Consider the following 72,089-nt stretch of genomic DNA (forward strand, 5'->3'; position numbering starts at 1 on the left):
TTTTTTTTAGAATTTTTCTCTCCGTAAGAACCATCCTCGTACTTCAAGGAATATTTAAAAAAAAGAATTAGCGAAATCGGTCCAACCGTTCTCGAATTTTGCGCTTAGCAACACATTCAGCGACTCATTTTTATATTATAGATTATAATTTGGATGCTTATTAGGTAACGAAAACACAACGCACTTGGTTTTTTTGGCGTTCAAAACCAAGTTGTTTATTTTAAACCAATCTTGAATTCGCGACAAAGAAGTGTTCACGTCACCATAATTTACTTTTTTCCTATCCTATTATCCTATTTATCTCCTATCGTCGTATCCTCCTCCTATTTATCAACAGGGCAAGTCATACAGCAACCTGGGTTATCAAAAAAAAGACGAGAAGGATAACATTTTTTATTAAGTACTAAGACAGGTGTATATATATTTTAAAATTTTATAGTGTTTTTATAAATATTAATGTATACTTTTTAAACTAAAATAATGTGATAATAGTAAAGTAGTGTGTATTTTGTAAATTGTGGTATTTCGTGTCTTATTTTTGTTTAGTGACTAATTAATAATCCCTCATCATAAATACAACGAGAAAATATCAAAATATTTTTGTTACTATGATTACTGAAATGCCAATGTAGTCAGAATATTGTTATATCACCCAGCGTCAACGTATAAATATATAATAAAGTACAAATATAAAAAATCTTCGTTGTTTTATTTACGATACTAATCCCTAATTACGTTGATGACAACATCAAAAATACTTATCAATGAAATATAAATACCAAATATTCAAAAAACGTAGTTTTTTATATTCAACGGTAAAAGTCACAAGTTACGATAACAAATATGTAATAATTTTTAGTAAAATAAAAACCAAAAATATTGTTATCGGCTAGGATACACATGAAATTAAATAATTCGTTTATTCATTACACTAATTCAATAGCTGTGATTTCAAATTCGTTGATTTGCAATATTTATAAAAATGCTGCACTCAGTTGTCTCTTTATATTCATTTCTTTATAATAATGCGCCAAAAAGTTAAACACAAATACATTCACAATAGTTAGCACCAGGGTACAACCTAATTGAGTGATACTACGTGATTAAGGCACGTAGAGCTTCCTTGAGAGTATTAAGTATTATTTAATTTCACTATCCCTCGCAAATATCCTAGAAAACCAATTATGCTCCTGTATCCCCCTTTTCGAAGATCAGTTTTGGACATTAACTCGCTAGTTTCACGGCTAAGTAAGATATACAATCACTACAGCAGACAGATTGATATATTTGGCACAACATTTCCGCATTTCAGGAGCCAAGTACATAACCTTGCTTTTGATTTGCCATCTGCTAGTCGCTGTGCTTTTTGGAGATGTACTTGATGTAAGTTTTGTAGCATTAGTTTAATCACTGTTTTAGATAACTGATTTTATGTTTGTCTATTATATAAATAAATAAATATAAGTTTTGTAGCATTAGTTTAATCACTGTTTTAGATAACTGATTTTATGTTTGTCTACTGAATTGTATTTACCTATATGCACGCGGTGTTTACCTACATGTGCACTTAAATTAAGTATAATGTATGTTCTGTTTTGTAATGAATGTTTTAGTGTAATAACTGCTGGTAAACCAATAAATAAATAAATAAATAAATTACATTCCAAAACATAAAATAGCAGGACGTAGTCCTCTTTCATCATGTAGGAGAAGTATCAGATCTTAAAAAAATGTATAGCAGCATAGCATAGAATCGAAGCCGCATTGACGAAATTAAAGTACCGTGTTGCACCAGTTTACTACTTTCAAATAGCTCTAAAGTCAGTAATAAAGATAACGTTATTTTTTGTTACTTATTGTATTAGACAATTACACAGTCAATATAATAATTTTTTTCTGTAACTTTCTCTATTTTTATTATGCATACTTAGAAACATTTTATGACTATACAAATCATAGTGAATATTATCTTTTTCATACAAAAAAAAATTGAAATTTTTGATGAGTCACTTTTGAACCTAATTAGGATTTTGCACTCAAAGGGTAAAAACGGCAGTCATTTACTAAGACTTCGCTGTCTGTCCGTCCGTCCGTCTGACACCAGGCTGCATCTCAAGAACTGCGATAGCCAGACCGTTGACATTTTCACAAATAATGTATTTCTATTTCCGCTACAACAAATACTAAAAACAAAATAAAATAATTATTTAAGGGCGTTCCCATACAACAAACGCGATCTTTTGAAAAACAATGATTGTTAGAATTTTTGTCTGTTTGTCTGTTTCTCTGTTTGTCTGTGCATTTGTACACGCTAATCTCAAAAACGGCTTATCTGATTTAGATGTGGTTTTTAATAATAATTTGTGGCAAACTCAGTTTAACATTTACTGTTCGTTTCATGTCAATCAGTTCATAAATAAAAAAAGTTATGCCAATTTAAAGAATCACGTTGAACATGTAAAATCACTATTCCACGCGGACGAAGTCGCAAGCACAGCTAGTAATAATTAAAAAAATTAAAATAAAATAAATATTTAGACAAAAAAAATTCTAAATATTTTAACTAGTCATAGTATGGAACCCTTCATGCGCGAGTCCGACTCGCACTTGGCCGGGTTTTTATTGAAGTATATATTAGTTACCGTTGGGATTTTTTTCATTGTATACCCAACAGACAACATTCTTTTTATCTTTTTTTATGTGTATTAAGTACCCAACAATATTATCTTCAAATATACATAGTTGTATGGAAATTGCACCTGAGCGGTGGCGGAGTCACATACATAAAGTGTTAACGATGTTCACGACAAGCAGCACAAACGAAGTACAATGTATAACGTACCTGGGTCTGCAACTACACGATGATCCAGCCTTCCTCGTGGGCAGCAATTCTAATAATCTTGAAGCAAGTTGGTGAACTATAAGCGATTAACCGTTCTTAACGAATTTTTAAAAAGCAACGGTTTTACGAGCGAAGAGAATCTGTCGAGCGTGTTTGACCGCCGGTGGCTGTCACCGATTCATGCATTGCTCCACAGATAATAAATACGTCATACATGACAGTTGTGATCTTAAACTGCTACGTTCGTATGTACGTACTTGCGTAAACATCGTTCCTGCTAGTAATTTATTTTGGTAACGGAACATCCCGCCCACCAAAATACCTATGGTATTTTCTGGCAAAATAAGACTGAATGAATAGAAATAAAATAACGAATACGATACGATGATAACAAAATGAAAATGAACGATACGATGTTAGCAAGGTTGAAATAAACAAGTATCACGATAAAAGTAAATCGAATAGCGATAACATTGTAATAGAACGAAAATATTAATTTAACCTATGACTTGCCCAATATGAAGAAGAAGAAGAAACAAAAAAAGATTATATATATAATTAACTTATTCTTCGATTGGAAGAGGGAATAACTTAACCAATGGACGATGAGTCAAATGATTTTGCGAAGTTTTAACAACAGCACATCAAGCTATCGCATCAGCACCGAAGTGTACATCAACCACGAATGAATGAAGATGAAGTCGATGAAGTTTAGTGTTAGTGTGATCCTCATCGGGGACGGCAGTTAACGGTTCTAAGGTGAGAAAATGTCTGGGCGTGAGCACAGTCAGATCGTTAGGATCAGAACTAAGGGGATATAACAGACGCGAATTCAGAACTGACTCGATTTGAACGAAGAGTATAGTCAGTTCCTCAAAGGTGATTACTTGATCACCTACAACTCGATATAAGTGTGATTTTGCAGCTTTAATCTGGATTTCCCAAACGCCACCGAAGTGAGGTGCCGAGGCGGGTTAAATTTGAAATCAATTTTCTCAGCAACAGAAGCCTACTCCATAAGACCTGACAGTTGATTTCTAGCACCAACGAAATTGGTGCCACAATCATCACACAGCGTAGTGCGGCAATAAATCCTTCTGCAGATAACGTAGACACTACTTCGCGATACACGGCCTTCGTGGCGAGATAGACAAACAAGCATAAATATGCCTTATCAATTTTTGCTCCACGATGAGAACCGAGTTTAATGCGAAATGGTCCCCCGAAATCCGCACCTACCACTGAGAAAGGTTTTAGTTGGTTTACGCGATAGGACGGAAGGTCACTCATAAAAGGCTGTGACAGTTTTGGATTTGTTCGATAACATCGGATACATTTCGATAAACGATTACGAACGACACGTTTTGCCGAAATAACCCAAAATTGCTGCAGTAATAAAAAATGGGTTGTATTTATACCCGTATGGCAGTAGTTACGATGAATAAAGTCTATAATCAAAATGGTTAGGGGATGGTTAGGTGGTAACAATGCAAGGTGCATTGTTAACATTATGTTCATATTCAAGCCCTGATCGCGATATTCTGCCTCCAACACGAAGAATACCGGAATCGTCCAAAAAAGGGTTAAGTTTTTTAAATTGTTTAAGAATCGGTCTCTTAGCTTTAATATTTAAGATTTCTTGAGAGAATGCAATTTGTTGGACGTGTTTTACGATCTGCATAAGCGCATTATGTCGCTCGACGTTAGTAATATGAAGGTTACAATTGGTGCGATTAGAATTTTTTGCGTTTCTTATAAAGCGATTTACGAGTATGTATGCCAGAACGTTCAACAATTTTTGTAAAGTTGAGAATTTAGATAATAACATTTCGAAAGTACTTTGATGAGATTCGGTTAATTTCTTTTCAATTAGAAGAGCTGACGACAATTTAGATTTGGCTTTTACGACTGCCTCTTCAGATGGAGAGAGACTTTCAAATAAATTTGGCCACGTAGTTCGATATTTTGATAGCCAGGATGGCCTCGCCCACCAAAGGGAATTGTGAACGATTTCATCCGGAACCTGTCCTCTTGAACAAACATCGGCTGGATTTTCCTCAGAGGGCACGTGATGCCAGCATTCAGTCGGTATTATATCATGTATGTGGCTCACCCGGTTTGCTACAAATGTAACCCAGCGTGATAAATGAGACCTTAACTACGATAATACAATTGTAGAATCGGACCTCAAAAAAGCTGCGCACAAAAAGATTCGATCAACGTAAGTATCCCGTACGAATCTCAATAGATCTGACAGAAGAACTGCAGCGCAAAGTTCTAAGCGGGGTAATGATATTCGCTTTAAAGATGCCACACGAGCCTTTGAACAAATGAAACGCACTTGAATCTCTCCATTGTGATCTGTGAAACGTAAATAAATAACTGCCCTATACGCGATTTCGGAACTATCACAAAATCCGTGAAGTTCGTATGAGGTAGCAATTGAACTAGTGATTTTTCGAGGAATTTTGACATCAGCTAGACAAGACAGGTTGGCTCGGTAAATGTCCCAGATCCTAACGATCTCTTCAGGGAGAGTCTGATCCCACTCGACGCCGATTCACGCGATTTCACTAAGAATTGATCGTTTGGTACACGATTGGTTTGATGGTTTAATTTCAAACAAAAACTCATCTGATTTAGGATCCCATTTCAAACCAAGAACTTTCAAAGTAAGAGTTTCAGAATCATCAAAAGAAACCGATTCAGTTAAACAGTCCTCCGGAGGCAGATCAGCTAATAATTGTGGGTCGTTACTCATCCATTTGCGGAGATGGAAACCCCCCAACTCAAAAATAGCAATAATTTGCGATTTAGCTTCTAGAGCTTCGTTTAATGAAGCCTGGCCAGTAATAACGTCATCAATATATACATTAGAGAGTGCGATTTGTTTTGCCAAAGGAAACCCATCACCTGAATTCTCAGCAAGCTGTCTGACCATGCGACAAGCAAGGAAAGGAGATGAGAAGACTCCATAGGTTACGGTATTTAGGCGATACTCACGAAGTGGGTCGGCAGGGGAAAATCTCTAAAGAATACGCTGATAGTCGCGGTGTTCAGATGAAATTAGGATTTTTTTTTTTTTTTTTTTTTTTTTTTTTTTTATTTATTTAAGTTAACAAACAGTGTTCACAATAAAGTTTTACATAACAGACTTACAATACAAACATTATTAATCGTGACACCAACATCGTCAACTCCAGATTACAATTTTATAATAGTAAAAAATGCACATCAAGGAAAAGAAATGGTAGGTATCTAATATACATAATACATCACAAATACATTTTTTCCCTAAATACCATCAACCAAACACTAGTGATTATTATTGTTATTATTACTCAGCTAGAAATACATACTAAGCAGACAACTTATATATCTTTCTATCTCTTAAACATTAACTGTACATTGCGCAGCCAAAGTAGAAATAGGGTGCATTTTTGTCGATATGGATACCCTAGCCCTACGACTTACATCTTGGGATCAGTGTTAACTACTAGGCTACCCACACCGAGTCCGTATGCAAGGTTTGAATTCAATGAGTAAACCCGTTTACGTTTGTACTGTTAATGCAATAATTCAAAAATTTCTTTTTTAAACTTAGCAACTCTTGCGAATAAGATATCCACCGACAAAAAATGCTTATTATAAACATCAGTAACTCTATACAAGGGTGAGCGTTTACCAGCATTTGTTCTACAAAATGCAGTGGCAAATATGGAATGTGGCTTACGATAGTGCGTTCCAGTTGGAATCTTATAACATAATTTATTATTTAGGGGGATACAATCATACTTATTATGACATAAGTCGTAAAGCATCATTAATTCAAGATATGTTCGTCTTGATTTAAGAGTGGAGAGTTTGTATTTGTCTAACATCTGAACATAAGGTAAATGCGAAAAGCAATATTTATAATGCATACAACGTAAGAATTTTTTTTGAACTGTCTCTAGCGCATCTATATATTTGCCATAATATGGGTTCCATATAGGTACAGCATATTCAAGTTGAGGACGTATTAGTGATTTATAAATATGAAGATATGTTGAAGCCAACTTAAACTCATTACAAGTACGCATCGCAAATCCGTATAATTTATAAGCATTGCTAATTATATAATCGATATGTATATTTAAATGTAGCTTTCTGTCTAGTATAACCCCAAGATCTCTGATGTGTTCCACAACCTGAAGACGCTCACCACATAACATATAGGAAAAACTGCTAAGTGTCCTTTTTTTTGTAAAAGTTATAGCTTTGCACTTATTTAAGTTAAGCGCTAATTTATTTACTGTGCAGTAAGCTGAGAATCTATCAAGGTCCTCTTGCAGTCTCCTATGGTCATCTGAATTTTGTATTTTATGATATATTTTAAGATCATCCGCGTATAATAGAAAGCAACTAGACTTGAAACAGTGGTGAATGTCGTTTATAAACAATATAAATAATAATGGCCCCAATATAGAACCTTGTGGCACTCCAGAGCTAATAGATACGAAATTAGATTCATATCCATTGATCATTACTTTTTGGGTGCGATTTGTTATATAAGATTTAAACCAACGCCACAAGTTTCCGCGTATTCCATTAAAGGCAAGTTTCTCAAGAAGTATCTTGTGATCCACCCTATCAAATGCCTTTCGAAAGTCAGTATAAATACTGTCTGTCTGTATGTTAAGATCTAGTGCTTCAAATAGATGACTAATATAAATTAATAAATTTGTTGTCGTAGAACGCCGCTGTACAAAACCGTGTTGCTGTTCTATTATATTTTTATGTAAAGATGGGTAAATATTATTATGAACTAATCTTTCAAAAAGCTTCGACAGAGTAGGTAGAATGGATATGGGCCGGTAATTTACAATGTCATTTTTAGTACTACCCTTGTGTATCGGCACAATCCGAGCGGATTTCCAAACAAGCGGAAAAGTCCCTTCACGTAAACAACAATTAAATATTATTTGCAGCGGCTTAGAAATAGATTCTGCAACATTTTTTAAGAATATTGGTGGAATGCCGTCCACCCCTGCTCCCTTATTAACATCAAGTGCTTGCAGTTCTTTATTGATTTCATTTTGGGTTAAAATAATAGTACTAATCATCAAATTCGAATCATGATTTTTATCCGGAATATCATCAATATCAAAATTATCATCAACTGTACTGGGTTCAAATACAGATAGAAAATAATTGGAAAATAACTCACATATCTTTACAGGATCACTGGTAGTGTCATTTTTATATGAAAAAAAATTTGGAAGGCCCCCATTGCTCTTTAAATTATTTATATAGGTCCATAGATAATTAATGTTGTTACGTATACTACTTTCAACCATATTCATATATTTTTTATAGCATTTACGCGACTCAAATTTAAACCTCTTTCTGTACATAGAAAACTCTTCATAATCAACTTGATTTTGATACACTTTCCATTTAATCCAACATTGACTTTTATTTTTGAGGATATGAATTAAGGCAGAAGTAAACCAAGTGGGATACTTAGAAATCTTAATTATTTTTGTAGGGATACAATTTTTGATTATAGAAAATAAAGTATCATACAAAGTAATGACAGCATCTTCTGCTGATTGATTCTCTAAAACCTTCACCCAGTCAACACCATTTATTTCTGTGTTAATTAATGAATAATTAGCATTTTTATAATTATATTGTTGTTTAGGAATAGTTCGTAATGGTTTAAAATGCCTATTAATTGGTACCAGTACATAGAAAGGCGGGTGATGTTCGTCTATCGGCAGCAGTGAAATAGGAACAAGTGAAGATCCGCAATCGTTAATATTAGTTATAAAAAGATCTAGTATTCGATCATTTCTATTTTTTAATTTATTAACTTGCAAGCAATTGAACAAAGACATAAAATTTATTAAATGAATATTAGATTGGTTGTATGTATTCAACATAATAGGTTCCAAATGTGCACAACTCTGACGCCATTCTAAACTGGGTAAATTGAAATCACCTGCAACTATAAATGAATTTATATCAGGACTGTAAAGAACATTCTCCAAGTAATCAAAATATGAAGCATATACTTCGGAACTCATACCGGGCGGAATGTACGCTACACTTATAACAAAACAGTAATTTCGCATTCTTAATTCAAGTGATATATGATCAACAAACGGAGACGGGGATGAGGGCGCAGCCGCGCGGGTGGCAGTAGATGAAGTGAGCGCCTGACCTGCGCAAGCGCCACGCGGCATGACTGGCAGCTCCCGCCGTACCGCCACTAGCACCCCGCCCCCGTCCCGCCGCCCGCTGCCAGCGCGATTTCTGTCACATCTAAACACTCTGTAACGACTGTCTATGTATTCCGAATCATTAATATTTTCATGAAGCCACGTCTCTGTTAAAATAATTACATCATAATCATGAAGCAAAATATTCATATATAGGATATGTAGCTTAGTCCTAATTCCCCTACAATTCTGATAATATACAGATAATACACTATTAGAACTATCCATTATATAAAACTTTTCTATGATATATTGATAATTTAGTATTATTAATATAACAATGTCGTACAGAATATTTACTCAACGCACACCCGTACATAAACAAAAACAGCAATCGCCGGCAAATATAATCACGAAGAAAAGGACATTCGTCACGGTCATTTACATCAATTATATGCAGTGACCACATTATGAGAACCCACATTACAACATAATATGTTTTATTACGTACAAGCTTATTATAAACTTTTTTATTATTACATTTGTCATTTTTATAGGCTAAATTAAATTCCTTGCACAACAAACACGTCTCATCGATAAATAGATCTACCCACATCAATATACTAGCTATTATAAATCTCACAACAAACAAATCAATACTTCTAAGCATACTTAAACAATAATAAATAGTTGTAAGGTGACCATATATTAAACTTAAGAACCAGACCTGCTTATTTTTTTGAGTAGGATTGGGAAATTTTATTATCAATATCATGTACCGTACGTATAGAAATAACTGGGGACGTGTCCGTTTGTCGCACCAATATGGTACCGTGCTTAACCCACACATATTTAAAATCACTTTTTTTTGCAGCTTCTCGACATTGCCGAAATAATAGTTTATTTTTTAATGTTAGATGTTCATTAATATATATAATGTGTGGAGAACCGGGTATGGACAGCTGACTTGAGTTCAATCCCCGCCTTGCACGGCATCCCGTGATAAAATTATCGCGAATTACGCGCGTAGTAAACTTAACGATAACGTTTTTAGGCCGAGGGTTCTTTTGATCCGCATGAGGTACACGGTGTATGGATATTATCTCGGAACGCTGAATTCGTATCTTGATTTCATTGCCTATACTTTCTAGAATGTCTATCAGGTTTTCACCACGCCTTTCAGGGAGATTGGATATCTCAATATTACACTGTCTCGCCTGCTGTTCCATGATTGATATTTTATTCTCGAGTTCAAGTATCTGGTCTTGGAAGACAGAAGAATGGGATACAGTATCTTCGATGGCCTGGATTCGTTTGTCAAACTCCTTTTCATTCTCAGACGCATATTGAAGAGACTTTTCAGCTTCCAGCAGCCGTTCACCTACCTCGGTCAGTGTTTTCCTTATATTTATGTTGTCTGTAGAAAGTTTCTGCACATTTGTATTTAAATTCTCTAATGATGATGATATTTTCGATATTTGTTGAGTTAGGGCCACATTGACCGCCTCTGCAATGGCATTATTGATATTTTGTGTTACCTTGTTATAGAAAACCTCCAGCTGATGCTCAAATTTCTTCTCCAATGCAACAACAACGTCATCACAATCCATTTGCTTCCGCTTACGCATATTAACAAAGTCGGTTCTCTCAGTGTTTGTAGGTAGCTCCGGGCTCGATGCGTAGAGGGCCGGCGGCGTACGTTGTAACGACATCGTCGGTGCAGCAAAACGCAATTGAAAATATAATGTTTTCTTTCTTCGTCAAATGCTGGACCAAGTATATGCGAATGCAGTGAGAGCAGTACCGCGAAAACAGGTCCCAAACACTTACTTCACTTTGAATTATTATTTATTAGATATAATATACCACTGCGCACAAACAAATATCGCACTACGGATAATGGCACTAAGAACTACTATTGTACTCAAAGATAACAGAAAAACTTAGGCAACGATGTGCAACTACCACTTCCAACGACGTGCGGACGACGAATGATTTGACGATACATGGCGCGAACGTCAGCGACAAATACGATTTCATGTTATCTAAAACTCAATAGAATTTCCAACAGTTTTGGTTGTAATTTTGGACCAATAAGCTGTGAATCATTTAGAGAACGAGAACGGAGATCCCTAGCCGAAGCGTCAAAAACGACACGGAGACGAGTAGTTACGGAATCAGGACGCAAAACTTGATGATGAGGGATGCAGTATTTCCCTCTCCCCATTTCGTCTATGGGAACGAGCGACATATGATTACTGTGCTGATATTCTTCCATAAATTCAGAGTATTGACGACGCAATTCCGGATCACGAGAAAGCCTCCGTTCGATTAATGATTCGATTCACTGAATCGTCGTAAAGCAACATCACGAGAACCTTCAAAGATTGGCTCCGAATCATATTTAAACGGTAACGTCACGATATATCGGCCCGATTCATCTCGTGTATGAGTTGTTTTGAATTTATGCTTGCACAATGATTCTTCTGGAGTTAAGGATGACGCTTGTGATAATGAGTCCAGTTCCCAAAACTGCTTAACTAATGAATTTAATTCATTGTCAACTTGCAATGATGTATTTAATAATGAATAGGAGGCTAGTTGTGATTTGCCAAGCAGTAGCCAGCCAAAGACGGAATTAAATGCGGTAAGTTGATTAGGACCACCTTTAATTGTTTTATTTAGTAACGATTCGGTAAATACATCCGCAGCGAATAAAATATCAATCGGACCAGGGATATCGAATCCTAGATCTGCCAAAGGTAGTAATTCGATATGTGACCACTCGGTTGTTTTTAATTTAGCGGTTGGTTGGTCCCCACAAATTGAATCAATGACATTCATATCTAAGTTGAATATAATTTTATCATGATGACCGATCTGACAACGAACATGCCCTACGATTGAAGTCTGTGTTTCACCTATACCGCTTATGTGAGAAGAGGATGGAGATATTTGTAGTTGCAAACGATTTACTGCTGCTGTGGTTATACAGTTATTTTAACTTCCACTGTCAAAGAAGGCTCGAAACGATTGCATACATCCGGACGCATCCTTGACCTGCACAATCGCAGTTGCAAGTAAAACTGCAGTATTAGATTTAGAGTTGGACACCAACGAGGACGTATTACTATTTTCGATAGCTTTCTCAAGGTGGAGTAGGCTGTGATGCTTACGTTTGCAAACACGGCCCAAAAAAATCGAATTGCAGTTTTTTAATTGATGAGACGACTTAAGACAGTTGTAACACCATTTCTTCTCGGTGGTTATTTTGATACGTTCTTCTACGGGTTTTTTAAGAAATTCAGAACAAGATAAGATCGTATGCGCCTGCGCGCAAAAAGGACACTTATTCGATACGGCAACATTTTTACTATTTTGTTGTACATCAGCCGAAGCTATCAAGGTATTCGTTTTGTTGAAAGGTTTTTGAAAAGGTGTCGATGATGTAGGCTTGATGACCTGTTTACTCAGTTTATTTTCAGTAAAATGTGTATCGCGCAACAAAGCCTCACATTTAGTTCGAAGAAAACCAATTAATTGTTTATATGTTGGGAGGTCAACATCTAAATATTTTTCCTCAAAACTACGACGTAAGGTTGAATCAAGTTTCGATGGTATGTGATAAACCAAAATAAAATCCCAATGTTGAATAGGTAACTCAGCAGCTTTTAAAATAGTTAAATTTTCTTCAAATAAATCAAGCGGTTTCCTAAATTCAATTCCGTTAGTACATTTAAACTCAATAGCTAAAAGATCCTTCCAACATGTAAATGTTAAGGCGCGTTTACACTTATACCGAGCGATGAGCGCTTGATACGCATGCTCGTAATGTTCGTGTGGGAGAGGGAACGCCTTGACAACGAACAACGCTTCACCGCTCAATGATGAAGTCAAATAATGAAACTTTTCGATATCGCTTAAGGAAGGACAATTGTGAATCAATTCATTAAAAGTATCAAAAATACTCCCGTTCCGGCCACCGTTTTATGTCACCGGAAAAATGAGGAAGTACGATTTTTGAAGTAGTCTTTTGTAAGCGATTATGAGCAATAGTTCGTTTTCTACGCAACAAAGGTAAATCTTTTGTTGTATAGTCAACATCGATAGATTTCGGTTTACCTTTTTTAAACGCACTCATTTTACGTGTAGAATGTTTACTTAATAAATACGACATATTGATAGTTCGATAAAATAACAATTATGTAGGTAGATATAAAAATAATTACTAAAAAAATATAATTTTTAATAGATAATACAATTTTTATTTCGTTTTAATTAGTAAGTTGGAAAAAATTACTACTAACATATATTGACTCAAATACAAGGTGGAATACTAAAACGTTAACACATACAGCGAGCGGCGCGAGTTCGTTTTCGAATTGTATGAAAATCGAACAAATTATGTTGCAATCTGTGTCGCCGCGTGTACTCCTTTGTTTAAATGTTACGTACTAGTTTAAATGTTATTTAGATGAATTCGCTGTGATATTCAAAAAGAAATAATAATTATTTGATGTATAATGATGCAAATTAAAGGAACTATTATGGATTCAGAGTAAAATGTAAGCCGATAAGAAATTAAGCACCGATATTTTGTGATTGCATAACTTTGTTCCTACGATTTTACACTGAATATTTCCCTTATTTACGATATGAAATTGAAGAAACGCCCTTTTGATAGTGACAATTATTAGAATTACTTGATACTAGGCACGAAAATGGACAACCTGGCGATGACGGAGTAACCAAAACTGCGATGTTAAATTATGTTTCAGGTTAGATTATTACGATTATCGATACGATTTTACCAGAAAATACCATATATACCCAGCTCGAATTGTGAAATAGGCCGGATCCCGGGATTTGGCACCAATTATATGTATGGAAATTGCACCTGAGCGGTGGAGGAGTCACATACATAGTGTTAACGATGTTCACGACAAGCAGCACAAACGAAGTACAATGTATAACGTACCTGGGTCTGCAACTGCACGATGATCCAGCTTTCCTCGTGGGCAGCAATTCTAATAATCTTGAAGCAAGTTGGTGAACTATAAGCGATTAACGGTTCTTAGCGAATTTTTAAAAAGCAATGGTTTTACGAGCAAAGAGAATCTGTCGAGCGTGTTTGACCGCCGGTGGCTGTCACCACAGAGTATAGTAATACTTATAGAAAGCTGTCACCGATTCATGCACTGCTCCACAGATAATAAATACGTCATACATGACAGTTGTGATCTTAAACTGCTACGTTCGTATGTACGTACTTGTGTAAATATCGTTCCTACTATATAGCAATTTATTTTGGTAACGGAACAATAGTCTTGCCCTAAATATTGTTTACAAAGGAAAAAAAAAACAATTTTTCTATTACACGTAACGTAAAAAGTAACAATTCCTCGATTATCAATTTTTAAAAGAATATGTTCAATAACTCAATTATCAATTTTTAAAAGTACGTGTTCAATGAATATACTAAAGCAAAGTATACAAAAACAAATTTCTTTTCTATTTTAAAACCCTTTGAAAAATAAAAATAAACAATCTGACTGATGTTTAAATAATTTTAATTTCATGTTAAAGGGGTTTTGTTTTTAATTTAGGGACTTCTGTTAAAAGATTTAGGGAAGTTTGTTCAAGAGTTGGGAGCACTGACAAGAATTTCTGACTTTCTGAGTGGCCGTCTATTTAAATTTAACATCCCTACGTAATGTCATTTTGACACCCACTCGTCAAGTGATAATGGAAATTGGTAAAATTATACCTGAGTGTATCAGTAATTTTTATTTGTAATTGAAATATTCAATTAAACAATTTAATTTATACTATAGTAACTCTATAATAGTAGATTACAATATTGTTAAGATTTTAAATACGTAAAAATCTGCAAAATGAATTCTGATAATTTAGCGAAACAGGTGCATCTGCATTTTTTTATAAACAAATACCATTCAACATCACTATTTATTTATTAACTTACCTATTTTAAATAACATTGTTTTACTGTAGATTGAAGAAGTAGAAGCACTTAGCTCGATTTATGATAACGATTGGATGACTGAAAGCGAAGAGTCGAGATCGTATAGTATAAAAATAAAAGAAAATAAAAATGAAGTAATTCTATACGTTACCATGTGTGAAGGTTATCCTAGTAAAAACCCACCGAAGTATGAAATATCAGCTCCTTGGATGGACAGGAAGGCGAAAGAGGATCTTCATTATTGTTTAAATGAAATTTACTTGTAAGTATATTTTATCAAAAAAATTTGTATACATTTAGTTATCAATTCAATTTTTTATACTTCAAAGGGATTTTATCATAAGTTAAAGAAAAAAATACAAGGTTTTTAGATAAATTTCGTGGTATTTTACTGTTTTAGACCCTTCCCTTCCTCATTGCCATGGCAAATAGAAAATCACAATAGTTCCCACCATAAGTGATTTTTGTGATGAGTTTGAGATAGAAATGTGTACAAATAAATGTATGTATTTGTATATGCATACATGCACCTGCATGTATTCTTAGCTCTAGTGTTTGATTTCGTGTAATGTTTGTGAAGTAGTTTTTTGGTATGCACTACTTTCTTTAATAACGGATATACCGCTACTAATCACATTTCCACTCCATATTAAACTCAGGGCATATTACATAAAACATATTAAACTATCCCTATTGAGACTATAAAAGTAAAAAGAGAAATGAATACAGTTTGAATCATTTTTTTTTTAATTTTTGGAAAAACTTTTAAATGTCATAAAAAGCAAAAGTCAAATTTACTTAAGACTAAAATCTCTTATCAACTTATAACAAAAAAAAGTTTAATTCTTTTTAAAACTGTAAAAATTTAATTTCAGAGAAAATGTTGGAGAAACGGTAATATTCCAGTGGGTTGAGAAAATAAGGGAAGTTTTGCAAATGATAAACGCAAAAGAACCAGCCAAGAAGGAAGAGAAAAATTTGTGTATAGAAAAAACATTAGATTTGTCACAGGTACCTAATATGACTAATACTTAGATTACAAGATATTGTTATTTTTTTTGTTGTTGTGCATGTGATTGAGTGTGTATATACATTAAAAAATCAAGCTATGAAATACTTAATATTAAACTTAATTTAATTTGTACTGTGTGGCTACGGTAGTAAAGAATTTAGCCATCCCCTCTCTTCCCGTGGGTGTCGTAAGAGGCGACTAAGGGATAACACAGTTCCGCTGCCACCTTGGAACTTAAAGAGCCGATCGGTGGCGGGATAACCATCCAACTGCTGGCTTTGAAATACACAGGCCGAAGACAGGCAGCAGCGTCTTTGGTGCGACAAAGCCAGCCCTGCGGTCACCAACTCGCCTGCCTAGCGTGGTGACTATGGGCAAAACACATGAGTTCGCGCTATTTTTTGGCGTGAACTTGTGGAGGCCTATGTCTAGCAGTGGACTGTATAGGCTGTAATGTAAACTTAATTTAGGCTAAATGCAAAAAAAAACGATGCATAGGCGCAACAATCTAGACTAGCCCGTTGGTGCAGTTTGTAGTGACCCAGCTTTCTGCTCCGAGGGTTGTGGGTTCGATTCCCACCCCGAGTCTGGGTGTAATATAAATATAAATATTTATTCATATATGTATTATTTATCAGTATATTTATTGAAAAAAAAAATGTAGCCATACCAGTGGGCTGTTACCTATAACACAAGCATTAAGTTGATTTCTTTAGGAACAAATGACCGTGTGTGTATTGTGTAGATATTTATTTATTATTATTTATTTAATCATAGGACTGGTTTATGGCTGTTGCGCTGGCGGTTGCGGGTTCGATCCACTCACATGACAAACATTTGTACTGGCCATGCAGATGTTTGCCGTGGTCTGAGTATTTGTGTAGTCCTTGTGAGTCTCCCTACCGTGCCTTGCAGAGCATGTTAAGCCATCCGTCCTGGTTGTTATAATGTACACCTGATAACGATTGTTATTATATATGTATGTGGATTAAACTCTGATTCTTCTCCTACATGGGGAAAGAGGCCTGTGCCCAGCAGTGTGATATTAAAGGCTGATGTGAGTGAGCAAAAGAAAAATTGCAAAACTTTCAGTCAAAAATAAATTAAGACATTGTATTAAAAAATCATGTCAGCATCAGACCAAGTCCTAGTTTTATTAGGCAGTCACGGGACTCTCAATCTATAGTCTTAAGTAATAAATCACCTTTAGGAAAAGTGTAATGCATGATGTTAAGCGAAAGGCATGGGCATTTTAGAGCCTGTGGATGTTAATTTGAAATTTTAAAAAAACATTACAAAATAACCTAATGCTCAAATCCATTTATAATAGTAAATAATAAACCCATCACATTTAATCTCGTCTTGGATGTACTTGTGTCTGGGGTCTGCAAACATACACTATAGTTAAATACAAACGCCCAGACAATGGTAAACATCTTTTTTGGCCTAATCAAATGTAGGTATACTATGTGTGGTGATAGGTAAGGTTGTTAATTTAAGGTTCGCAATGTGTTTGCAATTCTCCTAGTGTTGTAGGCGTATAGTATTGGCTTACAGTATCCGCTTACCATCAGGCAGACTGTATACTTCTTTGGCACCTTCTTGAAATTAAAAAAAAAAATTGTTATCCTCCTTTGCCACATTAGTGTTTACATTAAATGATTCTTATAGTGTATACTGGTTCTAAATACTTTACATGCAGAAATTGTTAAACTTCCAAATTCAGACAATAGCTTCATCTACCTATATCTTATCAATCTTAGTACCTGGGTGACCGAGCTTAGGTCGGTATTTCTAGTAAATCGTGTTTTTTGGAAATCATATTTAAATACGAATTACATATTGAGAAAATGTGAATAATATTTTACGATTTTACCGACATAATAATAAAAGATATGAAACCAAAAATATCATAATAAGTATAGAAAAGGTACTTACATTTATAAAATTACTCATTTTTATTTTCAGTTAGAAATAAATTGTCCAAAAATCACACATGGAGAGGTTATCATAGACAGGAAGAGTTCATTCCAGGGTCACGCTGCCGAAGTTCACAGCATAAATGATGTTAAGTAGGTAGTTGTTTATGATTATTAGATTTATTGAGGTGGTGCACAGCAAGATATATATCCTGTTGAAAATCTAGAGTAGCTTGACTGGGGAAGTACCTCGACCTTATAGAAGATCACAGCTAAATAACACTATGGGGATTAGGGGTAGGGTCAACAACACGCTTGCGAAGCTTCTGGTATTGTAGGTGTCTATGGGTTACCATGACAGTCTACCATCTGGTGGCCCGTATGCTTGTTTGCCGACCTATTCGTTTATAAAATTACATGTTTATTTAACTTTCGTTTTTATATAAAAGTAAAGCATTTAAAAATGCGATGTTGTCTTCATAAAATTAATCTAATTTCTTTTTATTTTCAGTGCCGTGTTAGCTAAATTGAAACAAAATAAAAAAATCTTTAATGCAACACACAATATGTACGCGTACAGGATAGAAAGGAAAACGGATAAAGGCACAACTATGTTGCAAGACTGTGATGACGATGGAGAGAGCCATGCAGGTGGAAGAATGCTACATTTATTATTTTTTATTTATTTATTTATTTATTCTTTATTGTACACCACACAGAGTAATTTCATACAGAATTGTAAAGAAAAAAAAAAGTATAATGCACAATGAGGCGGCCTTATCGCTCGATAGCGATTTCTTCCAGGCAACCTTAGGGTTAGGATTAGAGGAAAAAAAAAAAAAAGAAATAAGTAGGTGGTGTATAATAAACGTACATCAAACAAAATAAGATACAACTAATACAAATAAAATATATATGATAAACTATTCAATATTCCTATAGGTATAAATATACACGTACATAACAATAAAATATAAGTACACGCTAAATAATACACACATACATATATACATACATACAAACATTTATACATATATATAATTAAGTCCTATTAAGAGACAGATAATGGTCTTTTACGAGTTTTTTAAATGAACCAATGCTTTGAGCTTTGCGAATATGTAAGGGTAAAGTATTCCACAAAATAATAGCCTGAACAGCAAATGAACCTCGATAATATTTGGTCTTATGTACAGGCATTCTAAGCGTAAGATTTCCAGACGAACGAAGTACTTTACTGTGATCTCCAACGAATTCAAATTTGTTCTTCAAGTATAAAGGACTAGTTGGTTTAAATAGTACACAATACAGAAGTGAGAGAATGTGTAAATTTCGGCGAAGACGGATAGGAAGCCACTTAAGCTTAGAGCGAAAGTCAGAAATGTGATCGAATTTGCGCAATCCAAATATGAATCGGATTGCAACATTTTGAAGCCTCTCAAGTTTATTAAGTTGATCTTCAGTTAGGTTGGTATAGCTTGCGTCAGCATAGTCAAGAACAGGCAGTAGTAAAGATTGTGCTAACATAGTTTTAGTAGGAATGGGAAGAAATGACTGCAAACGTCTCAACGAGCTTATGGCCGCGAATGTCTTTTTACTCAGTTCTTTTATATGATTGCTCCATGATAAGGTTGGGTCTAAGTAAATGCCTAAATCCTTTACAGAGGTGCAGTAAGGTATTACAGAAGAATTATATGTTACAGAAGGAAGGCTACCCCAATCAACTCTCGACATGATATTGGGACTCCCAATGACAATGACTTGTGACTTGCTAGGATTAACTTTGAGTCCATATGATTTACTCCATTGGTATATAGTTGCCAAGTCATTGTTAGTGGCAACCACAGCAGAGGATAGGTTATCGAGACTTGACTGAGTATAAATTTGCAAATCGTCAGCATACATGTGGTAGAGAGAAGTAATTTTTTGGGATATGGAGTTTATGAAGATGGAGAACAGTAATGGAGACAACACACCACCCTGGGGAACGCCAGCTCGGACTTCACACCAAGAAGATAACGAATCTTCAATTTTTATTCTCTGCCGGCGCCCACCGAGGTAACTCTGAAACCAACTCATTACGGATGGAGATATGTTAAATGTACGTAAAAGTTTTAGCAATATTTCATGATCGACAACATTAAAAGCATTGCTGAAGTCGAGCAGAGTAAGAACTGTCAGTTGTTTGTTGTCCATACCCCAGCGAATGTCATCAGTAACCTTGACCAGTGCAGTGACCGTACTATGACCAGGACGGAAACCGGATTGAAAGGGATTTAAAAGGGAATGTTTAATAAGGTAGGAGTTTATTTGATTATAGACTAATTTTTCAAGGACTTTAGAAAGAAATGGGAGTATAGATATAGGTCGAAAGTCAGAGAAATTCGAAGGATTTGATTTTTTAGGAATAGGAGTAACTTGTGCACTCTTCCAAGCATTAGGAAATTGACCAGAAGAAATGGATTCGTTGAGGATATGAGTTAAGATAGGCAGAAGGATATCAAGGATAGGTAAGATCATATTACGGCTAGTGCCATCGGTACCAACGGCATTCGATGAGATTGAATAAATGTACTTTTTAACATCACATTCCGCAAATGAAGAGAAATTAAACGGTTGAAAATTAGGAGTTGGAATTGACGAAAGAGAAGTTAGAGTGAGTTTTTTCTCACTATCTTCCATTAGACTAGAAGATGAAAAGTGCTTATTTAAAAGTTCAATATCAATTTTACTAGAAGATGTATTATTAGGGGGTTTGCCAACTCCAAGTGTTTGTAGAAATTTCCAAACCTTAGCTGAGTCGCCGTTTTCGACAGATGAGTGAATATGGCGTCGTTGTGCATCTCTAACCAATGTATTGCAGCGATTCCGCAATCCATAATACCTCTCCCTGTTAGCCTCCGTGTTAGTAGACTTAAAGTTACGTTTGGCTCGGTGTTTTTTTTCTATTAATAGCTTCAGGTCCTCAGTCAACCATGGAGCAGGCAAGTGCTTTAATTTAATTGGTTTGACAGGTGCATGGGTGTCGTATAGCCTTGTTATCAAGGAGTTAAACATTTCAACCTTATCATCAATTGAGGAGAGTTCGGTTATAGCTGACCACTCAGTAGACTGTGCGTCCTCGCGAAGACGGTCCAGATTCATACCTTTAAAACTACGCTGCATAACAGTCCTTGATTTGGCTTTAGGAGGACGAAGCTTGTAAGAGAGATAGATCAGGTCGTGATTAGAAAATGCCTCGGCAGCACACTGGCCATGTTTTACAACAGACGAAGGAGTAGTTACCATCATAAGATCGAGAAGGGATGGAATGCAGCCAGGTAAGTTATGTGTAGCAGCTAAGGGTAAGATGTGCAAATTAAAAGCTTCGATCATTGACATTAACCTCTTACAGCGAGCATTCTTTTTTAACAAACATGTGTTGAAGTCACCCATTATAATACTGTGATTGTAAATTGGAATGAACTTATCTAAAAGGCATTCAAAGGAAGAAAAATAGTCGATGTGGAGAGAAGGGCTATAGAAAACGCCTAAAAAAATTTTGGTGTTAGATAATGTGACCTCAATTAAAAGATATTCAATCGTATCCACAGGAGTTGGCTGCGGTGAGGCGCTAAGTATGGCGAAAGGAATGTATGATCTTAAGTAAATAGCAACTCCGCCGCCTACCCTGCCAACACGGTCATTACGTATAAGTTGAAATCCTGGTAATGAGTAAGAGGTCGATGGTAGGCAAGGTTTAAGCCACGATTCTGAGACCAGGATGGCATGTATATTACGGGATTCGAAGGACGCAAGCATATCTGGGTAATGTGCCGGAATACTTTGGGCATTTATGTGAACTATATTAAAGTTTTTCAGCGAGTCTGGGAAATAAGAATTTAAAGTAACATTTAGTGGAATGAAAGTTGTACTATGGAAACTGTCTTCGCTGGAATCACTTGACGAAAAAGACGCAAATTCATCGCTCGATGTATTGTTGTTGTTTAAAAATGACATGTTATACTATACTTAGAAATATTCAATAATAAAATGCTAGATTATGTAAATAAAAATAATATTAAAATGTATATATAAAAATTATAAAAATATTATATTCATAAAAATATTATATTAAAATAAAGCAATGTATTTCTAACCCGCCAGCAGCATTGAAAGTATTTGCTTGAAAATTTTACAACAAGAACAAATCAACATTTAACAAAAAATATATAAACAGGTACAGTAATTAGAACAAAAAACACAATCTATCAGAACCTCCATCACGGCAACTTACAAAAAAAAAAAATTATAATAACAAAAAAAAGAAAGAACAAACAAAATAAAAAAAAATGTTAAAACTTATCTCTAAAAAATATTATAATATAATAACAACAATTGTTAAATGTAAAAAAAAAAAAAAATGCGGTAGAAATTTAATTTAGTTGACTAGAAATGACATTAAAAATATTTAAATAAAAAGAGAAAAAATTAAAAACTATCTCTAAAAATAATAAAAAATAATAACAGTAAAATAACAACAATTATTAAATGTAAAAAGAAATAAAACAAATTAAAAAAAAATATCACCAAATATAAGTGCTTAAAAGTCTTTTAATAAAAGTAAAATTAAAATTAAAACATAAGTCTTAAAATTTATATCATAGACAAAAGAATCAAAGCAGCTTTATAACAACAGGTAAAAATTATTATTAATAAAACAAGATAACACTAAGAAACTCAAGAACTAAAATATTATAGTATAACACACTATCAAAATAATATCAACATGCAATATCAAAACGCTAAACGTCAAGTTTTAGTATTCAACAAATACCCGCCTATTGAAACCATTATTGCTTTGTTGAAAATCATCAGTGACAATATCCTATAGTGATAATATTTTTACGTTACATATTTAAAATTCAAAGCGCGGTAGTTATGTTACAAAAGTTTTAACTTTAAGTAATGTTATTTAAAGAGTAGGTAGTACAGAACCCGATTTAATTGCAATAATAAAAGTAAAGTTACCGTGAGGTAGGCTGATGTAAATAATAACGAATTGTTAAGTGCTTATATTTCCGTATGCAAAATTTATTACTTTTTAACGGTTCTTTTAGGTCTTAAGCTTGACGTCTTACTATCTTTCACGGTTTCGGCGACAATCGTGGCGGAAGACGGGGCCGGCGCATCCAAGGAATTTGAAATTGAATTTAACTCTGACATCGAAGTAATTCTGTGGCCAGTTCCATCATTTCCTACCACAAAAATAGAACCTTCTCTCGTCCAAGATTTAGTTATACCAAAGCGTCGACGAGCACTAAGGAATATTTCATGACGGCTTTTGGTCAAGAACTCCGACAGAGTGATTCCTGTGCCCTTTAGTTCTTTTTTAGAGTACCATATTTTATTTCTGAGCGAGATATCACGGAACTTAACCACGATAGCACGAGGCTTATCTCCATCATAACGTCCCAAACGAAAAGAGCGAGAGATTGAATCCGTAGTTACCTCAGGAGTGTTAAGTTTGTCGGCCAGTAGACCGGAGACAAGATCTGATGTATTTTCTTTTTTGGTTTCAGGAACACCATGCACTAGTATCATTTTCCTTCGTGAACGCATCTCAGTTTCGTCATATTGCCTTGATAACAGTTCCACTTGAAGTTTCAAATTTTGCAACGAACTTAATACGAATAGCCGGAAGGAATTAAACTGAGAAGTAATATTTGACGTAGGACTGGTAGCAGGAGTAGAGGTCTTAATTTCTTTTTGAATTTCTTCCAGTCTTGCATTAAATTGTTCTGAGAGTTCAGCCAAACTGTTTTTTATTGATTCCATAGTAGACACGTTTATATATACTTTGAATACTGTTCCAGTGTACAAAATTATTTAGGATTTTATTAGGAAATATAGCTGGCAGACTTAGGGATGTCACAAGTGCATTACTTAGTTTACAATAATTATTATTTATTTTTATACACGTAAAAGATAACGGAGCGAAAATTTCGTGACTTATTTCTCACACCGCCTACCCGCGAATCTATTACAGATATTAGAACAAAAAAATACTTTAGTGGTTGTCTCTAGGTGGTAAGTGAAGCCTTAATCTGAGTATTTTATTGCTTACAAATAAATAGGTATAATTCATACTTTTACAATTAAGGTGGTACAATAAAAAGTATTTCAAATTAAAGTGCACCTGTTATCTGAACTAGTTAAGTAACTGTCTCAGAATAATGGGTTTCTCCCTCTAGGAATCTATATTTGATTACAAATTAGACGGAGAGTGTAATACAGGGCAAACAATTGTTAACAAAATCAAATATTCTTGTGTATGTGTGTGTTTGGAGAATGCGTGTATGTGTCCATCTGTAACAGTCATATAAAATTAATTTATATCTGGCTTAAGCAACATTTCAGTTGAAGCCAAATAAAAACTTTATTTTTATATTGTCCTTTAGTAAGTGAATATATTTTTAATAACCTATTCATAGAGTCATATATTCTCGAGTCATTTATATAAAAGTGCTTATGCACCAGTTTAGTTGTACTTCTCGACAGCACAAACCAGATCAGTAGTGCTATTCTGTAAGAACATTTTCGTGTCTCGACAGCGCAATCCGCGGTGAGATATCAAATTCGTATTCATTAAAACTCGACAGTCCCGTAGCGCCACACTTGTGAGTGCGGTGACGAGTCAAACCCTGTTGTGTGAGAATGTTGACATTTAATAGTATGAATTCGGTATTCTGTAAGGGGATTTACCGCTTCATACATCACAATTCGAGACTTGATTCGACACTTGACTTCATGCACATATTCTAAAATAAAGTCATAAGAAAAGAATATAGATAAAATAAACACAGCTCTAAATTGCCGCTCTTCGATTCGACACTCACTTCACATCGCTTGTGCGTACGGAATGTTTACAGAATTCCAAACCAAGGTCAAGTGGATTCGCTTTCGAAGTGAGCGCTGTCACTCAGGTGAAGCTCGATATCGAAATGGTTATTTACGGAATAGCCCTGCTGTTCTCCTTTTTGTTAGGTTCCTGTTGTAGCCTATTATGCATTGCTTATGAAGTACAGTTGTCTGAATAAACTTCACACTCCTCGTACAAGTCAAGTACTAGCTGACCTGACGACATTCGTACCGACTTTTTTTCTCTTAAATATAATAATTACATATATCAAAACAAAATATAACCTATCTTTCAAGTTGGATCAAACTGCACATGGTGTGAATTTGATTAAAATCGGTTAAGTAGTTTAGGAATCCAACGTGAACAAACACATAACCTGACACGTAATTTATATATATTAAGATATATGAAACTGTGGAAGGAGACTTGATATGTGAGGAACCAAAGACCTATAAACACATAGACTATTTTCTATTATTAGTATATTTCTACACTTTCATTCCCATTTGGTAATGTGTATGCCAACTCTTAGTCCATCATTGAGACGTACCTTGCATTTTCATAGAACATGGCCTTTTTCAATGTTTATATAAACTAATAACTATAGTAATAAATACAAATTTCCATCTTTTTTTAAAAGAAGATTGATAATATAATCATTAGAATTGTTGTAGTTTTTGTCTAATTTTCTATTATTTCTTTTTTTTTTAGGTACGGTGGCATACAATTAGGACCCGACAGATTTCGTCATATAAACAATGCAACACGGCAAGTCATACAACAAGCTGGGTTATTAAAAAAATGACAAATGTGATAATTATTATTATTAATTGCTTAGGTAATATAATATAATATATTTGATATTATTTTTGTAAATAGTAATGTTTCTTTTTTTTTAATTAAATGATGTGATAAATCTCGAAGAATGGTCAAACTGAGTTTGATTTTTTTCCTTTGTAGTATGTATTGCGTATAATTGTATTAATATGACTGCAAATAAATAATCCTTTATCATAAAATACAATAAGGTATTTTATAGAAATGTTTTTGTTAATTTTATCCCTATGTAGGTAACACTGATTTGCATTTTTTTTTACATAATAGGTCAGCAAACAAAGGTAGGGCTCACCTGATGGTAAATGATTAGCGTAGCTTATAGACGCAAAACTAGAAGCATCGCAAGCGCGGTGCCAACCCTATTCCTAATTCCGCCCTACCTTACCTACCAAACAGAACACAAAACTGCTTGAAAATAATGTTATTTAGCTGTGATCTTCTGTAAGGTAGAGGTACTACCCCTGCTGTGGTCCTACCTGTTCAGAGGATTAATCCTAGAATATTTTTTCGTCAATTTAGTACCTATTCACGGCACCGGATAGAAACATTTTTAACGTTGCACGTGACTATGTTTTTAATTATTCGATAATATTTCTATTGAGTATTTTTGTTTTAACTTTATTAATATGTAATAGTTTTTGTTACGTTTGGACGTTTTTATGGTTTTGTTTTAAGTAAACAAAGTTATGCAAAAGACAATTCATAGTGAAGCAACTCAAGGATTATTATAGTGAAGGTATTGATTTTCTTTGGAAATGAGATAGAAAATAAACGTTCAATAAATCCTGTGGACCAACCTATAAAGACTTAATAACAGCTGGGGTTCCCAAAACGACATGAAAATTAAAAGCGAAGCCAAGACAGTAGCATAAACTGTTTCGTCTGTCCCTAGGGACTTTGGATTCAGGTCCAGAATCAAGACCAAAATCAAAATTGTCAACGCCAGACAAAAATCAGCCTAGCAGCGGCTAGTGCTTAAAAAATGGAACTTGACAACTTCGACATATGCGCATTCGATGTATGCACAGTTAGAAAAGAAATGCCGACCACCGAGACTGATACTGATCAACTGCCTTGGTTATAATTTAAAAAAAAAATGTAAGAATTTTTCGTCGTGCTTGGCGGACTCACAGGTAGCAAAAGGATAAAAGGAAACAATAAAATCAGAGCAGATAAGAAACCAGTTACCTAACTTCACATTATACCGTAGTAAAAGCTGGCTCTGAAATAATAATATCATGTTCTACGACAAAATGACAAAACCAGAATCAAAATTTAGTTATTATCCAAAAAATTACCTACATTTTGGAGAAATTATCCAGAGAGACCGACCATGATCCTCTGCCACCCTACCATTGTGAAATTTATTGAAGCAACGAGTGGCAGACAAAAACATAAGTCAGTCGGAAAGTGAAATAGAAAATCTGACAAGGATGCCTATAAAGTTTATTACAGTTTCTAACTAGTAGAAAAAAAGATTAACCATGTTTAAGGATCGGAAAAGAGTATTGGGTGAAGAACCATTACAAGAAATTGAGCAAAAAGAATTAATAATTTCTCTTGGAGGTTAAGAAACGGCGTGACGAAAGTAGTATTAATCGTTTTAAAGTAAAACTTCTTTACAAAAACTTGACTTGGGAAGTAAGCTGGTGAATGCGTGACGAGAGTGTGTGATCGGGCGAGGCGAACAGAAGGTGAGAGGGAGATATATAAGTTAGTGAAGATAGAAAGTTTTACCTCAGTCGTGTGATCTAAAGCACACTCGTTTTTTTTTGTATTTTGTTACTTTATATTTTTCTATTTCAACTAACCAGATAATTTGTTTATTACACTTTTTTATTTTATTAACAGACTTCCAAAAAAGGAGGAGGTTCTCAATTCGACTGTATTTTTTTTAATGTATGTTATATCAGAACCTTTGACCGTGTGGACCGATTTCGAAAATTTTTTTTAATCGTAAAGTGGTGTGTGTCAATTGGTCCCATTAAATTTATTTGAGATCTAACAACTACTTTTCGAGTTATATCTATTAATACCTTTTTACTTGACGCTTTTTTCGTCAACCTACGTTGTATTATACCGCATAACTTTCTACTGGATGTACCGATTTTGATAATTCTTTTTTTGTTGGAAAGGAGATATCCCTAGTTTAGTACCATGATAAGGAAACCAGGATCTGATGATGGGATCTCAGAGAAATCGAGGGAAACTCTTGAAAATCCGCAATAACTTTTTACTGGGTGTACGTTGTGGTGGGTTTTTATTGGGTGTTAATAATTTTTAATTTAATCGAAAGCTGATGTTTGTCATGTGGTCATATATAAATTTTATTGAGATCTGATAACTACTTTTTGAGTAATCTTTGATAACGCGTAGTTACTTGACTATTTTTTCGTCGATCTACGTTGTATTACTCGTCGATGTAACTGAAGTCGGTTTTTTTTTTCGTTTGCGAGCAAACACAATTATTTATTTACACTTTGGCACACCAATACAACAATATTAAAAATGATTTATAAAAATAGAATTTGCATCAGTTGCAACAGGCGGCCTTATCGCCAATACAGCGATCTCTTCCAGGCAACCTTTGCACTTGAATTTTTTTTTTTTTATATATAAAAACTAGCGACCCGTCCCGGCTTCGCACGGTTGCAAAAACTACCAGTATTCCTCTACTATATTATGCATGTATTATACATATAAACTTTTCTTTTCAATCACTATCTATTAAAAAAAAAGCATCAAAATCTGTTGCGTAGTTTTAAAGATTTAAGCATACATAGGGACAGAGAAAGCGACTTTGTTTTATACTATGTAGTGAAATAAAAATATAATAATTCATCAGTCATATAAATAATGATTAAGAATTATTATTTTTTTCAAACAGTACCGTTTAGTAGAGTAGAGTTAAAATATATAAAACGCGATGTTAAGTATCACATGTAAATAAACTGTTGGAATACTTTGTTCATTATTTATAATAAAATAAAACAATTTTAAAATGGTACATGATCACATTTTTAGATGCGTTTATTGTTCCTAAGGTACCTTGTAATAGAATATATAAAGCTTTAAAATATAACATGATGATCATATTAAAATTCTTGTTATTTTCTATTTTTTGGTGTTATTTTCTGCAGTTTTAACCGTGATGCACTTTTTATCCAGAAACCTTAAAAGATCCTGAAACAATTTTTTTCCAATTTTTATATCATTCTTATAAATGGACACCTAAAAAGCAAAACTTAAGAGGACTTTACGTTTCTTATTACAAATGTGACGTAAATTTATTCAGAAGCATATTAAGATGTACGCTGCCTCCCTTCTTTCCTACTTATGGTAGTTACGATATAAATGCGTAACTAACCTTATCTGTCAGTCTAGTAAAATTTAATACAATGATAGGCTAAGCATTTGGAAATGCCACATGTTTCCTATTATCGTGGAAAAAGATCTAAATTTTGTATGGTACGGTTAAAATACGAGACAGTTTGTGTAGAAGTGTCTTGTCAAAGATAAACCATGAAACTTTGTATTAAAACTCTTGGTAAGATATATTTTACTTGTAAAATAAGAACCCAAACAAAAAAAATGTTATTTAAAGTAACTACTACATCCGAACTTGTCACGGAAAAAATATTTTAGATTTAGACTATAGATTAAAAATGGAACTTTCAAACATCGATATAGTTTTTTTTTTCAAATGTCGAAAGTGATATAAAATATATTTAAAAAAGAGATTTACCTTAGGGTTGTATTTATATCCGCACGCTACAAGATCCCTGTGTATCATATCAATGTTAACGGGTTCATACCGTAATATCGCTTCTCTTAATCCTTGCCGACAAGACATGTAATTGTGAAATACGATATGTAATGGGACTTTGCATGAATGTACCTGAAAATTCGATTCAATATAAATACTTATTTATTTATTTCACAGGACAGGAAAAGTTATAAAAGAAACAGGAATTAAATATAATTAAACCAAATATGATTATCCATCAGTTTAAAATTAAATTAACAAAAAAAAGTAAATAAAATAATGAATACCCTTCAAACAATTAACGGTATATTTGGAAGGTAATATAACATAATATATCAAATAAAATAATAGTAAATATTACATCCCAACTTAATATCCCACTTCCTATTAATTTTACTTCGCTTTTACACTTCTTTAAATATCCAAAGGTAGTCCTTACCCTTGCAAGATTTATTAACGCTAACAACATTAAAATTTAATGTATCTATATTCTATAACTACATAATGTCTGCGTGAATTTGAAGTTTATGTATATTATTATATTTTTATACTCCTTAGTTGTTCTAATACCACAAATATGTCCATTTTTTATATGTTTTTCCGCCTTATCTATGTATTTTCCGGATAACAAAACAATTCAAAATTAAAATTTCAAGTGCGTTTTTTATTTTTATAATAATTTATACTTGACACTGGCAGAATGTCGCTAATGGCAATCGTATGCCAAAAATAAAAGAAGAAGAAGAAGAAAAAGTAAATATTACATTATTATTTATTAAATAAAACAAATAAAATAATATTGACTAGCCCGTTGGCGCAGTTTGTAGTGACCCTGCTTTCTGCTCCGAGGGATGTGGGTTCGATTCCCACCCCGAGTCTGGGTGTAATATAAATATTTATTTATATATTTATATGTATTATTTATAAGTATGTTTATCGAAAAAAATATATGTAGCTATACCAGTCGGCTGTTACCTATAACACAAGCATTAAATTGCTTACTTTAGGAACAGACGACCGTGTGTGTATTGTGTAGATAAAAAAAAAAAAACAAAAAATAAATAAATATATATATATATATATATATAAGTTAATTTTTTGATTATGTTTGTTAAAAAACTGTAGTCTCATTTTATTTTGAAATATATTTTTGGAGCCATTAAAACTATCTACGAATTTAAATTTCAAATTATAGGTGAAAGGTAATAATGTAAGTACAGAAACTCAGTTCGGGACATAATAAGGGTTTGTCTTGTGTCTCGTAAAGGGTTGATCAGCAAAATGCGTTTAGCTAGCTCTGGACAGTTTCGGTGACCACGAATTATTATATCATGCAATAGGTACATGTCTAACACCTCTTTGCGTTCCATTAACGCCAGAAGGTTATAAGTGCGATAGATATCTATGTATTTATCACTTATGTCAGTTTTCCTACACTTGAATTTAAGGTGATGAACAAATTTCTTCTGTTTATACTTTCTTTATCTTACTTGATGATAAATTCAAACGATTTCACAATTATTAGATCTTGATTAAGATTTGATAAGATATACCAGCATTTCAGTTGTATAAAAGTAATAACTATATATTCAAACCTAATCCCTTACCAAACCAACCCCCAATTAAACCTAATCTCCTACTATACCTAATCCCCCGCTATACCTAATCCCCCACTATACCAAATCCCCCACTATACCTAATCCCCTACTATACCTAATCCCCTACTTATACCTAATCCCCTACTATACCTAATCTCCTATTAAACCTAATCTTCTGCTAACCCTAATCCCCTATTAAAGCTAACGAAATATCACAAGGGGGGTACTATATTGAGGAATCACGTGCACTTAACTTTCGTTAATGATGCGATTTCCAAAACGAAAAAACCAACAAATACTCTAAAACCTTGATGCTTGCTTAGAAATTTGTACCACAATGCCTAATTTTTCAAAATTTAATCAGATTATACCTGTATTTAAAGATAATATTCTGAACATTTCAATAAATATACTTTGCACAATAAAATACGCGTGATTTTAGGGTTTATTGGGGGGGGGGGGGGAGTCTAAAACATCACCAGCGGAGGGAGGGGGGGTTAAGGAAGCTCAAAAATTTGCTAAAAAACATCACATAATCAATAGACATAATTATGTAGAGACCTATAGATGGAATATTTAGTACCAACTCATATTATCATGTAAAAAAAAAATACCTTTGCTTTTTCTCTTGTCTGAAATACCCAATCATCTGGGTTACATTTGATTTCTTTGATGTCAGGAGTTATTTTTGTTTCCACATACACTGAATTCTCTACATTTGATTTAACTAGTTTTGGTTCCCTTTTACTAGGTGACTTTTGAGATTTTATTGGCGATCTTTGGGATTTCTTTGGCGATTTTCTAGGAGATATTACGGATTTTTGTGGTGAAATAGATCGTGGATGTTCACTGTTACATTTCTGCCTCTTAGATGGAGATGAGCATTCTTCTGGATCACACAATGCTACAAGTGGATGGGTTTGCTCATAGAGATGTTTTAGCAGTTGTATAGCTGTAAATTTTTTATATTTTTTTTAAAAACAGAGATAATTTTAAGAAATAAAAATATTTCATTATCTAGACACAAAATGACGACTTTTAATATTTTTGACTGGTAACTAAATTAATCCATAACTTCTGAACAACTGCACCAAATTTCGGTAACTTTTATTGCATTTGTTATGATCATTTAAGGCAAAATCATCGGCGAAAAGCTGATGGAGCCATAGTTTTTAAAGAAGAAGAAGAAGATCATTTAAGGACATCGATATGTTTACGACAAAAAAATTGCTATGGCAGTACATTTGCTGTATTAGTATTATATAAATGTTACTAAATTATATTAATTTACTCAAATTAAACATAATAATTATATGGAACATTACCTCTTTTTCTCTTAAATGGTTTTAGCCCATATTTTTCCAACTCTCTGTTTCTTTCGGGTGACGTCATTGCTTCATAATCCATCATTGGTGTTACATTTTGTGTTTTTATTATGTAATTACTATTTCTAGGTGTGTTCTGTACTTCTTTAATCACACATTTGGTTATAACGGGTGTAGAAGTATCAGATATTACTTTTTGCGAATTTAATACTGCCTTAGGTGTACAAATTTTATTTACACTAGTTGTAGGTATGTCACCATTGCTGAACAATCTATTTGAACTTTCGAAGTCAGATACATTATCCAATATTGAAACACCTCCAATTTCGAAATTGTGTCTCGATTGATGCATGGAATAGTTGAATTCTTTATCAGAAATCTCGAAACATTCGGACTCTTTACTGGAACTAGAATCTTCATTGTTTGAAGTTCCAATTTTACTACTACTATTTAATGTATTATTATTATTGGACTTAAGAGAAGTTTGAGGTGTGCATTTACTTCTTTTACTTACAACATCGTCAAACATTTCATCATAATCTACAGATATATTGTCTACTTTACCTAAATTATTTATATCGGGATATTTTGGTATACATATTTCCATAGCTTCATTGGATGAATCAGAGCTTTGAGTTAAATCAATCCCATCAGCCTCAGCTACATCACTTTTAGCATTATTGTTTTTTTCTAATCGTTTAAATGAGGTACATTCATTATCTTTCATTAGTATACATGAATCGTTATTCGGACTTTTAGCATGAGATGGGCTTTTATTATCACAATCAGTATTTTCCAATTCTACTTTGTCTTCTGAATTATTATTGGGTAAATTATTATTGCGAAAATAATATGAATCCTTATATAAATTTTCATTATAACTATAAAAGTCATGATTATAATCAAAATCATCTATTTTGTTATTCTTTTCCGATTTATTACAATCATTATATACAATATCTGAATCTTTTGGTGCATTTGGTAATTCTTTATTTATCACAGGACTGGATTTGTCTGATAAATCATCCTTTTTTGTGAGGCCATTTTCTGAGCCATTATCCGCATTCGAGGATTGAGTTATATCAATTTCTAAATTAGTATTATTTTCTTTACTCAAATTATTTTCATCAATATTACAACTGTTGTCAATATCCTTTGGTTCTAAACTATTATCTTCTGTATTTTTGCTAGAATTTGAAATTATTAAGTCTTTTTGGCTCATATAAATATCTTCTTTTGATATAGGATCTGATAATAATTCTGAATCTCCAACAATTATAACATCACCTACTAAATTATCAATATTTGAACTGGCTCTTTCTGTTAATGGAAAAATGCAAGAATTTGTCTGTGTTAAATCTATATGTAAATTTTCTGGTAGAAAGTTATTGGATAAATTTATTTTTGAATATGTAATTTGTGTTAGATCAATGTTTTCTATAACATTTTGTTTAGAACTGGAAGGAAGGCATTCCATTTTTTCTACTTTAGCATTATCATCATTTTTAATTTCTGGGTTGATTCGGGATGTTAATAGTTTTTTATTTGATACTTTATCAGAAACAATTTCCACACAATCACTATTTATAATCATTTCATCTAATAAGTCTTTTCTTTCTATTGCAGCAATGTTAGCATCAAATACATTAACATCAAATTTAGATTGAGTTACATCTATTTTAAAATTTTCTGTTTCAATATTATTCTCATTTTTTTCATTTTGTGTAATAAAATCTTGTGTAAGATCAATATCTACACAGTTTTGTTTGATACTAGTTGAGACACATTCTGTAATCTCCATTACATTTGATTTTCTATTTGTAATATTTACTTTTTTTTGAGAAAGTTTGATTTTAAGTGTTTTATCACTTTCAGGAGCACTAGACACACATTCTGTTAAATCCATACAATCTGTGACATTATTCTTACTTTGAGTTACATTGTCTTCTACGGTTTGGATAGCATTGTGTGTATCATCTGATGTTAAGGAAAAATCATCATCAAATAAATCTGGTGATGCACTTCTTAGATTTTGTGTTATTGTTAACATGGTGTCAAGCTTTAAAGTACTTTTACTGTTTGTACACAAGTCACTTATTTCTTTATTTGTGGTTGCTATTGTACCATTATCATTTTTCTGTGATACTGATAACATAGTATCAAATTTTAAATTATTTTTACTATGTGAGTATAAGTTGTTCATTTCATTATTTGTGGACACTTTTATATCATTGTCCACACCCACATCAATGACCATATATTGGCTATTATTTTCACTACTTTTAAACATATTAGAATTGTTTACTATACACTTACTTTCTATAATACTTTGTGCTGCGTATATTGAACCACTTAATATGACATCTAATTCATCTTGTGTGCAATCAATGTTTTCAAAATTAATATTTTTTACCTCTCTCTTAGGGCTTGCAGGTCTGCCCGGTATATTTGACCAATCCTTTAACATACAATATTTACTTGTTGTTTTCTCAAACAAATCCTTCACATAAAATACGTCGTCAATTTTCATACATTCATAGAGTATATTTGTCGCCTTGTAAAATACTTCTAGGTCATAATAATTTGACGTAATTTTATTCTTTAGAGGAGATTTACAAATATTCTTTGCTAAGACTTCTGCGTATCTCTCAGATATAATTTGTTTTTTCTCTTCATCAGAAACAAGTAGCAGTTTGTATTGTTTTTTAACTTTTTTTCGTTTATTGGAGTCTTTGGATACTTTTGTATTTGGAACTCTAAATCCGTACTCTTGTAATGTTATTCTTATCCTTGCAGTTTTCTCCTGAGAAGACAAAGGTTTTGATTCTTGCAAATTTTCATCAAATTTAGTTTCCGTTTCTTGAAGTGATTTTGACAATGTTATTGCCAATTGCAGTTCTTCAGGGTCAATATCAAGACCATTCTTTTTACAAACTTGGTCAAACGCTTTTGAATATGAAACGATTTCACTGTTTTTATTTTTTATCAATGTCCTAATATCTTTTTGATTTTTAATTTTCTTTATGGGTTTCTTTGCTCTACTTACTTTTGGTTTTTGCACTTTTTTAGGGCCAGTGGTATAAATTTTTTTCGTATGAAATTCAGATGAGCTATCATCCATTACAGTATCCTTGGAAAAATAGGTGCTTATAACAGAGCATGGAGTGAGGCATTCACTGGCAATTAAAAACACTTATTTTATTAACTAAATAATTTATTTACATTACAATATTTTACAACTGACTAACCCACCTAATACTCTTCTCTACATTCATGTTATTTATCAGGCAAATCAGTCCTTGCTTCCTCTTTTAACAATTTTCTGATCGTGTCACCAGATCTATTAGGTAAACCACTAGCGATCATAAGTTTTCTTTCTACTTCTTCTATTGGATCTCTATATATAGGATCGATTGTTTTTCTAATCTTACCCGTGACACTCGAGTATCTGAAAAAGTAGCAATTTCATAACTATTCCTAATTGTAAACAAACAGTTTATAACAATATTTTCGTTAATCTCACTAAGTCACTCACTGGTAAAATGCACCGATCAAAAGTCCAGCACTTAAAACACATCCGCTAACAATATTTATCGCTTTAGCAGCAGGCGTTCCATTTAATTTTCTAGGTTTCCATTTGGACGTATCCACACCAATCGCCATTTTTTCGGTTAAAAAGTACTGTCAAAGTCAATTAGCATCACGGGCCGCGTTCCACTAAGCGTCCGCAACGCCCGCAATCCCGCATCTGCCATTCTATCGTTCCACCCACAGGTTCTATCTGAAGCCCGTGGTCGTCGACTGTTCGCGTCTCGCGACTACATCAACCACAAAATAAAGGTAGGCAATACTCGAAAACTCGTTGAGGGAAATTTAAAAAAAAGAATTGTCAATGTCAAATTGTGAATGTTCTCTCATTCGATTCTGGATCTGCAATAATGTAACGATAAATTCCCGGGAATTCATGTTGAATTAAGTTTAACTCCAATCCATAGGAAATATCTCTCGGTAGAGAGTACTATATTTTTTGTGAAATATTCACTCACAACACCCACAGCTTCATGTTTTCAGTTCACCCAAGAAGCTTACATAAAACAGTTGTATAAGCTTCTTGAGTTCACCATTGTCGCCATATTGCGAGCACACAGCTGACACCTGATAGACCAAAATATGCGTTCCACTTATAAAATTTGCCCACAAGACCCAAGGTGCTTTTTACGTTTGTAAAAAAGTAATTTCAGATTTTCAGCAGTCTTTGTGACTTGTGTTTGTGACTGTGTGGTCTTTGTCGTTGGCGTTGTGGGCCTTACGTGGTACGCGCCCAAAATGTCTGGTTTACGTAAATTCTTTTTTAACAAGTATTTTAAATATTTTCATAACAAATTTAATACATGTATGCAATAAAATATTAATTCTGTTTAATTTTTTATACAACAAACTGTTTATATTAACACAAGACACTGCATAGGTATATGCTATGACATTTGCACATACAAGAATTTGACTACAAAGTTACAAACTTATTTAATATAGATATATGTACTTAAATTATAAATTATAAAGGTTGGCGGTTGTTTCCAAAAAAGATCGATTATTTAATCGATTTGAATCGTAGCCGGATGAATCGATTATTAAAAAAATCGAGGTCCAAAAGATCGATTTCTAAAAAACCGAATTTTTTTCAAGTTTGTATATACAGTATGAATATAAATCCATTTTATAAAAAAAAAGAAAGATACCATAATAAACAATTTCTGAAATCTCATTAGTAAAATCAGGAATTTTTTAGTTTAGGGAATTCTACAGTAAAATTATTTTTATTACCATATCAAAGTATCAGATCAGGTATAAAAGAAGACATTTATTTTCTAATGTATTTTTTAAATTAAAAGTTAAGAAAATATACTCTGGCTAACGAAAGTAGATATTCGATTTTTTGCATAGTTTTTAAATGACAACACTGTAGAGTCTGTAGGTTCCCACCATCGGGTATATTACCTCTTTAACTGGGAAATATCTAGCGGAAACCTACTAATATTTAAATATAAATAATAATAAAGATAGTGTTACCTTTCATATGTAAGTATTTTTTAATCACATTATTACTGTATATTTCTTTTAAACCTTTTTTAAACTTAAAAATTACAAATGTTATCGGTCGTGACTCGTGTTGTTTTGGATTAGTTTATCAACACAGGCTACTCGCTTTTATACAATATGCGGATCGGTCGAGCGACTGTTGCTTATGCCTCAAAGATTGCAACATTAGGATTACAAGGTTGTTGCCGGCCTTACTCACCACAGGAATACATAACAAACACTATTTGAGGTTACTTTATTTCTTTTCTTCATCTACAGATATACAAAATTCTTGAACACAAACACATCAAACCAAACAGTACTGAGGCCGGTTATATTCAAAGCATTCGAACATTTACAAGAAATAGAAATATTAATGCCAGTAAAAAGCACCGACTCCATTATACAATACTGATACAACAATCGGTCGGGTACAGAAAGAAAATAAGTCATTTATTTTAGCGGTCCCGGTTGAAGATATAAAGGAAGCAATGAAAGGGTTTAAGGCTCTGCCGACTGAAATCAATCATTGGTTCAATAATTTTGTTTTGGAGAGTAAATTGTCATAAAAGATGAGGGTGTATAGAGAAAGATATGAGTGATAGCAAATAGAAAGAGAAAATATGAAAAGTAGATAGTGAATGAACAGAGCAAGTTGATACAAGGAATACTAATTCGCGAGTTTTTGAGTAATTAACCCTTTAACTGGCAACACCGTAATATTACGAGGACATTCAGCTAATTGTAAATAATTTTATGGTTTTTACCAAAACAGAAAAAATCGATTCAGTGCAACATCGATTTAAAAATCGGTTTATTTGGACCGAGGAATCGATTCTTCGATTAATCGATTTCAGATCGTCATGCCTAGTCTGATGTGATGTCAAACTTGTAATGTGTCAAATAATATGTAAATCACGGTCTTGTATAATATATGCGGGAAATAGGTAAATGAAATCAAATAGCAAATTTTATCAGAGTTTATTTAGTTTTTTTAGTATACTGTGTGGTTACGGTAGTACAGAATATAGCCACCCCTTTTTCCCGGTTCCACTACCACCATGGAACTTAAAAAGCCGAACGATGGCGGGATAACCATCCAACTGCTGGCTTTGAAATACACAAGCCGAAAACGGGCAGCAGTGTCTTCGGTGCGACAAAGCCAGCCCTGCGGTCACCAACCCGCCTTCCCAGCGTGATGACTATGGGCAACACACATGAGTTCACGCCATTTTTGGCGTGAACTTGTGGAGGCTTTATTTTTATTTAGGAGGAATCTAATACACATTGACTTATGCCTCAAAATGGTCACAGCATGGAATCAGATTTCCCCGACTCCACATAATCTTGTTTGCCATACACCTAGAGTGTTCTTTAGAAGCTGGAGGTGTGGAGGGACGCATTCTAAATGTCAACCAAGTATTCGTTTTACCTAGTTTAATTTGTATTAATATTGTTTTACAAATGCATCTTGAATCACGTGATTCCCAGGATATGCGAGTGTGGTAGGTACTGCGTTGTTTATATTACTAAATACAAGTATTTTAAATGTTTGTTTTGTTTTAGGTCATCTCGAATTTATTGAAAGTTTGCATGATTTTGAAAACAGTAAACTGAAATCTCTTGTAGTCATCATCAAACCAGTGATTCTTTACTAACAGAACCAAAAGTTAACAAGTCAAGCAACAATTATATTATTAATGTAGACCAAACAAATAAACATTATTATAATGTCTCTATTACAAAATCTGCCTTACAAAGAATACAAATATGTTTTGACGTTAAGTGCAGAAAAATGTGAACTCATAGCCAAGTTAGCAGATTTAAAGTTGGTGACACATTTATTTATTGGATTTGGATAATTTTCTTAGAAAATATTACATTTCATTATGTTTTTTTTTTTTTCTTCAGAATATCATTCAATGATAGTAAAAAGCCAGGTGAAACGTTGATCAAACATCTAGATCGTCGTGGCTGCTCATTACAACAGTATAGAACCCTTATCCATACTGCATTCAATACAAAAACTATAATTACGTATTACCAACCCTTTTCAAAGGTCGCTGTACTCATTGCAAATGAAAAATATGAACATTTATCCAAACTAACCACTCCATCTATAGACTGTGATTCGTTAGCATGTAATTTAAGAAATCTGGGTTTTATCACAGTTACTGTAAAAAATACAAAAGTTGGTGATTTGAAGGATATTTTACAGAACATATTTCAAGCAATACCTGGGGACTCTTATTGTAAGTAGTATATTTTTGATGTTTTGTAAGTTTATAATGGTACACAAATATATAACTGGATTAATAATATAATTTTAAAATAGAAGCATAAATAAAAAAAAAAATTGTTCTTATAAAAATAATTTCAAAATTACACAAAATATAACTTTGTCCACTTCTTTTTTTATACTATAGGTAATAATATATATAATATGTATAATTGTATAATAAAATTAAAAAGACCTTTTATAAAAATAAAAAAAATACAATTATTATAATTTTTTTGCAGGTTTTGTATTTTATGCTGGTCATGGCTGTGAATTATGCAACACAAAATGTATTCTTAGCATAGATTGTCCGATGGAAAATATCGACTTTAGTCATTGTATCACTGAGAACTGGTTGTTACGTGAAGTGGAAAAATGTAAACCAGAAACTTGCATACTTATCATGGATATGTGCAGAATTAATTTAGATAGGTTAGTAATTTAGGAAAAATTATATAACAAAACCAGTTATTATAATAGTGGGGCCTATTTACTTTTTTAACCCTTAAACAGGCCCCGAAGAACTGCTGTAAGAAATAAAGTGTTATATATGGATTTAGGCTTTGAATAGCGGCCTGTATGATTCCTTATCAATACACTCTGAAAAAAAACACTGAAAGTCCTGAAAAAAAATGTGGGAAAACATAATCCCATTGCCTGGGTAGAGACTACCCTTTATGTGTGATAACTATATATAAATGTCGAATGTTTGTGTGTTCATAATTTTAGTGTTTGATTACTAGATCATTATTATTTTAAATTGTAATTGCTATTATTTAATTATTTATTTGAAAATTAATAAATAATTTGTTTTAAAAACAATTATATTTATTTTTTTAAATTCAGGTAGAGGTTATTTTGTGGTAAGTAAAACAAATTATTTTTATTATGAATCACTTATTTATTATTAATGTTATTTATTATGAAATAGTTTTAATCCCCAGAATGAGATTGGTGGAACGATTTCATACATGGATCAACGCATAATGCAACATTACAAATTTCGCATACGTATTTTGAACGTTTTTCTTGGTTGCGTGTACTGCAGAATCTGCAACGTTTGAAGGTCGACAATTTTAAAAAATGTTGTCCTTGCCGACTCAACCTTATCTCGTCAGGCACGCCAAAAACTCCGCCTTTTTTATTTTTGAACAGCACTGGATCTTGTTTTTTTAGTGACAGATGAGCAGATTTCAGACTTCTCGCCAAACGCAATCTAAAATCCCTGTGTATGTTTTGTCGGGTTTCATTCTTGTGTTTATACAAAATATATGAATTAATCACAGCGCTCTCGAACAAAAACCAGAACATCCTAAACCAAGATTTATTAGACCTTCGACCAATGCTATACGAGCTTCGGAAGTGATCAAAATGATCTACTCCACCCATGTATCTCGTGTATTCGGCAATAGCAGATGGGCAGTACATGTCCTTTTTTCGCCCGTCCTTTTGGGTTCTTTGGATTACTTCAATTCTTCTAGGATCTACTGCAGTGGTAATTACGTAAACATCTTTTGTGTCTTTCCATTTTATAACCGCTGAAGGAGGGCAAACGCGGAAAGTAAATTCACCTGGTGCGAGTTTATTTTCTTTGATCTTTTGTCGCTCTTCCGGAGTTCGAGGTTTTTGAACAGCCAAATCTTTGGGAAGACCTTTTCGTTGCATTCGAACAGTTGCAATTGCAAAAAGTCCTCTATTATAAAGGCATTCCATGAGAGCTACGGATGAAAAAAAATTGTCAAAAACCAGTAGTGTATTTCTTGGTAGCCCTTGACTTAATTTGTTTATGACTCTGTAACCCAGCCCTTCTTCGGTGGGTTCATTATCTTTTCCTACGTATATATCGGTTTGATATAGATACCCAGTTTCTGAGTCACAACGGCACCATGCTTTGAAGCCCCGTTTTATGGGCTTATTCGGCATATATTGCTTTTTGCTGTCACGTCCCTTGAATTTGATCATACTTTCGTCTATAGACTGGCTTTGTGAATTGGTTGCGTTCTCCTGGAACGTTCTGTTTAGTATGGTCAGCATAGGTCTTATTTTTTGGAGTCTATCGTGATCTATGTGATCACGGGGTAAATGGGTTGTAATATCACATGCATGTATGTTCTCCAGAAGTTTCTTAAATCTTTTGCAAGTCATGGTACTACTAATTTCACCGTTGTTGTAAAATGGATCAGAACTCCAATATAGTTCAATATCTGGCAAAGGGTTTAGACCCATAAGAATTATTACAGCAAGAAATGCTTTAACTTCATTAACGTTTGTGTCTCTCCAAAACTTGCTCTGTTTTACTGCAGCATATTTATTCGTATTTAATACAATAATTTCAAAAAGTTCTTGTGGAAAAATATTATTGAAATATTGAATAGGAGTACTTCTATGATCATATTCTTTTGTTGGTGCTAAACCTTCGCTGAACTGAGGTTCTACCCAATTTTCTACATTGGTGGTCCATATTCTATTTCGGGATTGTAACTGAGAATATGTTGGAAATTCAGCAACATCTTGAGAAGATGCAGGTAAAGGCAGCGGCATCTCTCTATCAGCGGCAGAAGCCCGGGCTTGAGAAGAAGGTAACAGCAGCGGCATCTCTCTATCGGCGGCAGAAACAGGGATTTGTGAAGGAGCAGGTAAAGCCGGCGGTATCTCGTCATCGGCAGCAGAAGCACGGTTTTGATAAGGAGCAGGTAAATGCGGCGGCATCTCTCTTTCAGCGGCAGAAGCACTGGCGTGAGGAGAATGTAACGGCAGCGGCATCTCTTCATCGGCGGCAGAAGAAGCAGGGGACTGTGAACGAGCAGGTAAAGGCGGCGGCATCTCTTCATCAATACCTTTTAATATATGTAACAATTCGGAGGATGACATACCCTGCATGTCATCCAACAACATATCCATTGATTTGGGTACATAGTCTAAAGCTGCAAGTTCTTCATCTTCTTCTGATGATGAGTCCCAGTCTTCCAGAATATCTTCTATTTGTTTATCTCTAAGCGGTTGCAGTCGCTGTTGGAAAAATAAATAAAGGTATTAATTTCTAGATAATAATTTGAATAGATTTTGCAATAGAATCCCGAATTTAGTATAATTTGTGTATAACATAATCATAATAAATTTGTGTGTAATCGAAATGATGCGTAGTTTTCAGTAAAAAAATTATATTTTTAAAAAAACACAAGAAACGTCGGGTGCAAAGGCTAGTATAAAAAAAATGGGTGATTTGAACAGGCAAAGGATATATAGCTCCCACAAATAAGTTCGACTCAACAGGCTTTGGTCACATGTTCCCCACATTATTATTTGCCTTGTTTTAGACAATTTGGCAAGAAATCGACTAGAAATAATGCAAATCCTGCTAGGAAAACTCAAAATCTCTAACATATCAAAAAATTGCACGACTTACCTTTCTTTGTTTCGCCATAATCTGAATAAAACTACCACAGTCACTCAAAAACACCTCTTTAACGGACCGACGAAACTCGAATGACTGTCAGTGTCACATACGTTCGGATACACAGAGTTTGCAAATTCGAAACCATAGAGTATGTATTTACGATTAAATTTTGACAGATTGTGGGCTCTTCATTACCAAAACCTGGCTACAGCATCGAAAAATCTATGTGGGACGCATACGTCCGTGGCCTGCTTAAGGGTTAATATACAAAACAAAGTAACCCAGTGTCTTGTCCTGTCCTGAAAACTTTTTATTAAGTTTAAATAATTATATTTAAATTGCCAATTATTTATTTGCATCTTAAAAAAAGATGACTGAAATAGGTAACCCGCATTGGAGCAGTGTGGTGGATTAAGCTCCGATCCTTCTCCTACATGGGGAAAGAGGCCTATGCCCAGTAGTGGGATATTACAGGCTGAAGTGGAATATGTAAATAGTTTTCAAGTTGTGACTAATAAAATGCATATTTTCCTTTTATATTATATATATATATCAAACATACATGTTCATTTTTAAATAAAACTCACAGCAAATAAAATTATATTTTATAACATCTGTAAATATTTCTAAATTGTCCTTTTTATTATATAAAATATTATTTGTCTTAATATTATGAAATCATGACTCCATTCTTCAATCAAGGCTGCCAGTTACAAATAAACCATACATTTATAGTTATTGTCTGATTTTTCAGGAGTACTAATCCAAAACTATACTCATCAATGGCTGACTTAGAAAGTTACTCGATACATAATAATCTTTTTATAAGTTACTCTACACAGTCTTCACAAGCGGCATACGAGGTTTTACAAATTGAATGTACAACAACAATTGATAATATTCTTACATATGAATTAAAAACAGGTGATACGGAGAAAATAGTTCCTGGAAGTAGTCAATATGTTAATGCTTTGTGTACGAGATTAGTAGATAACTTTGATATAAGTACGTTATTAGATAAAGTTCACGCAGGTAGGTATTTGATAAATAATTAGGGGTTGTCCATTAATTACGTGATGTTTTCCTTTCCTCCCAGGTTGCTTGATATGTAGAGGTTTTAGACTACCCCTTACCTCATACTCAAAACTCACGTATTTTTTGTGCAAAGTATATTGAAGTTAATATTATCTTTAAAAACAGGTACCATCTTTTTAGGTCAGCAAACAAGCGTACAGTTTCCTGATATTAAGCGATTACCGTAGTTTATAGACGCAGGAGCTCTGATCACCTTACCACAGGAATACAACACTGCTTCCAAGGTTTTTGTTGGTTGTTTTATTATCTTTTGGTTTAGAAATCGCGTATTTAACGAATAAGTAATACACGTGACATCTCATTACAACCCCTTCTCCCTCCTTGTGGTATTTTGTGATTTTTTCCGAACTCTGCCTCCTTTCGAACCTTACGTTATTAATGGACGATCCTTAGATAGATAGTGATATAATTTGTTTACAGTTGTCAAATAATAAATTATTATTACAGATGTTGAAAATTCAATAAAAAAACAAAGGCCTATCAAAGTTCAATGTGGAGTAGCTAAAAGATCCTTGTATGATCCAGTTAAAGGTACTGTATTATTGAGAAAATAAGACAAATTATATAAAATAATTTATATTTGAGAAACAAAAAAGTAGCTATTTTTAAACTTTTTTTACGTTTGAAAGGGTATATATGTATAAATAGATTCAGATGTGATTAAATTATTATAATATTTCAGGTGACACAAAGGAGCTTCTCACTAAGATGAGAGAAGTTTTACAAGATTATAAAGAAAACTGTGCTGTGTTTTAAGAAGTAGATTTAAAGCAATAAAATTAAAAAAAAAATACTATTAAAGTTAAAATTATTCTAAAAAAAACCATGACGCTTAATAATGTGATAAATAAATACAGATGTATATAAACAACTATATCTTTTAATTTCGTTTTAAGCTTTTCTCCTATATACTAAAAAGATTTGTTTAAAATGATTTCTTAAGTGTGTGAGGCTGGAAGTGGTTTACGATATTGACCCACCAACTATCTTCAACTCCTTTGGTAAATTCTCTGATAAATCTGTAGTTAAGAATAAATATCTTTTCTTGATACTCTGGTTGTACACTAAAATAATAAATTTAATTAATAAATACACATTATTATTACTTAACTTGACAGTAATATTTTTGAATTTTATTTACTGATTCTCCTTATCAAACATAAAAGATATAATGATTGTAGAAGATATTGATAAAAGTATATTTATAGACAAGCTGACTGACTGTAAGATGATTTTTAAATAATTGCAAGTTTTTAATGTCTTCCCATTTTTTAGCACAGTTTTTCCAATTTTGCTTTAAAATAAAGATCTGCCTATAAAATATTTGAAAACTTCAAAGAAAAATGTAAATAAGTAAAATAGGTTCAAAAGTTTTCAATTTATGAGTTGACTTAGGAAATAAGGATTAAATTGAATATTAAGTATTTAAATTTAAAAAAAAGTAATAAAATAATGTAACAATGTTTTAAGTGCATATAATAATTGTTATAACTTATAATTAATATGTGCAACAGTGTTCTTTACACAACTTGAAGCAAAATTATTACCTACAAAATAAATTTTTAAAATATGTAATAGACATAAGAAACATACCCTAATGAGATTGGTGGCAAGTCCCCAGTTTCTTGCATTTGTTTCATTCCTTTCAGAACATGATAACACATGGTTATTTCAACCCAACGTTTATCAGCATCGTCAAATATTACTCCTACCTGTAATTTTAAATATAACTATAATAACAAGTACTAATTTATCTTTAATCAGACAAGATTTAAGGTAGTGTGAATTTTACTTATTGGTGTTTTCTTTTTTTTTAAATGATGGTAAGTGTACATTTTTCCAGTTAAAAAGCAGACTTGTATTTTTTACTATAAGTTTTATAAACAGGTGCCTATTTTATTCAGAACCATTTATTTGTTCTGGTGTGATTTATTAAGTAAGATTCAATATAATTTCCTAATTAGTTAACAAATATTTTCAAAAATCCTTGAAAAACATTACTTCATGTTACCTAAAAGAGACATCGTTGATCACTTTTAGTAAACATTTTACATCAAAAGAATGACATGCATGTGGCTAAAAATATATTGATAAATAATTATAGAGGTAAGATTTAAGGTAATGTCTGTCATTTTGATAAATTTTCTTAAAAGTTATACTAACTTAGAAACTATTTACCACTATTAGCAATCACTTTAACATAATAAACACAATGTTAATTCAGACCTGGTAAGGGAAAGCATAGAAAATGTCTTCCTTATTTATTGCTAACATCTGCCTTTGACCAACAGATAGTTTAGAAACAGCCTCTTTTAAAGTTGCAATTGCCTCTTTCTCAACAAGTCCTTCGAGTGCCTTAAAGTTACTTGATTGGAGACTTTCTGAAACTACCTGAAAACAAATTTTCTTATTAAAATACTTGTTTATATAGCAGGTATATCATACATTTGTTTAATTTTTGTTAAATCGTTATTATTATTAGTTTTTCTTTGTACATGTAAACCTAGTGGGGTTTATATATATATAAAAATGAATGTTGTATGTCCTTTATAGAATCGTAAACTATGCATTTGATCATGTCTGCCCATCATCGGCCTGTGTATTTAAAAGCCAGTAGTTGGATGGTAATACCGCCAGCGGTCGGCTTTCAAAGTTCCAAGGTGGAACTGTGTTATCCCTTATTCACCAGCGAGCCGCCGCGAGGGGGTAGCTTTATTCTTAATGTCGTAACCACACAACAAAAAAAAATTTTTTTTGCTATTAGCAATTTTTTTAAACCTAAAAGGTACACAAACCTGTACAGCATGTTTAGAGGCCTCAATGAAGTCGTGTAAATTGAATTCCGATTCAAAGTAGGGTCTGATTATGAAATTAGCGTACATCCAGTTCTTTATAAACTTTATAAAAGAAGGCCACACTATCGGTGGGAATTCCATTAACTGCGGTAGCCTTCTTGCCTCCGAACGGTCCTCGCAGTAATTTCGTTGTTGTATAATAGGACATTTCGTAACTACTGGAGTTTGTAAATATTTATGTGAAATCCTATCACATAACCTAAACGACCGACTTGTCAAAACTGTCCTAATAGCTAAATTCATATTTAACTACGTGAAAGAGAAATTCAAAAATAAAATGATACTACAGACATGTATTTTTTTCTTATTGTAAATAACATCGACATTCAACAACAACATTCGCTTCTTTATTTTTCTGATCTTATGTCAAGTAAAATATTGATAGTTTAACATGAGTTTAACTATTGGCCGTTAACATTGATGAAGAATATTAAACTTAGTTTTGATTGGTACAAATCAACAAACAAGAAACATCTTATTAGTTGCTAGTTTTACCATTTAGTCAGTACTCCCAACTCTTGCAAAAACTTTTCCCTAAATCTTTTAACAAAAGTCCCTAAATTTAAAACAAAACTCCCTATACCTAAATATTGAAATAATTTAAAAATCACTCAGATTATTTTTTTTATTAGTTTTTATTTTTCCAAGGGTTTTAAAAAAGAAAATAAAATATTTTGATACTTTCTTAAACTTCATTTTAATCATATAAAATCACATATTTAATTATTAATAATTGAGGGATTGTAAATTTTTATTAGTTTTTATATTAAAATATCCAAAAAATTCCCAAAAAATTTATCCCTCAAAATCCCTCTTTCCTGCTATTTTCAAAATATCCTTAAATTTAGAGGAAAATCCCCCAATTTGGCATCACTGAATTTAGTTGCCATTTTTTAACTCGTACCCATCTCTCTATAAATTATATATAATATATACTAGTTGACCCCGCAAACGTTGTTTTGCTATATATGTTATTAACACCCTTAATCCGCTCTCCCTTATAACTTATATCAGTTTAGCCTATTGCGGTCCACTGCTGGACATAGGCCTCCCCAAGTTCGCACCAAATATCCCGGGCGTAGATCATCGGCCCAGCGGGCCGGAGGCCGTTCTACACTGCGTTTGCCAAGATGAGGTCTCCACTCAGATACGTCTGCCCCAACGGCCATCGGTCTGCGACACAGATGACCAGCCTACTGCCACTTCAACTTGCTAATTCCGTGGGCTATGTCGGTTACTTCCATTATCTCGCGATTAATCTCATTTTTAATTCTATCTTTGAGAGAAACACTAAGTATAGCCAGTTCCATTGCACGCTGAGCGACTTTAAAGTTGTGGACCAGTCCCTTCGTCAGTGTCCACTTTTCAACTTCGTATGTTACACAGGCAGGACGCATTATTCGAAGACTTTTGTCTTCAGCATTGCGAGATCTTCAAAGTGAACTCGACGAAGCCTGCCAAACACCGCTCAGGCCAACCAAATCCAACATTATCCTAACAACTTCGAGAAGGGTACTATTGACCGATACCGGTCTCGGTATGACTTGGTTGACATAACTTTTGTTTTGTCCAAGTTCATACCGAGACCGACCCGTCGGGAGGACTCGTTTAGGCCGACCAGCATTTGGCCATCCAACGTCTCCGCAAAGATGACGATATTGTCGGTGAAACGAAGGTGAGAGATGTATTCGCCGTTGATGATGTTGATGCATCGTTCCCCCAATCCAAGGTCTTAAAGATATATTCCGTATATCCTCTTAATCCCCTACCCCCTTATAACTTAGGGGTAAGAAGAAAAAAAGATGTTAGCCGATTCTCAGACCTACCCAATATGCACACAAAATTTCATAAAAATCGGTCCAGCCGTTTTGGAGGAGTATTTTAACTAATATTGTGATACGAGAATTTTAATATGTATAAGATAAGATAAGATTATCATTTTTGACAGATTAACACTTGTCCGAATGCACTAACGGAAGGTTGTTTAGAGGCCGCAAAGGTTTAAAAATTCACAACACCCGGTGCCACAGCGATCTTATTTTAACCGATACTTCATCAACCGTAACCAGTGATAATAATTCGGTTCCATTTGAAAAATTTGTTTTGAAATGTCACTAAAATATCCCGCTTGTTAAACGAGTTCCTAGAGGAGCGAGGATGTCTCTAGCTAGATCTCTATCATCTGTGATTAAAAAATGTATTTCGGACACTGATTCAGCCTGGCAAAACCTTTTTTTGTTTTCCTACAAATTTTTACATGTTGATAAAACCAAAAATGATTCTTTATCAACCAAATAAAAACAGAACAGCTTGTTGGACATTCCGATTATCATTCCTAAAAACCCATGACCTTTATATTCTGATTCTAGTAAAATTATTGAAAATAAAGCAATGGATAGAGATCTTAAGAATGCAGCTCGCATTCTTTTCTCTAGTGATACCCTCGCACCTTTTGATAACAAAACGCTAGAAGCCTTACGCGAAAAGTAGGTCTAGGCCTAGGTCGGCAAACAAGCGTACGGCTCACCTGATGGTAAGCGATTACCGTAGCTTATAGACGCCTGCAACTCCAGAAGCATCGCAAGCGCGTTGCCGACCCAACCCCCAATCCCCCCAGGAGCTCTGGTCACCTTACTCACCAACAGGAACACAATACTGCTTGAAAACAGTATTATTTTGCTGTGATCTTCTGTAAGGTCGAGGTACTACCCCAGTCGGGCTGCTCCATATTTTGAGCAGGAAATTCCTGCTGTGCCCTACCTCAGTTAAACCCCTTACCGAATCCGGCGTCCTTGCTCCCAATTCCAACTATTTTCAATAATGTTTTACAGGTTACCAGTTAGCTATGCTGCACTAAGTTTTACAGGTTATCTATGCTGCAATTATGTCGTTTACAAGTGGCTCTGCTAGCGGCATAGACGGCGGTGTCTCAGCTGGTGACGCTGGCAGGGCTCTCTTGAATGACGTAACAATTTTGTAAAATAGTAAAAAAAATTGTAATTTCATGTCACCTGGCAAGGTATCTTCATCTTTTTTGTCTCATACTTACGGTGCAAGACTATGTGCCTTTAACAAAAATGACGGTAGTATCCGTCCAATTGCTATTGGGACCACATTTCACAAGGCGCTTTAGTGCTGTAATTCGAAAACTAGGTATGACATTTTTGGTTGTTTAACAGAGTTGTAATAAAAATGTTACAAAAGACTAGCATTTAGGGCGGTCGTCAAGATTATAAGAAAAATGGTTGTCAAATGTCAATTCGACAGTGTCAAACTGTCAAACTTCATAAGTTTTTTTGTAGATTGTCAACCCAAATTAAACCGCTATTTTGTCAAAATTGTTAGGATATGACAAAAAGAATAAAATTCAACTTATTCAACTAAACCCACGGACAATATTTAATCATAATCATGGAGGATCAAGGTTGTCCACGTTGTAAAACTACTAAATACAGAAATCCATCATTGAAATTGATGGTAAACGTATGTGGCCATGCTTTATGCGAAAGCTGTGTTGATTTATTGTTTCTGAAAGGTGATTTTTATATTAAATATAATTTATATTTTAACGAATTTGAAATATTTGTATCTATCATTTACCTTTAAATTTAATACAAATATATTTTAAAATCATGTATAATATGAAATTACAAAGATATGTTGTTGTTTTTAAGGTTCTGGTTCGTGCCCAGAATGTAAGGTTCCTTTACGGCGGAGTAACTTCCGCGTGCAGTTATTCGAAGATGCCACGGTAGAAAAAGAAATAGATATAAGGAAACGAGTTTTGAAAGATTTCAATAAGAAAGAGGAAGATTTCGCTACACTGAGAGAGTACAACGATTATTTAGAGGAAATTGAAACTATAATATTTAATTTAGTAAATAATATAGATGTTGTAGGCACAAATAAAAAAATTGAACAGTATAAAAAAGACAATAAAGAAATTATAATGAAGAATAAGGCAAAAATAGGTAATTATGATGCAACAAAAAATAACAGTCAATATATTCTTACACTGCAGTAGGATATATGTGTATAAACTCTATTTATGAGTAAACTCTATATAGAAATGCTAAGTAGAATATCTTCACTTATCAACGAGAACAGAGCCCTTTAAAACTTAAAATTAAATTTGAATTCTTTTCATGAGTTTTACAATAATTATTTTAGTTTGTTTGTTTGAATTTATTCTCATAACAATAATATAGTATTATTCTATATTTCAGGAAGAGAAGAGTTAGAACTAGAAGAGATATTAGAAATAGAAAAACAAATGGAGGAACTTCGTAAAGCAGAGATGTTGAAAGTAGAAGAAGAGGCAAAGAAACAGAAGATTAGAGAAAAAGAGGCTCTGATTGATGAGCTTATGTTTGCTGATGGTGATGCTAAAGAGATACTAAATACGTTTGCTCAGACTGTCGCTAACAAGAAGGAGGAAGTCGTGCCGGTCGTACCCAAAGTATGTATTATATTTCTTTTTGTACTTCACAACAGTTTTACAAGTTATTATTATAATTATAGGAAGTTGCTAAAGGCGACCTTATCTGTACAAGTAGTGCAAAAAAGGTAATAAACCTGATATCATAGATACTCCTAATATAATATAATAAATAAATAATATTATATAATAAAATTTTATTATACATATAATTTCAATTTAAATCACTACTTTATTTCTAAAATATACTATGCAATATTAACAAAGTAACAAAGAAAACAATGACTGACATTTTTTATACTATGCATATTGATAGTATGGAAAAATAAATAATTAGGTATAATCTTTTGGATTAAGTTCTAATCCTTCTCCTACATAGGGAAAGAGGCCGTTGCCCCGCAGTGGGATATTGCAGGCTGAAGCGAATTATTAATTATAATAAGTAATTATTATTTTGTACTGTAAACCTGTATTATTAATTGTAAAATAAATTTATGTCATACATATTACATATATAATAATTTTTACTAAAATAATTACTAAAAATATTTTATATTTCTTTACAGGTGACTCAGTTTTCAACAGGCGTAAAGTTTACTAGAGGTTCAGGACAAAAACAAATACCGCTTATTGAGGAAGGTCCTCTATATAAATATGAACCACAAGCTATACCTGACAGAGTGGGTCCCGACCCACCGTCTGTACAGGAGATTGTAAATAATGGATATCTGCGACATGTTAGGTAAGTAATTTTTTTCCAGAATAGATGAAGACTGCTCCACTAATGAAAGCTGTAAAGCTCATAGTAACATAATATAGCTTAAGACTTTCTTGTAAATTAAGCAACACCTATGTATAAAGTCGGTGTAAACTTAGTGTTTATAATCAATATTAATTTATTTAATTTTTAATTTCAATGAAAAAAAAAACAATTAAAAAATCGTAAAAAAATTCAATCAAATTTTTATTGACAGTAAACTATTTTCCAATAATACCATCAAAGACTTCCTAGAATTAAAACTTAAATTTACATGCAGACGTCTCACATAATTATATTTATTTTTATCCAGTAAATTTATATTATAAAAATCAACTAATGTAGATTATATGTTATATAGTTAATGTCTACTTACAGCCCGTAAACACACCCTATAATTTAGTTCATTATTTCTAAACAAGTACTAAGATAAATGTGTCATATAATCAAATAAAATTGCTATTAAAATATTTCTAAGATTCATTTGTCGATATATCTGGTTATCGATTGTAAGAATATCTAAACTTTTAATTCGTATTTCAGAGCAGAGACAGAAACTGAGAAGGCGGGTGGATATTCCTCAACACTACCGTGTCTTAGAGCCTTACAGGATGCATTATCAGGCCTTTACCACGCTAGCTGACATAGCGAACAAGTCGTTGTTGATACTATTGTTCTGGATTAGTATAATATTAAAAGCGGTATATTGTTTGAACAGTACTAATTGGTCGACTTGGTTTCACTTGCGTTAACGTTAATGGATATCTTATTTATTTATTCTTAATGTGCTCCAAAATAAAGACTCATATAAAGAAAGATACAATACAAGATGTACAAAGGCGATCTTATCGCTAAAGAGTGATATCTTATTTATTTATTTATTCTTAATGTACACCAAAATGCAGACACATATAAAGAAAGATGCAATACATGATATAAAAGGCGAACTTATCGCTAAATAGTGATTTCGAACTTATCGCTAAATAGCGATTTCTTCCAGATAACCTTTGGGTACTGGACATGATAAAGTAGCAGCGGAAGTGTGCACATATTAAGGAGGAAAAATCAGAGGATATCTTTTGTTTAGTGATGCTGTTTATTTTAATCAATATAATCTTTGTTTTCAAGTTTAGTAGTGAAAATCAATTTCTTAATAAACGACGTAATTATGTTTTCATGCACTAAAAATAAGTATTTCATACGGCATTAATAGTTTCTGTAAGTTAAATGGTACGATCAAAAACGTTTACCTCGTCGTTATAATGATAGGTAAGGACTAACAATATAATCAAGATTATCATTAATCAAGATTATATTGTTAAGCTAAATTTCTCTTATACGGTCTGTCAAACAAAATGTCGCTTTTAATGTAAATAATGTAATATTAAGATTGTTTTTATATTATGTAATGTGTAAATATGTTTGTATGTATGTCAGGGTAGTGATAATGAAGTTCAAAAATACTTTTTTCTTACTGTTCTTTGTTTTGAAAATATATGTTACAAACAAATTACACACAATTTACAAATTAAAGTTGACAAAATTAGTGTATATCATACATTAGGGAAATATTCAACTTGAAATTGTATGTTCTATATTAAAAACAGAAAAAAAAGAAAACGTTTTAATAAATATAATGTTGCCAGTTATGAACTCTTCATATTTTTTACTTTGAACATTTTGTAAAAAAAAAAGTATTCACAACGTTAAAATATCACACAAAATGTAATTTATTGTAAATAAAATTTCGAACACTGTATTCTTTATAATTTCTAGTAAAGTTACACAAAAAAAAACAACATCTTAATAAGTCATTAAGTATTTATTGAAAATTATCATTATTATCTGTTTCAGTTAACTATTATTTTTAATATTACACAAAAGATTTGTTAAACATACTTTGGTATTATGTGTTTTTCGTCACATTTTGTTTACCTGTTTTACCTGTTGCCGAAGCTGTCTGGCGTATAACAGAATCTAAAATATTATATTGTATAGTGATAATATATATTTGTATCGTCATCCGTCAAATAGCGTTATCCACAACTGCTGAAACAGGCCCTAAGTTGTTTGTCACTTTTTTGATGTATTTTTGACTACAGTATTGATATTTTGAATTGGTTGTTACATAATCTTCGTTATCAATTTTTGCTTTCTATTAAAGATCCTTTGAAGAAGTGAAATTTGTTGTGATTGTAATTGGTTGTTGTTTTGTGAATTAAATGAAAATTTTGTATAATATTTTGTTTTATTTAAAAAAAAATAGTTTTGGGTTCAGCATCTGTTATAAAGTACTCTCCAAAAACGGAGCTTAGGTACTCATTAAGAAACGATATATAGAAAAAAAATGTGCTGTGTGGCTACGGCACTAAAGAATTTAGCCACCCCCTCTCTTCCCGTGGGTGTCGTAAGAGCCGACTAAGGGATAACAAGGTTCCACAACCACCTTGGAACTTAAAAAGCCGACCGATGGCGGGATAACCATCCAACTGCTGGCTTTGAAATACACAGGCCGAAGACGGGCAGCAGCGTCTTCGGTGCGACAAAGCCAGTACTGCGGTCACCAACCCGCCTGCCCAGCGTGGTGACTATGGGCAAAACACATGAGTTCACGTTTTTGGCGTAAACTTGTGGAGGCCTATGTCCAGCAGTGGACTGTATAGGCTGTAATGATGATATAGAAAAAAAAAACGAATAAGACCTGTGGTAAAAAATATAGGGGACGGGAATTATGTTGAAAAAAAAATATATACGGTCGAATTGAGTAACCTCCTCCTTTTTTTGAAGTCGGTTAAAAACTGACACCGACCCTCAGTGATGCTTACGCTTAGTGACGGTGAGTGTGATGAGATGTGATGACGGAGCTTTTAGCTGTTCATGTAAGTTATAACGTTATACTTATCAAAATTTACTGTAATGATACGAATAACTTTATTATTGAAGTAGAACTTCTTTACGTATGCTTGACTTGGGCAGTAAGCTGGTTATTGCGTGACGAGAGCGTTACGAAAACTGTCATCGGCTGAGGGGAACGGAAGTTAAGAGAAAGTTAGTGAAGATAGAAAGAGAGAATTACGTTTCGTATATTACTGTAGGGGTAACTGAATAAGTTTTACTTCAGTCGTATTGTCTTAAAGCAAACTCGTTTTTTAATTTTTTAAATATTGAAGTAAGCAAAGCCAATTACAAAGAGAAAACAAGCATTATGGTCTGGTTGATGGTAAGCGGTAATATGGATGCCTGCAACACTGGGAGCATAGTTATTTCCGACTCCCTGGCAGCTTAGGCAATACAACAATAGTTGAAAACGATATCATTTAGCTGTGATCCTCTGCAATATTTCAATCTTTACTTCATCAGTCAGGCTGCTCCAAATTTTGAGCAAGATCTTCCATACCGTGGCTCTACCTCAATACATGTCTCTCACGCGTTCGTTCTCCTCTTATGTCCGAAAATATCAAAACGTATCTCGGACCTTCGACAGCGGACCTCAACACTTAATTTCATCCTGGTTTTATGTGTGTGACTTGTGAGACCCTAACTTTATCCTGTTGTGTCTGCAAAGGGCCATTGCTACCAACTACAAGGCTGACATTTTTCTTAAAGCTCATGATATTAATTGATATAGTTGTACCGCTTTTGTATCCAATTAGCGCGAATGTCAAATTGTAGGTATGTTAATTATCATTTGTTACACTCACTGCATAAATTGATAGTCATTTTATGACGACCGTCTGGTGTTGTAGTTCATGTCCCGTGTAGGCGCCTAAATTCTGCATGGTCAGGTATGATTTCCACTCGGGATAGATATTTGTGTTTGTAAAATATTTGTTTTCGGTCTGGGTGTCTGGCTGTCTGCCCTTGTGGGTCTCTCCACCGTGGCTCAGAGAGCACGTTAAGTTGTCGGTCCCGTCGTTATCGTAAATACTTAATAGCAATCGTTGCTTATAAATATATTATATTGCTGGGAATATATCCGGCAACGAGAATCAAGCTTTTGACCAGCTTTGGGATCTTACAGGCCTAATCTGCTTTGCTGTGTGGTTACGGTAGAAAAGAATATTCACAGTTCCACTACCACCTTGGAAATTAAAAAGCCAACCGATGGCGGGATAACCATCCAACTGCTGGCTTTGAAATACACAGGCCGAAGACGGGCAGCAGCGTCTTCGGTGCGACAAAGCCAGCCCTACGGTCACCAACCCGCCAGCCCAGCGTGGTGATTATGGGCAAAACACATGAGTTCGCGCCATAATATCGGGCGCGAACTTGTGGAGGCCTATATCCAGCAGTGGACTGCGGTAGGGAGAAGTGGTGGTGGAAGTTTTGGAGACTCTTACGATTATTAAGCGTCAACGACATGGATGTTATATCTAAAAATTTATCGTTTCATCAAGATGTATATAAGTTTCTAACTACTGAATCGATCGAGAAAAATGTTACAGTAGCCTTGTGAAATGCTTTGACGATACTGGAGGTGAGAGCATCAGTTTTGTTGATGTTTAAGAGGGTTTTAAGAATGTTGCCCTATTTTAAAGACGATATTTAATTCGAAAAAAAAACGCCGTTATTTCACTAAGCACCTTATTAAACGGTTTTATTTAGCTCACCCCGTTTGTTTTATTTTTTATTATTATTTATTCTTGGGTCAAATTTAGTAATTCAAATTTCACCCTCTTCCTGTCAACCGATTAATCTAAAATTTTGTATACACTTTGGATTTTGGTGACAATATAATTATGTTTATTCATTATCATTATAAATTCAAGATGGCCGCCGCTACAAAATGGCGGATAATTTATGTTTTATTAATCCCATCAATATGGGTATCAAATGAAAGGGCTCAACAAGCAGAATACAATATACTATAAAAAATTGAAATCCAAGATGGCGGCCGCTACAAAATGGCGGATAACGTAGGTTTTTATCAATCCCATCAATATGGGTATCAAATGAAAGGGCTCAACAAGCAGAATACAATATACTATAAAAAATTGAAATACAAGATGGCGGCCGCTACAAAATGGCGGATAACGTAGGTTTTATCGATCCCATCAATATGGGTATCAAATGAAAGTGCTCAACCAGTATAATCAATGTACTATATAAAATTAAAATCCAAGATGGCGGCCTCTACAAAATGGCGGATAACTTAGGTTTTATCAATCCCATCAACATGGGTATCAATTGAAAGGTCTCAACAAGTAGAATACAATTTACTATGCAAAATTGAAATCTAAGCTGGCCGCCGCTACCAAATGTCTGATAACAATTTTTTATCAATCCCACCAATATGGGTATCAAATAAAAGGGCTTGACAAGAAGAATACAGTGCACTATACAACCTCAATATTTAAGATGGGCCTTGCAATAATGAAGCACTAAATGAATTAAACAGAATGCGAAATAAAAACTAAAAACTAGAAAATAAAAATAGGTAAAAAAACTTTTTAAGTTAAACGGTTTTATGTTAAACATACATTGCAATGTTTAAGATAAATGTACTAAAGACCAAAAAATAATAAAATAGATACAGTCGTGGGAATTATAAACATATGCATAGACTAGACTAAAATAAAACCGTGAGGCACGTCAATTGTCTACAAATTATCGACTTAATGTGCGATAGAAGAATCGTTTAATTCGTCGTTAAAATAGGCAGTTGGCCCGCAGAAGGTGAGGAAATTACTTACTATTTTCTTGCTCATGGAAATTCCAATAGTTATACACTCCATGTAAATAAAAGAGATGTTTCAACTAGTTTATCGTTGGACATTCACACTGCTGGCTGGCGAGGAATCGTTTCACGGCTCGTAGTTTGTCTTTAATCGACAAAACATATGATAAAAGTACTACTCGCTCACCACTATGAAACCCTAAAACTCGCTTATAATCGAGCTTGCTAGCTTGTTTCCACATTCTAGCCCTACTTATCACACGTCCATCGTTGTCGGTTGAACAACTGCCTAATTATAGTGTAACATTACAAAACAAACATTTTAATCAACGATTGTAGACAATTGACGTGCCCCACGGTTTTATTTTAGTCTAGTCTATGCATATGTTTATAATTCCCACGACTGTATCTATTTTATTATTTTTTGGTTTTTAGTACATTTATCTTAAACATTGCAATGTATGTTTAACATAAAACCGTTTAACTTAAAAAGTTTTTTTACCTATTTTTATTTTAATGTTTATTTACTGTAGAAGGAATGTCTGCAGTAAGTAAACATCATTGTGTTCGCTTTTACGTGGGTGAAGCAAGCTTTTTCGATAGTTAAATGTTAACAGTAGTACAAAAATGGATAATGGACAAATGCAACGTCTTTATAGAAAAAGAAAGATAAATATGTATAGTGATTATATTACTTATATACATGTCAACTTGAAGTGTTGCTATTCGTGAGTCAAATAAAAATTTACGTGTAAATAACGTAACAAATATACGAATTACACTGTTTGTCATAGTGATTCCAGGTCAAATAAACTGAATTTCGAGACAAATAAATTTGGAACATCGGTTTTCAAAACAGAATAAGTAAGTACCTATTCTATTTAATATAAACTTTATAAAAAGAAGCTTTTTTTTAAATACGCTAAATAATTTTACTATTTTTTTACTTTTTAGTTAGGTATCGCTGGGCTTTCATTTCATTTAATTATATTTATACTCTACCTATAAAATTGCCGTTTCATCGTACTGGCTATTTCAAAACTAAAAAAAAAAAAAAAAAAAATCGGTAAGAACTCGAATTTCAAATTATTTTTATTTAAAAAATATAGAATTCTTTTTTATAGTCAGTCATTTGTTTGATGGTTAGCGTTCTGTTTACATCGCAGTTGTAAATTTTTCGTCATCATGGATATGTTAAAAATTCGAGTGATTATGGAGTATGAGTTCCGTCGTGGTATCATGGCGGCAGAAGCGGCAAGCAACAGCAACGACGTTTACGGTGCAAACACTATTAACGATCGTACCACCCGTTATTGGTTTGCTCGCTTTCGTTCTGGAAATTTTGACTTAAGAAATGAAACACGTGGTCGGCCAAAAATGTTGGTTGACAATGACGAGTTAAAGGCGATTGTGGATGCTGATGATTCTCATATGTAGCGATTTCATAGGTAAAGACCTATTATATGCTTTAAAATTGAGTTATAAGATTCCACTCTAACAAACATACTTACACACGCTACGCTTCAGGCTGTCATATGCCATTGTCGGACATAGGCCTCTTTCCACATGTAGGAGAAGCATCAGAGCTTAATCCACCGCGCTGCTCCAATACGGTTTGGTGCATCTATTCCCTACTATGAGTAACGATCGCTATCAGGTGTACATGTAACCAGGACCGACGGCTTAACGTGCTCTCCGAGGCACGGTGCGGAGACCCACAAAGACTGCACAAACACCCAGACCACGGCAAACATCTGTATGGTCAATACAAATGTTTGTCATGTGCGGGATCGAACACGCAACCGCCAGCACGTCAGACACAAACCAGTGCTGTGACCGTTGCGTCAACGCGTCGTATTTATTATACATTGCGAGTTAAATAAAAACTTTTAAAATTATGTTTAAAATAATTATGATTTTGAGATTTTTTTAATGTAACATTAGAATGTAAGTACGAACAAAAATGACACTGGTGACAAGAGGGTTGGTGCATTTTTTGCTCAGAGAATCGACATAACGATTCAACAGGGCAATGCTGCAAGCACACCAGAATGGTGCTAAGAATGCTGGCAGCATTACACGGACATGATTTATACCGTAATTATCTGTAAATATTTAGTTCTGGCAAATATACTTAAGATATATCCTACTACTTAAGATTATAAATGTGAATGTAAGTTTGTTTGTTACGCTTTCACGCGAAAACTACTCAACTATATATATGAACTAGCTGTGCCCGCGGCTTCGCCCGCGTTGAAATTAGTGTATCACAAAGTTTTCCCGGCAAACTTCCAGTGAAACTCTCATCAAAATCGGCTTAGCCGTTCCGTAAACCTTCCTCTTGCCAATGGTGGAGCCCTTTCTCGAATGGTGAAACCGCGTGAAAATTCGTTAGTAGATTTTGAGCGAATCGATCACATACACTTTTGGGGACTTTGTTTTATAATACACTAACTGTTGCCCGCGACTACGTCCGCGTGGTTATGAAGATATGCATTACTATTAAAATGTTTAACGCAAATTATTTTTTTATTTCAGTCACTTGAAACGCTTATCAAACTGAGTAACTTTTTAAAAGGCACAATTTAGTATAATTTAATAGTTATTTTTATAAAACCTCTATACACCACATTTTTAGTTTTATTTTCAGGCTGTTTAAGTTTCATACAAACTATCAACCCCAATTAAACCTCCTTAGCGGTAGAATATCGTAAAATCCGTTCTTAGCGGACGTCTGCTGACTATACCTCCCTGCCAAATTTTATCTTTGTCCAACCTGGATGGACAGACCATCCAGCGGTTTTTCAGTTCTCGTGATGAGTGAGTTAGTGACCTTTCTCTTTTATATATATATAGATTACGATGCATTTTTTGGACTCCTCACCATCTATAGAGCATACATTTCAAGTCTCTTACTTCAAAAACATAAGACTTTCATACAAACTTCCGACCCCCGTTTTTTGGATCGATCCCCCCTTAGGGGTCGATTTTCGTAAAATTAGTTCGTAGCTGTTTACGCCCTATAAGGGGCCTTCCTGCCAAATTTCAAGTTTGTAGGTGTTATAGTTCCCGAGATTTCGTGATGAGTGACTCATTCTACCATCCCCCGTTTTAACCCCAAAAGGGAGTTGCTTTCTAAAGATTCATTATTTGGTCACCTTTTTACCATCTATAGAGCATAAATTTTAAATTTCAAGTCTCTTACTTCAAAAACATAGGACTTTCATACAAATTTCCAACCCCCGTTTTACCCCCTTAGGGGTCGAGTTTCGTAAAATCCGTTCTTAACAGATGTCTACACTCTTTAAGGAAATTATCTATCAAATTTCAAGTTTGTAGCTGTTATAGTTCCGGAGATTTCGTGATGAGCGAGTCAACCTATCATCCAATCTAAAGATAAATTATTTAGACTCCTTCTCATCATCTATAGAGCACACGTTTTAAATTTCAAGTCTCTTACTTCAAAAACATGGGACTTTCATAGAAACTTCCAACCCCCGTTTTATCCCCTTAGGGGTCGAATTTCATAAAATCCGTTCTTAGCGGATGTCTACGACCTATAATGAGCCTATTTGCCAAATTTCAAGTTTTTAGGTGTCATAGTTTCGGAGGTTTCGCGATGAGTGAGTCAACCTACTATCCCCCGTTTTAGCCCCAAAACGGAGTTGATTTCTAAAGATACATTATTTGGACACCTTTTCATCATCTATAGAGCATACATTTTAAATTTCAAGTCTCTTACTTCAAAAACATAGGACTTTCATACAAACTTGCAACCCCCGTTTTACCCCCTTAGGGGTCGAGTTTCGTAAAATCTGTTCTTAGCGGATGCCTACGTCTTATAAGGAGCCTACCTGCCAAATTTCAAGTTTGTAGGTGTTATAGTTTCGGAGATTTCGTGATGAGTGAGTGACCTTTCGCTTTTATATATATTATAGATTATAGATTATTATAGATTTAATTGATAGTGGCGTAAAAAATTATCAATTTTTGTATGGAAAAAACTTGGTCATATATTTAATATTATAAAACAATAGATTAATTTTGAACAGTTTTTACACAGTTCACATCACAGAAAATCACATTTCGAATTCACATTCTACCTAATCATAGTTTTGACTTCGCACTATAATAATATAATAATAATTTCTTTATTTCAGGTAACAATTGACCCATAAAACAATTCCTCTTAAACAATTCTTATAACAACTAGAAAAATTAATGAATGTCACGACAATTTGTAAAATACAATAATAAAATAATAAAATCACATTAATAATAAACAATACCTAACACAAATAAATAATTTTAACAATAATTTCATTATATTAAAACTAAAACAACTAATTACAACAACACAATGTCAAATATGATATTTAATAAAATAGATGTGCATACATATAACGGACACGTAAATTTTACTATTTAAAAATAAAAACATGTACCCAATAAAAACATAATATAAATCTAATGTATTGTTCACTTCGATATCTAAGGCAAATACAACTTAAAAAAATAAATAAATAAAATAAAATTAATAAATGTCACGACAATTTGAAAAATACAATTACAATAATAAAATGAAACTAATTACAATCACACAATGTCCAATATGAATGATAATAATAATTAATATTTAAAGCTTTCGCTCCGGCATTTGTATCGCAAGGTGTCTATCGCAGCAATGCCGGAGGTAGAAGCAGTCAAAACGCTCCGCGATCATCTTCAGCACACTGTTTTGGCTACCCCTTACTCTACGCACAAAAGATGCGCATCGCTTACGCATGGTGGTGTGGAAGCAGTCGGTTCTTGCGTCTGCAAACATGCCTGAGGCGCTGCAGCATCGGGGCAGCCCCAACAGTATCCTGAATGCATTATTGTAGAGGACACGGAGGTCACTGTATCTTTTCTTTGTGTAGTCAGCCCATAAGCTACACGTATAAAACGAGGTACAATATGCTCTAAAAAGTGTTATCTTTACTTGGGCTGAGCAACGAGCAAACCTTCGAGCTAACATGTTCGCTCTAACTGACAGTGCCCTCCGCTCCCTCTCAATGTCTGCATCATCCTTGAGACTGCAATAGGTATGAAGTTTATGTTGAATGTAACTGTTACCCCTTTAATATTCCACAAGTTAAATGATTATATATTTTGGCCGGATAGTTACCTATTTACAAATAATGTATGTACATTTTAGAGAAGGCAATATTGAATAAACGTGTATTGGCATGTAGCCACGAAGTTAAAATAATAAATATCTCACAGAAATTAGCGCAGAAGTCAACTAGTATTCAATTTAAATTGTAGGGAATCTTAGTTGTTTAATTTTTCAGTAAAATATGATGCCGAACTGAAAAAATAAGCACCACACCTACACTCTTACGGTATCAAAATACACTCACACAGAAAAGACACAAAAATTTATAACAAGCTTAAAAGACACAAACTTATAGGTACCTACTATATCAAACAAAACAAGGGATTAAGCCTTAATTTTCGCCATTGCATAAAACTATGCACTTTAATAGTTCATAAAGCAGCCAATAACTCAAAAGTCCTTGACAGTTTTATTACGTGTTTATTATTTTTATCATCTGCTCTATGTTACCTTTAATGTTAACAATCATCACATCACATCACTTCAGCCTATCGCAGTTCACTGCTGGACATAGGCCTTCATAAGTTCGCGCCAAAATGCCGTGAAGTCATGTGTGTTGCCCATAGTCACCACGCTGGGCAGGCGGGTTGGTGACCGCAGGGCTAGCTTTGACCCACCGAAGACACTGCCGCCCATCTTCGGCCTGTGTATTTCAAAGCCAGTAGTTAGATGGTTATCCCGCCATCGGTCGGCTTTATAAATTCCAAGGTGGTAGTGGAACTGTGTTATTCCTCAGTCGCCTCTTACGACACCCATGGGAAGAGAGTGGGTGGCTATATTATTTACTGCCGTAGCCACACAGCTTATGTGAAAAATAAAGAAAAAAAACAGAAGGGGAATGTGATAATAAAAATATCTACATGTTATAAAACCTCATTAACAAACTAACTCCTTGACTTCCGTTGTCTTGAAACTAAAGAATTCTATTTTTCAGTATTAAAAACGTTGGTTACAAAAAAAAATCTTTGAAAAATTTTTTTTATAGATTTGTGTATTCATAAAATTCCTGAACGTGTCCAACTGGAATTGCTTTGTGTTGTCGGCGCTTTGTCGTTATCGTTAGAACAACATTTGTCCGTTCGTTTGTCGGAACGGATAAAATGCATATCATGTACAATCTGTTACAGTCTATTTACTTTCTTGTAAATAGTTAAAAGTTAACATAACTGCATTCAAGTTTAACAGCTAAAGTGAGATATGTATAAACATTAACGACTCAGGTACTTAAACTCGTACCCGTGTGAAACACACACATGTATCAAAAACAACCTAAGCATTATGTTTTGAAATGTTACTCTTATGTTTTAAAAAAAATATCTTGATTAAATTATCAGGATGCTGATCCCTATTATGAAACGGGGCGAGATCTTTTTTCTTCTAACCTATAAAGCTGGAAAGTATGAGTCAGTTCTTATAATGGATATGAAATGATCGAAATACAGTAAGGAATGTTATTTTTTTTTTATTTTAGATACACAGGTACACACACACTCACACACGTTGTTTAGATTTATCCACAGTCAAATGATACAGTGTTATATTTCCCGTTAACGCATTACTTGACATTGTCATGTAAACGTCTCTACTTATTTAAAAAAAAATATCATTCATTTCTGCTTTTTTTAAGTCCAATGCAAATCAATTTTCTGATATATATTTAAGTTATTAATATCATTGTCCTGATATTAATAGCGAAACAGATGATATTTGAAACTGTTATATATTAAATTTATTATGAATATTATTAATTAAAATTGATGGCTCTCACTAGTGCTAATAGTCTAAGATATGAACTAGGCGTGATCTTCACCCGCTTCACCATCAATTTTATCAAAGATATTAGAAAAAATAGTTCACGCACAAATATCAAATTATACCATTTCAGCAGTCAGGGTTTCGTGAACGGCGCTTTTGCATTTTTAACAACTTAAGAATGCTGGCAGCATTCCTCCGCTGAATTCTAGTGTATTTGATCTAGTAAAACACAAAAGACCATTATACTGGGCATAGAAACTGAGTTGGATAAACACACCTGACACCGATAATAATTATCGATCATCACGTATCACAAACCTTATTGTGCCTCGACCGTGTTTAGCAGTAGAGTAGTTAGAGTTAGTTTTAGCTTTGCAGCTTCCAAATGTTAGAACTTTCTACCTCCCATTAAATTTGCTGCAAATTATTCTAATTCCGATTTTTTTAATTATGGTTGGATTTCGACCTCTGGGCGATCAATAGTATATATTAATATACCTATTTATACCCGCCAACCCACTAGTTATGCCAGGAAATTAATAGAGACCCCAATGTTTGCATTTTCTACAGGCTTCATACAGTTCAACTTCATACATTCAACTCGCAGGTGCATTTTGAAATAAAAATGATAATTTCAATTTTGAATTAAACAGCCTAGCCCAGATTTTTTAGGCAGCCTTTTCGCGATTATTTTTGTATTATATTTCTATAACTAAAATAAATATAAAATAATTTGCTCTCTAATTCGTATCTCCTACCTATAATATAGCAAAGATGATTCTGCTAATGTTGTTTAGAAATAAGAAAACACAAAGGAAGTGGATCGGTACATTAGCGATTACAACATCAAAAGAATTTTCGAAGACTATAAAAATAGTAGTTATTTTTTATTGTGTATAAATCGAACAATTTTAAATAAAAAGTATGTTGTGGTTGTTTTTTACTGGCTAATAGTGATACCATAAACAACAATTTCCATCACAATCGTCCAGAGATATTTTTCAAACACAGCCTTAAATTGTAAGTGATTTTTCAAATATATTTAAGTCTTTATTAAATTCTCACCATTGCATGTTAAATTGTTTTTTATAAAATTTCACAAGTAAACAAATCAAAGTCAGTTTCAAAATATTAGTCTTCAGTACAGCACAGTGTAGAGCTCGTAGGATACAATTAGCATGTGAAAACATTGCGTCCCGCCGCCGCCGCAGGCGTCGTCTAATTGGCTCTGTGTAAACTCGTCCTGTTATCGGGATGCCCCGGGCGTTTCGGTTATGTGTGGAGACTGCTTATGTACTTGATTTATTGTACTAACTTACTAACACGAAAAGAAATGAAAAAAAAAGAGAATCGTGAAAGTCCATTTGAAAAATTCTGAAATATCTTCTTATTTGTTTAAAGTGTGTTTTGTAATTTTGAGTCATGAAATATGGAGTTAAGCGTTAGTTTAAAACGTAATTATAACTGTAAAATAACGCATGATGTGTAGCGGCTTGTTTAATAATATAAATGTGATTGAGAGGTTAGTGCTGAATACGATGGATGTTACATTAGTTCAGAAAAAAAAAAACGTAGCATGAATCGCTTAATAATAACACAGACATTTTTGTTACTTGTACCATTAATTTTATTCAGACTTTATTGTTGTAGGGTACAGCAGCAAATATCTTGCTCAAAATCTAGAACAGAAATATCTCAGCCTTAAAGAAGTTCCCAGACATATACCTATTAACCAAGTAGTGTTGTGTTTCAGCGGTGAGTACGATAGCCAGTGCTCCTGAAGAGGCAATGTACTATATTTCACGATAACCGCTTACCATCGTGTGGGCGGTGCTGTTATACACTAGCTGGAAATCCTCCTAACAATATGCTTCTATGGCAGACTAGTGAAATAAAAAGTTATACACGACATTTTAGAATGATATTTTCACCGAAATGTTTCTTAAAAAAGTAACTTATTTATCATTTGCACTTATCAATAATTCATAAAACACATAATTCAGTTAGTAAATTTATTTATTTATTTCGATTAAAAGATTAATACAAAATATTCAAAAGGTGCTGTCTCCATAACAAAACATCCCTGTCAAATCCGCCCGCCCAGCGCTAATATTGACTTCTTATTACCGCACGGTAACCGCACGATCACGGGTAGTGGCGTATCACAACAGATTTCACTACCTTGCCAGTGCTTGACAATCTGTACTGATAATTTGTAATTGTATACCATACAATACTAGCTTTTGCAACAATTCTCATGCAAAATCTACATCAGACCAGCAATGTATGCATGGATATGATTTAAAAGCGTTTTTCATAGTGTCGTGGTGAAGGTAGGAATAGTAGACAATGGTTAATATTGTGAAGCAGTCAGAGATAGCGTTCGGTAATTTTAATATAGTACAGGGTTTAGTAGAGCTAGTTACTGTCAAAGTTCAGTCTGCAACGATTATAGTAAATATATGTAATAGGAAAGGATAATAGTAAAACTTAAATTGAAGCTTTATTTTTGTTTACTATGAAATACTGGTGCACGTTAACTATCATGTGATCAAAATATTTCTGAATAATGCTGCACACATTCACGCAAAAATAATCCTTTAACGTGCAAAACAGTGCAGACACCTTAGTATAATTTATGCAAAATAAAAGAAAGCACATGAAATGGACGCGAGTATGTTTAATAAAGTTAATAATAAAATAGTAGGAAAGTGTACATTGAATATTTTTTTTAAAGAATACTTGGGGAGTGGTCTACAATCGATACGAAGCCAAAAATATAGTTTTTAGAATTTTCGTCTGTTTGTCTGTATGTATGTCCGGGATAAACTCAAAAAGTACTGCATGGATTTACTTCAAATTTGGCACGAATATTATTAAGAAGTCGGGTCAACATATAGGCTACATATTATCACGCAATCACCTACGGGGAACGAGCAGTGAACCTTTATTTCTTCAACGCATTCTGTAACAACGTGTAATCTAAAGACGTATATTTGAATGTTGTTGTTATTATGTTAATAATCATGTCATAAGCTAGCTTCACACTATAAATAAAGACATTCTGTAGTATATTTAGTATCAGCATTGCACCCGTGCAAAGCAGGGGTGGGTCGCTAGTGTATAATAAAGTTAATCGTTTAGAAATTGTATTTAAAAAAGTTTGTAAATAGCTCTAATAATAATTTATTTTAATGGTTAAGATTATATAACATTAAAAATACAGAGGAGGAGTAACTCAGGTATTAAAAAGTAAAAAAAAAACCTAAATAGAACTTTTTAATAAACAAAAAAACTTACTTATTAAAAATACATAAAGCAACTACAAACCCATAACTACAAGTTATTATTAACTGAACTGCCCATGCCTACCATACTATTGGTGTCATTTATACAGCTGTTATTAAACACCAAATTAGCGTGATGGTGCTTGATTTCCATGCCCCCATTCAATCGAATGGGTCTTTTGTTCTCGCTATGGGTTTCAAAACGCAACCCGATGCAAAATGGCGTCTTGTAAACGTCATGTGTACAACATGGCGGGTAACGGGTATTGTTTAAAACGTCGTGTTAAGTACTTGATAGTGCATACTAAAGAGTAACTTCTAAAGAGTAATAAAATAGATAATATATTTTATTGGCATTAAAGTTTTTATTTAAATTATTTAAGAAGTATTATTTTAGAATTATTTTATAGTGTTTTATCTGAATAGGTAAATAGTCACTGTGCTATTAATTAATAACCAATAAAAATACAACTGATATTTGTGTAATCATTATTATTTTAATGAAGTTTATGGTCAACTAGCTTATGTAATAATGTAATAATAATAATGTTTACAAAACATATTTCCAAACCTAATCTATTTACAACTAGCTGTGCACGCGACTTCGTCCACGGGGAATTGAAAAAAAATGTTTAGTTCGTAGAGTTACAAAATAAATAAATTTCCAAAATAAAAGTAGCTTAAGTTACTCCTTATTAGATCATCTATCTGTCAGAGAAATTCCCGTCAAAATTGGTCCAGCCGTCTAAGAGATTAGCCGGAACAAACAGATAGATAGACAGACAAAAATTGTAAAAAATGTTATTTTTGAATATGTACCGTGTATACATCCATATGCATTTAGTAAAAGCGGTTATTTTAATATTACAAACTGACACTCTAATTTAATTTATTTGTATAGACGTGTGTAGGTATAGATAAAATAAAAATATAAATAAATAATAATTACTAATATTTGGGTGTTTGTAATAGTATATTACTTACTATAGTATTTTACCTGTTTATTTATGTTTTTATGCAAAATACATTGTAAAACTGTATAAAAAGATAGGGTTAATGATTTTAGTATTCTCTACCAGCTAACTTTAGGAAAGCGGACGTTTGTAGGTTTGTCATATATCGTAATATGAGTAAATATACATATTTAAAGAACTTAAACGAATTAAAAGATGGACTGACATTCTGAAATCATCTATTTGAAACAATGTTTTGAAATTAAAATTTAAGTAATAACCTATTTTTAATTTATACTTTAATTAATGTCTTAATATCAAAAGATGTACCTATGTTATGTACTTTTTGTTTCTACTATTATTTGAAAAAATTAAACGCGGTATAAAATAAGTTGACACAGTTGATACGAAAATTTACGTTCCTGAAGAATTGATTGACTTAAAATTTGCTGTATATTTTATTCAGATATAGATATACTATCTATAAGAGAAATTATAATTATTATTAAACAATGCTTGACTTATACCTAACGATCACGTTTAGTATTTTTATATATGTAGAGCAATATATTTTTACACATAAATAATTATGAGATGAAAGATAAAAAATGATTTTTAATCCCGAAGACATCTACGAACTCGTAGGTAGGAGATAGTGAAAAATGGTCATAAGAAAATTTACAATCAGGTTAGAAGACGAAAAACAAGGTGGCGAAACAAAGATACTTATGGATAAGTTAAATTGATTCATTAATTTTAGGCATATTGAGATGGTAAATGTTTTTTTAACCAACTTCTACTATGTTATCTTTTATGAATTAAGTGTGAATTAAGTGTCCTAAGATATATTTTTTAGTTGTCCTTCGTGTTTTCGTTTTTTTGGGCTATTCAGCAAAACGGGGCTTCGTACTCCTATCGCACTTTTACCGCCCATGAGTCTTACATACAATATAAAACTGTATCAGTCCTTGTCTGAGCGGTAAGTAAATAAATCTTCCCACTACTAAAAATCTAGCCCAATTTATATATTCCAGAAGTTTTTCAAACGGTTTTTATTACGCCGTAAATTATTCAGCTAATAGAGCTAAACAGCATTAATATGCAGTTAAAACGTAAAAATTTCGACGTGTAAGTTTACGCGGGATTTTATAAAGACGGATGGTTCTGCTTCAAGCCGCTGAGTGATTTGAAAATACCGCGATGATTGAGCGCTGATACAAGCCAGTATTTTTGATAAATAAATAAAGGTGTAGTGATGTCCTTATTGCTGGTTGTCGATGTCGATAAAAAGTTTTTAATTTTATTTGTTGTTTGTATATTAGGGGTCTGTGTCACCGGTTGTGGATTACGCTATGTGACGGGTGATGGTATCCCATACCCAAAAGTTGTAGATAGATATATTAGGTATTTTTATTACTAATGAATTATACTATATATTCAAATCGTATGATATTATTACATAATAGATAAGATTGTAATGTGTAGTTTTTTTTACTGTAACAAAATCGATTTTCTAAATTTGTTTGGTTTTTAATTTTGGTTTTGTTACTAGTTCTGAGCAAGAATTGCCTAGAAGACATTGCTCTTATTATGACGGACGTATTTTGATCATTTTAGATTTTATTTATTGTCTTAACTTTACATTGGTGAGCTTTAAAGTATAAATAAAAGGAATAAATATAGTATTTCTATATCGATATTTTTATAGCTCGTCACATGAAATCAGTACGTGTAAACGGTGCAAGTTTACCTGAACGCAATGTTTTTATTCGGCTCAACGGGCGATGACGTTCGCGCCAGGCCACCGTGTGATCAATTTAAAAAGTATAAAATGCTAAATGGCGCCGCATCCGCTGACCGCGTTCCATTCTGAAAAGTTTGATGTCTTTGACATTTATTGTTTTTTTTTTATTTACGATCGAATGAGATGTTACAAATGAAATTTTAATGAAAAATATTGATGATTTAATGTTTTACACGTTTTTTTCAACATGTGAATAGATCTTTTTTTATTTTTAATAAAGATTTTTCTTTATTAATAGTATTTCTTTTAAGATTAATTTAAATTGTAATATGATAAAATTTAAAAAATTGTAACGATAAAAAGCGAACAGTAAGAGAAGCATTGTCGTTCTATTAAAAAATATAGACTTTTTAGCGTTTTTAGTACTTTTTAGTTAGTCAAAGTTCAATAAATCAATTCATTTCTTATTTGAAAAATGATATACTGTATATTTGTTTTATACCTAAATGTGATTTAAAATCTATGCTTGGATTTTTAAGTCTTAATTTTTAATTCACAAACATATTTTGTTCATTACAACTAAATGAGTCGTAATTATCCTTCAAAAATAAAAAAATAACAAAAAAAGTAATAATTTTGATTACAACGAATCGAAAACGTCGAATGTGATATATCAAAAAGTTTCATCTCTCATCGCGTAAACGTTTATCGTCTATATAAAATATAATAAAGGTGAAGTTTGTTTGTTCCTTAGAATACCGATATCTGGAACTAGGAGAAACATTTAAGGCCTGTTTTACTGATTATAGATAACCCTATTTGACAGATTACGTTATCCAATATATAGAACTCTAATATATTATTCTTTTTCACCGTCTAATTCCAAGAATATGTAAGATATTTGTCTTCGCAAATATTAATCTAAAAAGCATACTTTATTAATTGAGGATTGTTGGCTCTTAAAAAATTTATTGTAAAAAGCTTAGTAGGATATATACTATAAGTTACATATAATGGTTGTGCCCACCGTGACTTCGGAGCCTGTTGGAATATCGGGATAAAAATAGCTTAAGCCTTATTAAGGATACATACAGCTACTTATGTACCAAGATTCATAGTAATCGGTTTAGTAGTTTTTGCGTGAAAATGTAACAAATATCCATCCATTTATCCTCGTAAACTTTCATGTCGATAATATTAGTAGGACAGTAGGACATTGCAGTGAATACA

General features: G+C 33.3%; 6 protein-coding genes across 6 annotated transcripts in view; 4 read left to right on the forward strand and 2 right to left on the reverse strand.

The window, feature by feature from the left end:
- LOC123664424 overlaps positions 1-2,917 on the forward strand; it is a 5,895-nt gene extending 2,978 nt beyond the window's left edge. Inside the window, exon 3 of the mRNA XM_045598967.1 lies at positions 2,743-2,917. Within this exon, the coding sequence (XP_045454923.1) occupies positions 2,743-2,917 (175 nt within the window). The remainder of the gene's footprint in view (positions 1-2,742) is intronic.
- An 11,822-nt stretch (positions 2,918-14,739) lies between these two features.
- LOC123664717 (protein IMPACT-B-like) lies at positions 14,740-25,794 on the forward strand. The gene is made up of 7 exons (XM_045599216.1): positions 14,740-14,969; positions 15,061-15,293; positions 15,907-16,042; positions 18,012-18,115; positions 18,474-18,631; positions 23,980-24,028; positions 25,572-25,794. The coding sequence occupies exons 1-7, from the start codon at positions 14,943-14,945 to the stop codon at positions 25,663-25,665; spliced, it is 801 nt and encodes a 266-aa protein (XP_045455172.1). The 5' UTR covers positions 14,740-14,942; the 3' UTR covers positions 25,666-25,794.
- A 2,897-nt stretch (positions 25,795-28,691) lies between these two features.
- On the reverse strand, positions 28,692-36,248 carry LOC123664511 (protein PFC0760c). The gene is made up of 5 exons (XM_045599046.1): positions 35,922-36,248; positions 32,387-35,834; positions 31,676-32,013; positions 29,443-29,595; positions 28,692-28,880 (listed from the first exon to the last, which is right to left on the reverse strand). Exons 2-5 carry the CDS (start codon positions 35,505-35,507, stop codon positions 28,812-28,814), a joined length of 3,681 nt encoding a protein of 1,226 aa, XP_045455002.1. The 5' UTR covers positions 35,508-35,834; positions 35,922-36,248; the 3' UTR covers positions 28,692-28,811.
- A 2,908-nt stretch (positions 36,249-39,156) lies between these two features.
- LOC123664463 lies at positions 39,157-45,327 on the forward strand. The gene is made up of 6 exons (XM_045599004.1): positions 39,157-39,293; positions 39,377-39,717; positions 39,986-40,175; positions 43,895-44,172; positions 44,683-44,766; positions 44,918-45,327. Exons 1-6 carry the CDS (start codon positions 39,196-39,198, stop codon positions 44,989-44,991), a joined length of 1,065 nt encoding a protein of 354 aa, XP_045454960.1. The 5' UTR covers positions 39,157-39,195; the 3' UTR covers positions 44,992-45,327.
- On the reverse strand, positions 45,098-47,538 carry LOC123664465. Its single transcript, XM_045599006.1, has 4 exons — positions 47,031-47,538; positions 46,462-46,626; positions 45,829-45,947; positions 45,098-45,299 (listed from the first exon to the last, which is right to left on the reverse strand). The coding sequence occupies exons 1-4, from the start codon at positions 47,331-47,333 to the stop codon at positions 45,161-45,163; spliced, it is 726 nt and encodes a 241-aa protein (XP_045454962.1). The 5' UTR covers positions 47,334-47,538; the 3' UTR covers positions 45,098-45,160.
- Positions 47,539-50,361: 2,823 nt separating this feature from the next.
- On the forward strand, positions 50,362-52,928 carry LOC123664464 (CDK-activating kinase assembly factor MAT1). The gene is made up of 5 exons (XM_045599005.1): positions 50,362-50,625; positions 50,765-51,061; positions 51,317-51,549; positions 52,095-52,270; positions 52,829-52,928. The coding sequence occupies exons 1-5, from the start codon at positions 50,502-50,504 to the stop codon at positions 52,926-52,928; spliced, it is 930 nt and encodes a 309-aa protein (XP_045454961.1). The 5' UTR covers positions 50,362-50,501.
- The last annotated feature ends 19,161 nt before the right edge of the window (positions 52,929-72,089 follow it).

Source organism: Melitaea cinxia, chromosome 22 (genome assembly GCF_905220565.1).
Source record: "Melitaea cinxia chromosome 22, ilMelCinx1.1, whole genome shotgun sequence".
Taxonomy (NCBI): domain Eukaryota; kingdom Metazoa; phylum Arthropoda; class Insecta; order Lepidoptera; family Nymphalidae; genus Melitaea; species Melitaea cinxia.

Coding starts and splice junctions, on each gene's coding strand:
- LOC123664511 (XM_045599046.1), bottom strand. CDS start 35,507: ATGGATGATAGCTCATCTGAATTTCATACGAAAAAAATTTATACCACT. Junction 29,596..31,675: donor AGACAAGAGAAAAAGCAAAG/GTATTTTTTTTT, acceptor TCGAATTTTCAG/GTACATTCATGCAAAGTCCC. Junction 28,881..29,442: donor GATATAAATACAACCCTAAG/GTAAATCTCTTT, acceptor AAATTGTTTCAG/GATCTTTTAAGGTTTCTGGA.
- LOC123664463 (XM_045599004.1), top strand. CDS start 39,196: ATGTCTCTATTACAAAATCTGCCTTACAAAGAATACAAATATGTTTTG. Junction 39,294..39,376: donor GCCAAGTTAGCAGATTTAAA/GTTGGTGACACA, acceptor TTTTTTCTTCAG/AATATCATTCAATGATAGTA. Junction 40,176..43,894: donor TGCAGAATTAATTTAGATAG/GTTAGTAATTTA, acceptor CTGATTTTTCAG/GAGTACTAATCCAAAACTAT.
- LOC123664465 (XM_045599006.1), bottom strand. CDS start 47,333: ATGAATTTAGCTATTAGGACAGTTTTGACAAGTCGGTCGTTTAGGTTA. Junction 46,627..47,030: donor CCTCTAAACATGCTGTACAG/GTTTGTGTACCT, acceptor ATTTGTTTTCAG/GTAGTTTCAGAAAGTCTCCA. Junction 45,300..45,828: donor TTGCCACCAATCTCATTAGG/GTATGTTTCTTA, acceptor TTATTATTTTAG/TGTACAACCAGAGTATCAAG.
- LOC123664717 (XM_045599216.1), top strand. CDS start 14,943: ATGAATTCTGATAATTTAGCGAAACAG. Junction 14,970..15,060: donor CTGATAATTTAGCGAAACAG/GTGCATCTGCAT, acceptor GTTTTACTGTAG/ATTGAAGAAGTAGAAGCACT. Junction 16,043..18,011: donor AAACATTAGATTTGTCACAG/GTACCTAATATG, acceptor TTTTATTTTCAG/TTAGAAATAAATTGTCCAAA.
- LOC123664464 (XM_045599005.1), top strand. CDS start 50,502: ATGGAGGATCAAGGTTGTCCACGTTGTAAAACTACTAAATACAGAAAT. Junction 51,550..52,094: donor TCGTGCCGGTCGTACCCAAA/GTATGTATTATA, acceptor ATTTCTTTACAG/GTGACTCAGTTTTCAACAGG. Junction 52,271..52,828: donor GGATATCTGCGACATGTTAG/GTAAGTAATTTT, acceptor TTCGTATTTCAG/AGCAGAGACAGAAACTGAGA.